We start from the raw sequence: 72,089 nt of genomic DNA on the forward strand, positions 1-72,089 counted from the left end.
TTTTTATAGCTTGAGTATAACATGTAGGAACTATGGGAAGAAAGGTAACGACTAGATAAACTTTCCACTTAGGATTACCAGTTTGGGACCTTGTTGTCATGGGGTGAGTACGAGTTAACTATGGAGGAGAAGATGTAAGATGAATAACTAAAGGGAGACAGTAGTGTCGACAGAAGAGGAATTGAGTGTTGGTCGAGGACTACAAGTTACAATGGGTGAGGATAGATTTGAGCGTGATGATGTGGCATCATGAGAGGATAGAGGTATAGGTAAGCTGCTTAGTGTAACAGTGAGATTAACTTGGTTAAAAGAGGGTAGAAGAAGAGAAAGTGGTTATGAATTGTATAGGGATGGCCTAGAATACGGTCATTTGGTGTAGAGGGATGTGAATGAACTGTAATGACCCAAACAAGAGGCCGTTACCAGCTCTAAGGATCGGGGTCGGCTTAAAACTTTCGAAACCCATAGCAAGCTAAAAAACCTGTTAAACATAAAACATTTTTCATAATAACCATAATCTAAGCAACCCATGTCATATACATTCTGCAACTTACATCATAACATATTACATAATCTTTGGAAAATGGTTCTGAATTTGAACCTTCCAAAAAGAAACAAAGTATGACTTTTACATTCATTCTTTGGAAACACAAGTATGCTTAAAATTATGGTAACATACATATATGATTTACTTAAACATCTTAATACAAAACTTTTATAACCAAGTACAGTATCCATCCATTAGCATTTTACATGTGCAATATAACAACATCAAATATACAAAAGCAATCCTAAAGCTCCTCCTGTTATTACTAAAATGGGTTTTATACCCCTGCTGTTGAGGAGACTTTCAGCTGTTGGAATCCATTCTATCCAAAAGGGTATTTGAACAGCCAAATTTCCTTCTGCCCAAAATAACACTTAAAACTTCTCTTGGTTAAATCATTTAAAACATTTTATTTCTTAAATACATTTTTTTAACACATCATAGATACATATATATATGCATATATATACACTTTCCACCACTATTCCCTTATTTGTGAAATCTTGAATTTCGCCAGAATATTCCATCAATGATAGAAATTATGATACTAGAAAATTATGAGTGTTACATTCTCTCCCCTTTAGGAACATACGTCCTCAAATGTTAAAACACTCACATAACAACTTGAACAGATATACCATAACATAGACAAACATAGCAAAACATACCTAGAATAGGTGAGCATTTTGTTGTAACATAGAATCATGAGTCTCGCACGTGCACTATTCCATGTTATGGTGATTCCACAGAACTTTGATCAATGGCATCTCCTTATTCCTCATGTAACACCCTAGGCAAATCCCACATCGGCAAAACACGGGAGAGATGCTGGGTTTATAAGTTGATGGTTCGTAACCCCTAGTGACACGTTTTAAAACCGTGAGGGCTTCGGCCTAGAGCGGACAATATCACTAGTGGGCTAAGCTGTTACATTTGTGGTATCAGAGCCGCTCCACGTGCAACCTTGGGCGATGGTGGGGCAAACCTCAGCGACGACGCTGAGTCCCATAAAGGGGGTGAATTGTAACACCCTAGGCAAATCCCACATCGGCAAAACACGGGAGAGATGCTGGGTTTATAAGTTGATGGTTCGTAATCCCTAGTGACGCGTTTTAAAACCGTGAGGGATTCGGTCTAGAGCGGACAATATCACTAGTGGGCCGAGCTGTTACATTTGCGATATCAGAGCCGCTCCGCGTGCAACCTTGGGCGATGGTGGGGCAAACCTTAGCGAGGACACTGAGTCCCATAAGGGGGGTGGATTGTAACACCCTAGGCAAATCCCACATCGGCAAAACACGGGAGAGATGCTGGGTTTATAAGTTGGTGGTTCGTAACCCCTAGTGACACGTTTTAAAACCGTGAGGACTTCGGCCCAGAGCGGACAATATCACTAGTGGGCCGGGCCATTACATTTGTTGTATCAGAGCCGCTCCGCGTGCAACCTTGGGCGATGGTGGGGCAAACCTCAGCGAGGACGCTGAGTCCCATAAGGGGGGTGGATTGTAACACCCTAGGCAAATCCCACATCGGCAAAACATGGGAGAGATGCTGGGTTTATAAGTTGATGGTTCGTAACCCCTAGTGACGCATTTTAAAACCGTGAGGGCTTCGGCCTAGAGCGGACAATATCACTAGCATTTGGCTCTGATACCACTAAATGTGACGCCCCTCACCCGTCTACAGTGTAGCCAAGCGATGAGTGCCACATTCGGTGCCGGAGCACCCTATCTTGTCTTGTCATGTCTATTGTAAATTTTAATGTCATTTAAGTCAGGTAATTTATGTGTAGAATTTTTTTTTTTTATATCTTATTTCTGTGGAGACCCGAACAGATCCTCCTCTGTTTTAATAGCATCTAGCGGGTTCCACTATCACCTCTTAACATATTCATAGTCATCTCACATATTTCCATATCATATTCTCTTTTATCATATCATTCACAACTATTTATGAGATCTAAAAATGAAGTATTATCTATTGCATTCATATAGAAATTCATAGATAATAAATTATAAGTTTTCATTTCAAGTCCAAAATGAAATACATCATAAACTAGTAATTACATCATGACTAAACATAATGAACCAAAATACTAGTCTATACATGGGCCCTACCAAAATACAAAAGACCGATGAGGTGACTCTGGACAATGGCAGATCTGGTCAGAGCTCTGTCAGTGTACTACTGGTGCTGCTGTTGTAGCTGTTGCGGCTGCTGGGACTGATCTCCAATACCTACGCGATGGAAAACCAACGCGCTAAGCATAATGCTTAGTAGTGCATAATTTATAATAACAATAATTTAATAATTTGAAACAATATATGCAACTCATAATTTTTGGGTCTTTTACATTTTTATTGCTCTTTGGAAATAATTAACATCATCAGGATCTTTTATGATTACTTATTGTATTTTAAGTATTAATTAATTTTTTATCAGTGCCTAAGAAACCTATAACAAATTATAAAAACTGGATGCACGGGTGTATACTGGTTAAACAGCCATATGTCTATCCAAAGATATCGTCTGCCAGCACGAGGCCATTACCGGGCACGAGACCATTGTCGAGCTTGTAAAGCCAAAAATAAAGTAGGCACAATGGCGAGGAAGTAGGCATATAGCTTGTAGAACAATCATACCAGACATATATTGTCAGTTCATGATTTTCTCGTGAGGCGATCTTGCTATCTGTAGTCCCTAATTGGTATACCAATTTATCCAAACTAAATAAATAAGTCTAGGTACACTATGGGCAATTAAACATTTTTAATTAATTTAGCACTGTTCACTATTACTATTTTCTAGTACTGTTCATTGGTACCATTAATTTCATATTAATAGGACATTAGTCCCAATTTACATATTCATATCATTTTTAATATTTAATTCTCCTTATGAGTATTTTAATTATCATATATAGCATTTTCTCATGAACCTTTCTTTAGGTTCATGTTGATGTGTTATCTTTATCTAGGAATTTGACTAGGTTGGGATGTCTATTTAGTCACAATTCCTTCATAACAATTGCTCCTCTATGTTTAAACTTGAATTTCAGTTTTTGAATCACTGAATTTGGGGTTATAGAACTCAAGTTATGGTAAAAAAACCAAAGGAATAGTATTTTGGGACATTTTCTGGGTTGGCAGTTTCAGTGGCCCAACTTGTGCTACCAATTTGAATTGGTTAAAGGCAAAACTGGGTTAAGTGGTCTTCATGAAAAGTGTATCCCTATGTCTAAACTTTCCATGGGTGAAATTTTAGATCATTTAGACCAGTATAGAGAGAGTTATGATCAAATGAACACGTACTGTTCATTTGGTCATTTTCTGGGTTGGCAGTTTCAGTGGCCCAACTTGTGCTACCAATTTGAATTGGTTAAAGGCAAAACTGGGTTAAGTGGTCTTCATGAAAAGTGTAGCCCTATGTCTAAACTTTCCATGGGAGAAATGTTAGGTCATTTGGACCAGTATAAAGAGAGTTATGACCAAATGAACATGTACTATTCATTTGGTCATTTTCTGGGTTGGCAGTTTCAGTGACCCAACTTGTGCTAACAATTTGAATTGGTTAAAGGCAAAACTGGGTTAAGTGGTCTTCATGAAAAGTGTAGCCCTATGTCTAAAATTTCCATGGGTGAAATTTTAGATCATTTGGACTAGTATAGAGAGAGTTATGACCAAATGAACACGTACTGTTCATTTGGTCATTTTCTGGGTTGGCAGTTTCAGTGACCCAAATTGTGCTACCAATTTGAATTGGTTAAAGGCAAAACTGGGTTAAGTGGTCTTCATGAAAAGTGTAGCCCTATGTCTAAAATTTCCATGGGTGAAATTTTAGATCATTTGGACTAGTATAGAGAGAGTTATGACCAAATGAACACGTACTGTTCATTTGGTCATTTTCTGGGTTGGCAGTTTCAGTGACCCAACTTGTGCTACCAATTTGAATTGGTTAAAGGCAAAACTGGGTTAAGTGGTCTTCATGAAAAGTGTAGCCCTATGTCTAAAATTTCCATGGGTGAAATTTTAGGTCATTTGGACCAGTATAGAGAGAGTTATGACCAAATGAACACGTACTGTTCATTTGGTCATTTTCTGGGTTGGGTGCAGGGTAAATCCGGATTTAGGCAGTATTTAGGTCAAGTTTTGGACAGAATTTGGGCATGGTTTCTTCATAGAATATGGGCTATTTTGGGTCTAGTTTCACCCCCAATTGGCCTCATACCAATTGGGGTCACACAATTTCATTTATGGCCTAAAATGTGTACTGCCCTCAACAAACACAACCTGCAGAAAATAGCACTTCCAAAATTTCATTTCTCCTCCAACTTTCTTGCTTCAATTTGACATTCAAGGCACTTCTAAATATCATCAACACATCTCAACAATCCCAATTGCATGGTATAATACAAAAATACCAAAGTTAGGCCAAACCCTAACTCACAATTTCAACCTCATAAAATCTCAATGTAAATCAACTTCTAATACTTATAATGCATCAACCAACATCATTAAATCACTTTATATACATCATAGTCATCAAAAACCATCACTCACCATGGGTACCAAAAATTCACTCCCCTCATAACTCACCTATTTCTTTTAGTTTCTTACAAATTTCACTTCATTTTAACCTTAACTCAAGGATTAATAAAGGAAGAAAGGAAGATTAGGCACTAACCTCTTGGGTAACTTGTTAAACTTCAACTTTTCTTCTTCTTTTCACTATCAATGGCTTCCTTATGGAGTGGGCTAACTTTTTAATGAAGGGGTCTATGGGTTTTGGTGAGTGAAAGCTTGGGAAATCAAGCTTTAAGCTTGATAACAATGGTGGGGAGGGAGAGACTAAGGGAGATGGCAAGGAGAGAGAGAGAAGAGGAAGAAGAAGATGGTTGGTGGGGTTTTGTCTCTTGTGGGTATTTATATATATACATTTATGTGTACTTTATTGTTTTTAAATTTCATAAATCTATTTCCTTTCTTTTCTTTTCTTTCCTTTTCTTTTCTTTTCTTTTCTTCTTCTTTCTCTTCTCATTTTTCAAATTCAAATTCATAAAATTAATTTATGTTAATTATTCTATTTCCAAATTTTAATTTGACATTTAAGTCAAAATTCACCTCTAGGGGTGAAATGACCAAAATGCCTTTCATGGTGCTCATCGGGTTATTTTTATTATTTTATACCAATTTATAAATTCTCTAAACTTTAATTTATTTTTCTCAAGATTTTTCTTATATTTTTTTAATATTTATTTCATTAATTTATGTCTTCTCACTATAGTTTAAGTATAGTTCCAGACATCCTGACTGTCCGAACAGACATTAGTCGTCGGAACAGTAAAATGTACGGACTACCTACGGTGAGGGCGTTATAATTCTTCCCCTCTAAATAAAATTTCGTCCTCGAAATTTACACAGTGTAATTAATTGAGGGACCGCTATCTCCTTGTCTTTTCACCTTTTTGTGTTATAATACTTTACTTTTTCTTTAGCCTGTCTTATTAATTCTAGTTCTACAATCTTATCCTTATCTCGATTTACTATTGGAAATACGTAGCTCTACACAATAGTCCCAAGTTGGCATCAGAATCACACTACAAAGACAAACATCAAGAGCATTGCATAATCACCACGGTATAATCCCAATAGACTAACTCTTTTTTTTTTTCTCAACCAGTTCTGTACTCATCTTCTTTCATCTCATATACAGCCTCCTTCTCATTTCCATCTATTATCTTTGATACGATCCTTTTCGGTTGATAATCTACCATAACCTTATGGTTCAAAGGGTTGGTGACAAGTATGTCATCTTCTGACCCATCTATCAGTATCCTCTTTCAACATGAGGTACAATGCATATATAGGGGTGAACATAGTTAGGGTTTATCAATACATACTTAAAGGTATTATAATTAGGAAATGTACCTCTGATAACGTCTACCGGATTTGGCTCTTCTCGAGCCATAGTGTACACGCCCCTAAATGTAACAGCTCGGCCCACTAGTGATATTGTCCGCTCTAGTCCGAAGCCCTCACGGTTTTAAAACGCGTCACTAGGGGTTACGAACCATCAACTTATAAACCCAGCATCTCTCCCATGTTTTGCCGATGTGGGATTTGCCTAGGGTGTTACAATCCAACCCCTTTATGGGACTCAGCGTCCTCGCTGAGGTTTGCCCCACCATCGCCCAAGGTTGCACGCGGAGCGGCTCTGATACCACAAATGTAATGGCCCGGCCCACTAGTGATATTGTCCGCTCTGGGCCGAAGTCCTCACGGTTTTCAAATGCGTCACTAGGGGTTACGAACCACCAACTTATAAACCCAGCATCTCTCCCGTGTTTTGCCGATGTGGGATTTGCCTAGGGTGTTACAATCCACCCCCCTTATAGGAATCAGCGTCCTCGCGGAGGTTTGCCCCACCATCGCCCAAGGTTGCACGCGGAGCGGCTCTGATACCACAAATGTAATAGCCCGGCCCACTAGTGATATTGTCCGCTCTAGGCCGAAGCCCTCACGGTTTTAAAACGCGTCACTAGGGGTTACAAACCATTAACTTATAAACCCAATATCTCTCCCGTGTTTTGCTAATGTGGGATTTGCCTAGGGTGTTACAATCCACCCCCCTTATGGGACTCAGCGTCCTCGCTGAGGTTTGCCCCACCATCGCCCAAGGTTGCACGCGGAGTGGCTCTGATACCACAAATGTAACAGCTCGGCCCACTAGTGATATTGTCCGCTCTAGGCCGAAGCCCTCACGGTTTCAAAACGCGTCACTAGGGGTTACGAACCATCAACTTATAAACCCAGCATCTCTCCCGTGTTTTGCCGATGTGGGATTTGCCTAGGGTGTTACAATCCACCCCCCTTATGGGACTCAGCTTCCTCGCTGAGGTTTGCCCCACCATTGCCCAAGGTTGCACGCGGAGCGGCTCTGATACCACAAATGTAATGGCTCGGCCCACTAGTGATATTGTCCGCTCTGGGCCGAAGTCCTCACGGTTTTAAAACGTGTCACTAGGGGTTACGAACCACCAACTTATAAACCCAGCATCTCTCCCGTGTTTTGCCGATGTGGGATTTGCCTAGGGTGTTACACCTCAGCCTCCTTATTTATGTGTCTACAATCCTAATAGGTTGTTTGACATGGGAAAGATCCTCTAAAATTTACATGTCTGGTTCATTTATAACCTTGTTCGGATCTGACACAAACTTTCATAATATAAAAACATGAAAAACCGAATGGATCCTCTCCATATATGGTGGCAAAGCTAGCTTATAAGATACATTTTTGACCCTTTGCAGTACTTTAAATGGTCTAATATATCTTGGAGCCAATTTGCTTCTCCTTCCAAATTGAATAACACCTTTCATTGGAGATACCTTTAGAAGCACCATATCTCCCTTTTGGAAAACTACTTCTCTTCTATGGAGATCTGCATAGCTCTTCTATCTACTGACTACTATTTTTAACCTTGCCTTGATTAGAGGCATAACTTGATTGGTGATTTCCACCAACTCATCCCCGTTAAGGCCCTTTCACCTACTTCTTCCCAACACACAAGAGATCTACACTTCCTTCCATACAGAGCTTTATATGATGCCATTCTAATGCTAGAGTGATAGTTGTTGTTGTATGCGAACTCAACTAGAGGAAGGTACTTTTTTCATGACCCTCCAAAGTCAAGTACACACATTCTTAGCATATCTTCTAAGGTCTGTATGGTCCTTTCTGACTGTTCATCTGTCTAAGGATGGAAAGTTGTGCTAAAGTTTAACCTGGTGCCTAACTTATTCTGAAGATAATGCCAAAACCTTAATGTGAACTGCAGTCCTCTATCAGAGACTATCATTACTAGAGCTCCATGCAACCTTACTATCTCTACCATGTACACCTGAGCTAACTTATCCATAGAATAGTTAGCTCTAACAGGAATGAAGTGAGTAGTCTTGGTCAACCTATCCACTATAACTCATATTGAGTCATGTCTATTGGAGGCTGGAGGCTACTGGTAATCCCATAATAAAGTTCGTTGCTACATTTTCCCATTTCAATTCTGGAATGGGTAGTGGGTTAACCATTCCTATCGGCCTCTGATGTTTTAGCTTCACTCTTTGACAGACTTCACAAGCAGACACAAACTATGCAATCTCTTGCCACTAATACACCTTCTTTAGATCTTGAAACATTTTGGTGGCACCAAAATGTATGCTATACCTAGCATTGTGAGCTTCTCTTATAATGTCTCCCTTCAGCCTGATGTCATTTGGTACACATAACCTACTATCATATCTTAACACTCCTTTTCCATCAAATTGAAACTTAGGGTTCTCACCCATCTGCACTGCTTTAGCTATCTACCAACTCAAGGTCTTCGTGCTGTCTCTCTGCCACTTGTCTTAAATGCACTAGTGCCACTTCATCTGAGCTGTTCAGGCACTCTTAGTTAATAACTCTAGCTGTAACCCCTCTCTAGTCAACTGGTACAACTCCTTCAAGATAGGCCAACTTTCTATAGATATATGAGCCAAATTGCCAAATATTTTCGGCTGAGAGCATCTACAACAACATTTGCCTTCCCTGAATGGTACTGGTTGGTACAATCATAATCATTGAATAATTCTACCCATCTTTTCTGTCTGAGATTTAGCTTTTTCTAATTGAAGGTGTACTGGAGACTCTTGTGGTCCATAAAGATTTCACATTTAGCCTTATATAAATAGTGTTTCCCCATCTTTAAGGCAAAGACTACAGCCGCTATCTCTAAGTTATAAGTGGCATAATTAGCTTCATACTTCTTTAATTGCCTCAAAGCATAAGCTATTAGTCTCGCAATCTACATGAGAGCACACCCTAAACCCACTCTAGAGGCATAGCAGTAAATGGTGAAATCTTCATTATCTGAAGGCAAAGCTAGCATTAGTGTTGTAATTAGACATTCTTTAAGCTTCTGGAAGCTCTCCTCACATTGATCATTTCATTTAAACTTCTTATTCTTCTAAGTTAGCCTAGTCATTGGATTAACTATCTTAGAGAAATAAGGGAAAAATCTCCTATAATAATCAGCCAAGCTTAGGAAACTCTTGATATTCATCATTATGGTTTGCCTTAACCAATCTGCTATAGCTTCCACCTTTTTGGGGTCCACTTCAATACCATTTTCGGATACCACATACCCCAAGAAAGATATACTCTTCAGCTAAAACTCATACTTCGAAAACTTGGCTTACAACTAATGCTCTCTTAAGGTCTAAAGGATTACTCTTAGATGCTGTGCATGTTCTTTGGGAACTCTGGAATACACTAATATGTTATCAATAAAGACAATCATAAGGCGACTCAGATAAGGCCTAAATACCCTATTCATGAGATCCATGAATGTTGCTAGAGCATTGGTTGACTCAAATGGCATCATCAAAAACTCATAATGCCCATATTTAATCTAGAAGGTAGTCTCTAGAATGTCTAACTCCTTAATCCTCAACTAGTGGTATCCAAACCTCAAGCCTATCTTAGAAAAATAACTAGCTCCGGCTAGTTGATCAAACAAGTCATTAATGCGAGGCAAAGGGTAATTATTCCTTATAGTTACTTTATTCAACTATCTATAGTCGATGAACAACCTCAAGGATCCATATTTCTTCTTCACAAATAACATAAGAGCACCCCAAAGAGAGGTATTCGATCTGATGAACCCCCTATCCACTAGATCCTATAGTTGTTCCTTTATCAACTTTGCAGGAACCATCCTATAAGGAGGGATAGATATGGGTCTAGTACTAGGCACTAGATCAATTTTAAAATCTATCTCCTTCTCAGGTGGCAACCTAGGTTGCACCTTTGGAAAAACATCTAGAAACTCTCTTATAACAGGAACTAATCTCAGTCCACTTTTGTTCTCAATAACTTCTTTAACATAGAAACCCTTTACATCCCTTTCGGAGCATTCTTCTGGCTTACATAGCAGAGATCATCCCCTTCACAACTGGTACTTGATCTCCTTAGAATGCTACCTTTGACTAATTCTGTCCCTTAAATTTTACCACCTTATTCCTGCAATCTAAGGTAGCATAATTGGCTGAAAGCCAATCCATCCCCAGAATGACATCAAAATCCATCAATTCTACGACCACTAGTGTAATATCTACCACTTTTCAATGTTGAAATATTTGTCCTTAATAGAATATTCTGATAAAAATTGATACTTCACTGACAAGAGAGTGGCAGTAAGATATAAAAATATGTCATATCTGTATGTTTAAAATGTTCAAAATATATTTAATAATGAAAAAAATGTTTTAAGGTTTTGTTTCTTAAAAGTTTTAAAATGGTTTTTTGGGCAGAAGAAGTTTCGGTAATCGAAAGACATACTTTCGGCAACTAAAGTCCCTTTTATGGTTCAAACGTCCATTTGGGCAGAACCAACTCTAGCAGCCAAAAGTCCCTTGACAGAGAGGGTATAAAAGGCAACTTAGTTCATTTCCTACTCAAAACACTCAGGGTTTTCTTCTTTCGTCTCTCTTTCTCTCAACTTTAGGGCATACAAAGGGCTCTTTGAAGTTGAGATTTTAAAGATCTAGAGGTAGATTCTTCCATTTAGAAGTATGAACGAGTAGATTCAAGTTTTAAAGCTTTGGTTCTCCTGCCTCTAAGCTCCAAGAAAAAAGGTAACCTTCTTTTCTTTTTGATCTAATAGATAGATCTAAGAGAGTTAATGAGGAATTAGATATCTAAAGCTTTAATTTCATGGAAAGTTGTTTTAAGTTAAGTTTTTGAAAGTTTATGCTATGTTGGGTTTAGGGAAAACCTAGGATTTTAGTTTTGATGAATGTATGTGTGTATTAAGCATGTTTTCTAGTTATTCTAGGCCATAGAAATGTGTATATATGATAAGATTATGTTTTGGAACCTTGAAATGAGTTTTGAGGCTTTTGGGGTGAATGAATTTGCAGGTTTTAGACTTAAAAATTTTAGAAATTCCCAGGCTTAGCTGCTAAAAGCTAGAGATTTAGTAGCCAAAGCTTGTATTTTCTTAGAGAATCTAAAAATTTTTCATGTTCAGCAGCTGAAATCCCAAAGTTTGCAATTAAACTAAATTAATAATGGGTAATTTAAATCAAAGTCTAATTATGTTAAAAGTGATTCCAGAGTTGGGGGTTTATGCATAAATTAATTGGGATTTGTCTTGGGCATTCCAATTTTTAGGGAAAAATAGAGTTTGAAGGTGATTGATTCTAAATTCCTTTGATATCTTTTTCAAGCAAACCAAAGCGTGTTCTAAAATAACCAAACCTACTTTCGTATGTTATTTGATTACTTTAAAACCCATTAAGTTTTGTAACCAATCATTAATTCCTCTTAAAATCCTAGTTTATTTCTAAATCTAGGTAATTTTAAGTTCCAATCCTTGATTATCTATCAATGACTTTCACCTTTCGGTCCTTCAATCAAAGATTAACACAATACCCAATGGGTACCAATATTAGGTAAGTAAATCAAGCACACAAGGAAGGAATCAAAACTCATATTTATGTAAAATAAGGAAATACCCAGTCCAAATCCACAAATTAATCTAAAACATATTTCCCAACTCTGAAATCCAAAGAGTTTACTCACTCATGTTGGTATTTACAAGAAAGATTGATGGAAAAGTAAAGAAAAACATGATAAGATGACTAAAAATAGAAAAACCCAGGTAGAAGAACCCAAAACTCTGATTTCTGGAGCTCCCAAAGATGGTTGCAGCAGCTCCTCCCTTAGAAAAATGGCGTCCTCCTCAACTTTCTGTTTATAATTTTTTTTCTTTTGTTTCTTTCCGTTTCCTCTTGTGGCAAAAACTAGGAAATGATGAGTTTATATGATCCCAAAAAGTTGCCCTAAAAGTGAATAAGAGTCAAGGAGTGGATAGGAAATGAGTTGTAAAATTATCTAAGTCAGCAGCATTATTCACGTTCTGGGCAGTCTGCTTAGGGTATTGCTTAACCCTAAGCAGCTTCTTCAGCAAATTTCAGCCTCTGGTTGCACTGTCTGCTTAAGGTTAAGCAGACCCTCAGCAAATCTCGACAGACTTGAAGTAAAATGGACTTTTCTGCTCATACTTGACTTCCAGCTTGACTTGTGCTGCACCTTAAGTACTGCCGCTTTACCCTAAGCAGGATCCCAAGCAATTCTCGACAGATTGTGGAGTAAAAGCTTGAATATGTAGGATTTAAGCCATGCTTGACTTTCAGCTTGAACAGGCTTAAGGTTAAGCTTAAATAACATACCCCAAGCAACATCATAAGCAAAGTTTCAAGCAAATTTCGGCTAACTTGCTCTTTCAAGGTTGATTTCTTTAGCCTTCCTCCATGCTTAAAGAACTCCAAATTTCTTCAAATCACTTCCTAATGCACTCATTGATCTTCGATTTGCCACAAAATCCTATCAAAAACAACAAAATTACAAAAATCAAATATAAAGTATCTAAAGTTAACAAATAAGCTAAAAACATAAAATATACTAAAATATAAGGGCAAAATGGATGTAAAACTACCCTAAAATGCCTATATGAAATGAGTGTAACAATTATATAGCTTGGATCAATTGGTATACCAATTAGGGACTACATATTGCAGTACTGCCTACAGGGATAATCATTGACAGACAACATATGTCTAAGATGATTGTTTTACTGGCTTTATGCCTGCCCGATGGCTATAGTGCCAATTTTCATTATTACTGGCTTATGCCTACCCGCTGGCCTTATGCCTGATATGACAGTTGTATACTCTGTATGTCTAACTAGTATACTCCTGAGTATTCAGTCTTTATAGTCTGTCATAGGTTACTTAGGCAAACAAGTACATGAGAGAACCATTAATATAAATTATATAAGACCGAATATAATATACATGAATAAAAAAATCCCAATTAACTTAATTGCTTCCAAAGTTTTATAAACATGTAAAAGACTGTAAATTCATATAATTGTATATTTCTTATAATGTTATACGCAGGATAATTATTTCAATTATTTCGATATTTTTATTTTAATTTATGCACCACTAAGCAATATGTTTAGCGCGTAGGTTCTTACCACGCATAGGTACTGGAGAGCAATAGCAGCAGTAGGGCCTAGACCGGACTTGGACCAGATCTGCTACAGTGTGGGTTGTCACCTCATCAGTTATTTTTGGTAGGGCTCATGTACATATTAGATTTTGCATTTTTATATTGTATGCAATTAAATGATGTAAATAATTTTGGATTGTATATAAATTGTAAATATTGTACTTGACTCTATATGAATGAAATGTAGTATTTTATTTTCTTGAAAATTGATATGAGCATGAGGAATAATATGATGAATGAATAGATGTAAATGATATGAATTGTTTTAACAGGTAACATGAAACCCACCATGTACTAATAGAACAGAGGGGACTCTGTCTGGGTCTCCATAAAAATGAAATGGAATAAAAAAAAATTTCTACAAGTGAGATAATAAAATTAAATGGACATTAAATTAATATTATAAACGATAAGACAGAATAGGGTGCTCCGGCACCGAATGTAGCACGCCTTACTCGGCTACACTGTAGACGGCAGAGGGGTGTTACAATTTGTGACATTTGTCATTTGTCTAAACAAAGAAAATTGTCCTTTCCACATAGTGAGACACATAGTACTGCTTTGTTTCAACTCATTCATGTAGACATTTGGGGTCCTTGCTCCATATCTTCAATAAATGGACACAAATTCTTTCTAACTGTAGTTGATGACTTTTCTAGACATACATGGATTTTCTTGATGAAAGCCAAATCTGAAGTTAGGTCTCTTCTACAATCCTTTGTTCAAATGATTGAAACACAATTCAATGTTAAAGTCAAGACCATAATAAGTGATAATGGTCCTGAATTTCTTATGAATGATTTTTATGCTTCCAAAGGTATTCTTCATCAAACTAGTTGTGTAGAAACACCCCAACAGAATGGAATTGTTGAAAGAAAACATCAACATATCCTTAACATAGCTAGAGATTTAATTTTTCAATCCAAGTCGCCTAAAACTTTTTGGAATTATGCTGTTCTTCATTCAGTATTCTTGATAAACAGACTTCCCACTCCACTTCTTCAAGAAAAGTCCCCCTTTCAAATTCTTTATAATGAAATCCCTGATTATACCAATTTTAAAGTTTTTGGCTCTCTTTGTTTTGCTTCTACTATCTCTGCTCACAAGTTCAAATTGGATCCAAGGGCTCGAAAGTCTGTGTTTTTGGGCTACAAATCAGGTACTAAGGGCTATGTTTTGGTGGATATTAATTCTAGGGAAATTTTTATATCTAGACATGTTCAATTTCATGAATCTGTTTTTCCATTTTCTCAACCTCATTCTGTTCAACCATTTTCTCAGGTTAATGATACATCATTTACAGATTATTCTTTTCCTTCTTTTCCTTCTTTTCATGGAAATACTTTTTCCTTTTCATCCTCTTCAATTCCTGTTTCCACTAGACAATCCACTAGACAGAGAAGACAACCTACTTATCTTCAAGATTACCATTGCAATCTTTCCCAATCAGCTACATCAACTCATTCATTTACAGGTATCAAGTATCCTTTATCCTCTGTTCTTTCATATGAACATTTATCTCCTTCTCATTCTCATTTTACTCTCAATATAACTTCTCATATTGAACCTAAGACCTATAACCAAACTGTTAAGAGTGAATACTGGAGAGAGGCAATGGCTAATGAAATTGCTGCTCTTAAGCAATATAATACATGGTCTCTTGTTGATCTACCTGCTGGGAAAAATCCAATTGGATGCAAATGGGTTTATAGGATAAAATACAAGTCAGATGGCTCTATTGAGAGGTATAAAGCCAGACTTGTGGCTAAAGGATATACTCAAATAGAAGGGCTGGATTATTTTAACACTTTCTCCCCAGTTGCTAAACTCACTACTATCAGATTGTTGCTTGCCTTAGCTTCTATTAACCATTGGCATCTTCAACAGCTAGATGTCAATAATGCATTTCTACATGGGGAGCTTGATGAGGAGGTTTATATGGTTGTCCCTCCTGGTCTCAATTCTTCAAAGTCAAATCAAGTCTGCAAGCTCCGAAAGTCTTTATATGGTCTTAAATAGGCTAGTAGACAATGGTATTCTAAGTTATCTCAAAAGCTAATCAACTGTGGTTATAGTCAATCCAAATCAAACTATTCTCTCTTTGTTAATAAACATGACTCTTTTCTTTGCCATTTTAGTTTATGTTGATGATGTTATCTTGGCAGGCAATGATATTGATGAAATTAATAGAATCAAGTAGTTTCTTGATGAATCTTTCAAAATCAAGGACTTAAGTGATTTAAAATTTTTCTTGGGATTAGATATTGCAAGATCTAGCGAGGAATTTCCATCACAAAGAAAATATGCATTGGAAATTCTCTTTGATACAGGGTACTTGGTGCCAAACTCTTTAACACCAATGGATTCTCATCATAAACTTAGCAACAATTTAGGAGATCCATTACGACTCTTCCTCTTATTGGAGATTGGTAGGCAAGTTGCTTTATCTCACTACAACCGGACCTAATATTACTTTTGCCATTCAAGAACTCAGTCAATTTCTTTCTAAACCTACTAAGATACACCTTCAAGCTCTACACAAGGTCTTGAGGTACATTAAAAGTTCTCTGGTAAAGGCTTGTTCTTTCCTTCTCGCTTCAACTATCCATCTCAAAGCCTTTAGTGACTCAGTTAGGCGGGTTGCGTGGATACGAGGAGGTCTATTACGAGTTCGATTTACCTTGGTGATTCTCTCATCGGTTGGAAATCTAAAAAGCAAACCACTGTCTCTAAATCATCTTGAAGTATAGTATAGAGCTCTTGCAATACTACTTGTGAAATTCATGGATTGTTTACTTATTAAAAGATCTTCATGTCTCTCATCCTATGCTGCTAGCATTTCTTGTGATAACCAATAAGCTCTTCATATTGCAGCTAACCCCACCTTTCATGAAAGAACTAAACACATAGAACTTGATTTGTCATATTGTTAGAGAGAAGGTTCTTTCCGGATTGATTTACTTGCTTCTGTGGCCTCTTTTGCTCAATTGGTGACATCTTCACCAAGGTTCTTGCAGTCTCACCCTTTCAAACATTTGTGCTCAAGTGGAATGTTAGATATACATTCTCCGACTTGCGAAGGGGGTGGTCTTACGGGAGAATTAAGAAATTAGTTTAATTTATTCAGTTAGCAAACTTTTGTTGACTTTGACTGTTGTAACTAATTCTTCTTTTCTTTCCCGCCTAGCTACTCTGATGTATATAAAAACCAGCTTACCTGATTCAGTAAATAAATCACAATTTCCACGTTATTCATTTTGTAATAATATTCATTTTTGTATATAATTATCATTACGTTATTTTAAAAATAATTGGTTACATTATGTAATTTTCATTTAATTGCATTAAAATCTTTTTGTATTATCAAATAATATAATTAACTATACTATATAATTATGATTGCTGATTACGTCATATCAAACATAGCTAAACATATATAGTTAAGAAACTACCATTGATAAAAATAGAATCCATAACGTTTAACATAAAATACTTTTTAAGAAAATATAATAAAATAAAATAAAATTTCACCTAGATAATTTTTTTTCCTTTCCTTAATAAAATACTGGACAGAAATTAAAAAAAAAAAATCCTAATTATTTTTTTTAAATTTTCCCCTTTCATTAGAGGAAAAGATTTAGATATCGGTGATAAATATCAGTCCAGAGGAATTATTTTATATAATTATTGTATATATAATAAATAAATTTTAATTGTTAATTATGATGGGACATAGATGTAACATAATCAATAATCAATAATTATAATAAAATAATTTTATATACAATAATTGTATTTTCAAACTTTTTCTCAATACCTAAGCCTAGCTGGAGTTCTCGTTAAATAAAATTTAAAAGGCCAAAAACAAATAATTGCAAGGCTTCAAAAAAATGACATATTATTAAGAGTCGGTGTAAACAATATAATTGGTTGATTAATTAATTTAACAAATATATGGCATGGTTAGAAAATGACTGATTTTAACATAAATTTTATTAATCATTTGCAATTAATTGTGTATGCATAGTATTAGGAAGCATTAATTCTCAAATTATTTGAGCAAAAAATTAAACTCAAAATCAACTTTAATTAAATTATGGAATGGTGGAATTTTTTTTTTTATTGCTTAGCAAATTAACTCTAATTAATTTGGGAATTTGCTAACCACCGAATCAGGTTGTAGCAAACCATCAGTCGTCTAGATATTCGGTCTCTGATGGCATTCACACAGACCGGTTGCGAAAAAATTCTCCAAAACTCTTTTTGGAGAATTTGAAATTACGAGTGCTAGCTAAAAGGAAGCTCTCTTAAATGAGAATAGAAGACAAGCTTCGTTTTATAGGTAGTAATTTTTTATAATTATAATTTAACCTTTTAAATTTATTAATTATAAATTGACCCCTATAAGAATTAAAATTTATATAATTAATTTTTACAATTCTTGAATTGTCAAATTAAGTCCATACTTAATTATTAGGACATTAAGCAGTCAAAATAAAATTTATACTTTAATCTATAAGTCTAGAATTATTTTATTTTATTTTTATCAAGTCCAACTTCATAACCTAATTTAATTCATCACTTACAATCTTTATACGTATCGCTCATTAGGTTCCTAATATGTTGGCAACAAACATAATTAGATAAAATTAACACTTTAATTTTATCATCAATTCATAATTGATTAATTATATTTGTATATCATTATTAATATCTAGTAATGTGTAATGACTACTCAAATATTAGAATTTGTCAAAGTGGTTTGACTAACCTTTCTGTGATCAGTTTGTCAATGTAATAATATCCCTTCATCATAATATTCTGATTTATACATTGATGCATGGAATGTGTCTGCTATGTATGAATCATTTATGTCCTCCCAGTGTGAATGATTAATTAAATAAGATCTCAATCTTATTTTACCTTGCACAAGGATTTAACAATCCATACTGGCTAAGGACAATTGAAATATTTTTCTTAATTACCTAAGGTGATGAATTCTATTTTGACAATTAAATATCTCCATATAGTTCATACTGTATCCAACAGCTACCACATTTGTTATCCTTATGTAGAATGACATGTAAGCAGTATCAAAATACAATAATTCCTATATAAGATAACTTAATATCTCAAGTCTAAAGATCACTTACACGACTATCATGCGAGTCTTTCTATAGACACAGGTAAACTTTCATATGGAATCCTCGTGCGGGTCAGTTCAGTAAACTTATCATCACAAACACCTACACGTTGGTTCTAGGTATCTCATATACCTCAGCTTAATGAGGATTACTGCTTCCTTTCATAAAAAAAAAAAAAAAGAATGCAACGTATACTGATTTCAATAGTTATATCAATATTCAGTCTCGATATAACATTGACCAGGAATATTTTTTGAACAATGCTATAATACAGTCAAAATCTTATAATGATAACAATATTATAATTTTCACTACTATGCATATATGTCTAATGGACTTTATCTTTATTAATTAATATTCATTAAAATTAAATTGAACATTAAAGATAAAGCCGCCTTTATTAATAACAAAATATATACACGTATTAAGTGATAATACTTGTAACTAACACATTAACTACAATGCACATATACTAACACATGGAAGATAGAACTTGCAGTTTGGGGAGGGGATGTATATGTCATACACAACTAGAAGTAGTCACTGATGTGAAATTAGTGCCTTTTATGGAAACACAGGAATGCTTTGTTCATTCCTGAAGAAATTGGAAGGATCTGTTTCAGTCTTTACTTTTACTAATCTCTTAAAGTTGTTCTTGAAATACTTCAAACCCCAAACACTGGCTTGTGTAAAGCTGGTGTTGCCATTTTTGTTCCTTCCAAGATCAAGATCCCTATAGTTTAAGTAGGCAGCTCTGGGTGACTTCGACACATATGGTGCCATGTACGAGTACAGACTTCTCATCCACCGCAGAAGCTGCTCCGTTTCCTCTTCCTTATCCCAAGTTACCATGTATTGGATTTTGTATATATTTCCTCTTCTGTGAGGGAATGGTGTTTCTGAGTCCTGAATCTCGCTCATCTTTCCTCCATAAGGTGTCAAGATCAGTTCTGATGTCTCTGCTTCAAGAAGCTTTTTGTATAGCCCTTCCAATCCGGTTTCTGAAATGGGTTCCTTAACATAATCTGATTTTGCTTTGAAGAAGCCCTTGAATTGAGCTGTCCTGTTAAGCAGAAGTTCTGACGATTCGCTTGTTGAGAAACCTGCAAAGTAGAGGACAGATTGAATCCAACTCATTTCAGTGCAGTTTTCGAGCTTTAAACCCAGTTCTGGGAAATTATCTTGCATCACGGGAACAAGTTTTCCTGCCTCTCCAAGATACAATGAATCGAATGAGACTCGAATAGTTTTATTGTTGTTGGAGCTAGCATTCACAACTTCTGTAGCTGCATGGAGGAAAAGGTCTTCAGGAAGCTTATCTCCTATTCTTTGCCACTTCGGAAGAAGCTTGCTTGCACTTTGTTCCAAGGTTTTTGCAACTTTAAAAACTGTTACGGATGGAGGAATTTGAACCAACCTCACTTTCCATGAAAAAATGACTCCAAAGCTCGCTCCTCCTCCTCCTCTAATGGCCCAGAAAAGATCTTCTCCCATGGATTTTTTGTCCAGAATTCTTCCATTAACATCAACTATCTTCGCATCAATAACAGTATCAGCTGCTAATCCGTACTTTCGGAATATGGTCCCGAATCCTCCTCTACTAATGTGTCCCCCAACACCTACAGTCGGACAGCTACCAGCTGCGAAGCCATAGACATTGCTTTTCTCTACAATTTTATAATAGAACTCTCCTAGAGTTGCACCAGATTCAACCCATGCACTCTCCTTTTCTATGTCAATACTGATGGATCTCAGATTGACAAGATCAATCAGCACAAATTTTTCTTCAGAAACATAAGACGAGCCCTCATAATCATGACCTCGACTTCGTATCCTTATCTGCATATCATATGCCTTGGCACAAACAATGGCAGCCTGGATATGAGATTCATTAAATGGGGTGATAATAAATTCAGTTTTCGGAGTTGAAGTGTTCAAGAATCTGAGGTTTCGAACAGAGGATTGAAATACATATGAGTAAGCAGAGGTATTTTTGGCAAGGACAAATTTTGAAATTGGCTTGGAATGATTCTGTGAATGAGAAGAAATGCACTGCAAAAAGCTATCATCAACTGATTCTGAAGTCACAGATGAAAAGGAGACTAAAAGGGTAAGAAGTAACGAAAGAATAACAGAGATTGACATTGCCATTTTTGCTCTGTCTCCTTTCTGAGAGATCAATGAGAGACATTTGATATTTTATAGCGATTAGACACCCACTTTCCTTTTGAAGAATGATCTCTATACATTGAAAGAATGGAAAATTCAAAGTTGAAAATCTAGAAAAGATTCTTAGATAACCACTGGCATATACACATTTTCTTGTTGAGATCATCAGCAAATATTTCAATTCCTCCATGGTTGGAACAGGAATCATTGACAATATGCTTCGGGTAATCGTCGGTATAAGGATAAATGTCTTTAGGCGGTGGTTCTTGTGCCATTCAAGAATCAACCAGTAGCTTCAGGTTTGATTTGATTGCAAAGCAACGCATATGTTTCTTTGTTAGTAATGCAGCTTTAATAATGGAGAGCAAATTTAGTATTTCATGAGTGAGGAGAGGAATATTTCAGAGGCTATTTGATGATGTTTTGTGACATTGAAAAGGCCTAGCTCGATGGTTTTTGAAAGTGACTTGAAAATTAAAAATTAAGCATGTGGAATATTATACCCAATTCACGTTATAAAAATTATAGAGATATTCAATCCCTTCTTTGTAAAAAGCTCCAGTATACGTCGGATTGTTCTGATGCAGATACGATGACAAACAACAGCCAACCTCATTGGCTAGTAGTCAAATGAGCATAGTAGTAGTAGGGAGAAATTTTAGAATACAACACATACAACACAAGATTGAAAGAAATGATAAAGTCCACGAAGAGAGTTTAGATCCAACACATACAGTTTAGCCAATAGAAGTTTAAAAATGTAGATGAATAGGATAATTCATTATTAGAATTATGACTCAAAATCCTAATGGGATTTGGAGAGAGATTTTTTTCTAATTTGAGTGGGAGAAATATTTTAGTGTTATTCCTAAATTGAGTGGGACTCCTAATCAGATAAGGATTGAGGGAATTAACACTATAAATAGTAGAATGATGGAAAAGGTTATTTGACTTTTGCCCATTGAAGAGAGGAGTGAGGCCGTCGCTCATTGTAGAGAAGGGTTTTGCCAATTACTGCGGATTTGGCTCTGCCCATTGATGAGGAGCTTTTGCCCATTGCAGTGAAAAGAGGCTTCAACCTAAGGTGGAGACAGGACATAGAATTCAAGAGGAAGGAATTCTTGTCCATTGGTAAGAGGGCTATTGCCCATATAATTGAAGACACCCTTTGTGGTGTAGTGTTGTAATAGTAAATATATTGAGTTATATCTAGAGGAGGATGAGATGACTAACTAATGTATTTGCTATGAGCAGTGATGTAGTATGGGTTATCTTGGATGTAATTGGGTTGATGGATAGTATAGCTATGAACTTGTAATTGATGATTTATTATTGATGATAGTGGAAGATGGCATGCCCGTCGATGTAGCTCTATGTTAAGAGGATGAACCATGTAAATATTGGTGTTTTGTGTGTTTGCTTTGTTTCTTTATAGTTTACATATTTTCACAGTGCACAATATTCATTATAGCGCTAATTAGCATGATTACTTAGTATATCAAGTTAATCTTGGTAGAAGAGAAGTTGCAGCTCAATATTGTATTCTAAGGGGCCGTTATTGTTTGGTAAATTTTCTTTATTATTTGGTGATATTTATTTTCTTATTGCATAAATTCAAGTAATCCTTTGAAAAATGAAGTATGATGAAGACTACTTCAACTTGTGACAAGGGAAAAAGAAAAAGTAAGCCATTTGATTAATATTTGATAGCATTCAAAATTAAATAACACGGTTCATAGGTATGAAATTATTTTATTTATGCAAAAGAGAAGTCTTACAACATGTGGTAAATAATAAAATGTATGATTATGAATATTAAAAAATTATAGATTTTGATTATGATAGTTAAGAGTGAAAAACAAACAACACAATGGCAAGTCAAATCTCCCTTAACATGAGGAATATGATTTGTGATTAAGAAATGTCATCTTTACGCGTGAAGACTTTTCTTGATTGTGATTATTAGGGAAGAAGAAAGACCGACTTTGTGCAAAGGACTACCAAAACCATCTAGCACGCCTTATACAGTTAATTTTTATAATTTTTTATTATGAATTTTTTTTATTTAAAAAAAATCAATTTGTGGTATCACAATTTAATACAATTGACCATCATTAATTTACTTTACAAATGAATTTAAACTCTCAAAATCATAAGGCAAAGAACTAACTTATATAAAATTATTTAAGAGAATTTTAGTGAATAATCTATTTTTTTAATTAAGAGGTAATCTATATGAAATTATTTAATTTACACACACAAAATATATATTGTGAATTGATAAACTTCAAGTCAAGGTCTCTCATAAAAGGGGAAAAAATATAATTAATTTCATAAATAATATGAAAATAAAGTAAAAGAGAAGTGTTGCTTTTTGTAGAAAATAATTTGATAATAAATATAGAGTAGAAGAAGAGAAAAATATTTGGCACAAATGATAGCTATAAAACCAAAAAATACGCTCAATAAACGTGCACTTTCATTGAAGATGGTAACTATTTTGAAATGTATTTATCATATTTAATTAATGTGTTTGTATGCCTATATGAATTAAAGATGTAAATTAAATTTGTAATTTTAACAGCTTGATAAAAATTTTTTATTACAATAATATTTAAAAAATATTTTTTATTATAATAATATGTTTATTAAAATAATATATTATTTATAGCAGTCATAAGAGTAACATCTCCGTAAGGGATTTTTTATTACATGCCATTACTTCACTCCTCTCTAGATTAATAAATTTGTGTATAATGGGTAAATGGTTAATGGGAGTTAATAGTTAACCTTGACGTATCGAATAAGGTTAATAAGGGGCAACTCATTACATGAGTAATTCAATTAAATTTTATGATAAAGATAAATTTACTATGAATTTCAATAACCTTAATTAAACTTTTTCAAATTTTAATGCCAATTCGATTTAAAAATGAATTATGAAAACATTGGATTTTATTTATTTATATTATTATTTGTCTATTACCGTGTTTAAGATATCCTCATTTAAATTTGTTAAAAAAATACACAAAAAATTTATATCATAATATTATAGAAAATGAATCAAATGATATAAAAAATTTTTAATTTTATATAATTGACGTAAAGCCAAGGTCTCCTCAAAAGTTGAAGTATCAACAAAAGGAATATATCAATTAATGCCAATCACAAATAGTTTAATTAGTTTTTCTCTACTTTAAAAGTGAAAAAAAAAAAAGAGAAATCTTGAATTTAATTATTCTCATTTATCTATTTTAATCCGCTAGTTATTATTTGATCCCTCATGCCTCCATTGAATATATATATATATATATATATATATACACTCTCCTCCATTATGTCAACTAATATTTTTTTAGGCTTATTGAAAAGATAATTATCTGATGCATACATTTTGCATAACCATTTAGGTTTAATTTCATAGCCATTTTATTTGATTATTAGTCACTTTTAGCTAATTTCATTAGTTATTTAGTTAGTTTTTCATAATTGTCAATTTTGGATTAATTTGTAATTTTTACTTTGTTTTGTAGGAAAAATGGTATTTTTGATGGACTAAAAAGAAATTTTGTCATTGAGGAGTGATCTCTACAGCCAAAGATGCCAAAAACAAGTTTCAAAGTTGAAATATGCATTGGCCAAATTGCGCATAACTTGCCGCATAAGCCATGCAAATCTGCATAAGGAGAAAAATCACTGTTCTAATACCTGCCGAATTGTGCATAAGGAGAGTGCATGGCTTATGCAGATTCACGCCCCCTTATGCAATCTCACGGAATTGTGCATAACCTATGCGCCTGGTCATCTGATTTCGCATAAGTGAGCCAAAACCAGCGCGCATAAGGGACTGCATGACTTATGCAGTCCACTTATGCAGTCCCACAAAGATTTCATTAATGAGTTGGCAGAAGATTCCCTCAGAAAATCCCTCCTAAAACACACCATTTTAGGGCTCCATGTCAGAAAATGCTATAAATAGCCTCATTTCCCATTTTAGAAAGGAGACAAGGAGGAATAATTAAAAAGGGAGAAGAGAGGAGGAGCAGCTGAGGAGTCACAAACCTCTCCCACACCATTTCCAATCAGATTTGGAGATTTCTTTCTTTTCTTACATTTTTCCTACATTTCTAGTGTTGAGCTTTTTGTTTCTTAGCTTAGATTAAAGCTTTATTTCCATATAAACTCAGTATATCTTGTAATTATTATGGATAGTGAGTAGTTTTACTTTAATTCTGAAGTAAGGGATGTAATATTTTAGTTATTTTTGTGGATTTGAACTGGGTTAGTCCCAATTTAATGAATTTATGAGGTTTAATCCATTTCTTATGTGCTTATTCACATGCTTAATGAAGGGCCCCATTAAGTTATGTTCTTAATCCTTGGTTGAAGCACCGAAAGGAGAAAACCAAGTGATAGTTAATCAAGAAATTGGACTTAATCAACTTAGATCTAGAAATAGACTAAGGGTTAAGAGGGTTTTAATAGATTGATTAAAGAACCTAATGGGTCTTGGTTAATTTTAACTCCACGAAAGTAAGATTAAGTTAATTAAGGCACTCTTTGTCTCACTCGAAAGAGTTTTCAAGGGATTTTAGAATTAATCTCCTTTAAACCCATAAATTTCATGGATTGGGCTAGCTAGGAAAAATCCCAAAATGACTTAAATATGAACCCTTAACTCCAGAATCGTCTTTCATCAATTATTGCTTGGAATTTTACTTTTGAGAGTTTAGTTTAATCTCATTTTATTAATTTTCATTATTATCAATTTCTTTATTTTGCGAATTATTAAATTAGTCATTGTTTGAATTTAGTTTTGCATTTTCATACCTTATGCTTCAAATTCCTAAATTTCTTTTATCAATTTGATTAAAATACAATTTTAACATATTTTATTTTACATCAAAAATTCAATCATTAACACAACTCCTCGTGGGAACGATATCTTTTTCTATACTACTTGAACGACCCGTGCACTTGCGGTTGGGACACATCAAGTTTTTGGCGCCGTTGCCGGGGAGTTGTTTGTTTAAGATTGAATTCTTGATTATTTTAGTGTTTATAGTTTTATCTTTGTTATCTTTTCATTTTGTGTTTGTTTGTTCTTTTTTAGGTACTCTTAATCTTTTATGAGAAGAGCTAGAAGCACAAGTGACACATCCTTATTATTTAATCCTGAAATTGAGAAGTTTTGTAGAGCCAACAAGAAAGAAACCAGAAGAAGAAAAGAAGCATTGAGAGCAGCTGAAATTGAACAAGAAATGGCTGAAGAAAGAGTTGGAATCGGTGGTGATAATGCTGAAAATGATCGAAACAATGAAAATGCAGCTCATGGTGAAGAAGTTGTAAATGCTAATGTGCCTAAGGGAAGTATGATGGATCACGCATTTCCTCATTTTGATGATTTAAGAGAGAGTATAGCAAGACCAAGAATTGATGCAAATAGTTATAAGATGGATTTTGGAGTACTACAAATGATTCAGAATTCTCAATTTGGAGGTCATCCTTCAGAAAATCCTCATACTCATCTTAAGAAGTTTGTTATGATCTGTGACATGCAAAAGCAACCAGGAGTGTCTGATGATGCAGCAAGGCTAAAATTGTTTCCATTCTCTTTGAAAGATAGAGCATTGGATTGGCTTGATTCTTTACTTTACAACTCAATTACAAATTGGGAGCAGCTCACTGATGCATTTCTTGCCCAATACTTTCCACCTGGAAAAACTCAAGAGTTGAGGAATCAAATGGTTGCTTTTAGACCAAGAGAAGATGAGACTCTTTATGAGTCATGGATGAGATGGAAGGAATTGGAGAGACAATGTCCACATCATGCTATTCCTAAATGGATGATAAACCAGAATTTTTACACAAATGTCACTCCTGCTATCAGAGGAATCATTGATGCTCAAACTGGAGGGGAATTCATCATTAAGCATGAAGATGAAGCTTATGAGTTGTTAGAGAAAATAGCAAAGAACAGTCATCTATGGAGTAGTCCAAGAGGGTCAACTCCAACTCAAAAAAGGCAAGTTGCTGGAATGTATGAGCTTGATCCATTCAACATGATCAATGCCAAATTTGATGCACTCACTAATGTCCTTGCTAAGAAAATGGAGGATTTAAGCATGCTAGTTAGTTCATCATCATGCTCTGGAAGTTCTCAACAAGTTACTTATGCAGAAGGAACAATGAGCTATGGAGTAGATTATCCTTCATATGCTTGGAGGAATCATCCTAATTTTTCATGGGGGAATCAGCAAAATCAAGCTTCAACTCAGAACTTTTCACCACAACAACAAGGGCATCAATACCAACAACCTTGGCAACCACCACCTAGTTTTCAGCAAAAGAATGCAAATCCTGCACCTCTACCAAAACAGCAAGAACAAAGTTCCACCACAAAGGCTTTATTACAACAAATTCTTGCTAATCAAACTAAGCATGATGAAGAGATAAGAGAGATGAAGGCAAGGCTGGAACAAATGCAAACACACAATAGGATGCTAGAAAATCAGATTGCACAACAAGCATGCTCATCAAGTACAAATTCTATGGGGAAACTTCCTAGTCAAACAGAAAATCCAAGGGAGCAATGTCATGCCATCACACTGAGGAGTGGTAAAATAATGCATACTGAGAAGAGTGAAAAAGTTGAGAAGAGAGAAAATGAGAAAGATGTCGAGGGAGATGAAAAACAAGAGAGTGCAGAAAAAGGTAAAGAGGAGGTTGAAGAGAAAGAAGAGAAATACATACTTCCAGAGCCTTACAAGCCACAGCTTCCCTTTCCACAGAGATTTCAAAAAGCCAAGCTTGATAAGCAATTTGGGAAGTTCTTAGAGGTTTTGAAGAAGCTATATATAAATGTGCCTTTTATCGATGCTCTTTCCCAAATGCCTTCTTTTGCTAAGTTTCTGAAAGAAATTCTCTCAAACAAAAGAAGACTTGAAGATTATGAGACTGTAGCCTTAACTGAGGAATGCAGTGCTATCCTCCAAAGGAAACTTCCTCCAAAGCTCAAAGATCCAGGGAGTTTTTCAATTCCATGCCACATTGGGGAATCATGTTCTACAAAAGCTTTATGTGATCTAGGGGCTAGTGTTAGCCTTATGCCCCTCTCCATTTATGAGAAGCTCAATATGGGAGATCTTAAGCCAACCCACATTTCTCTTCAGTTAGCTGACAGATCAATTAAGTATCCTGAAGGAATTTTAGAGAATGTGCCTTTGAAGGTTGGGAAATTCTATATACCTGTTGACTTTGTCATCTTGGACATGGAAGAGGATTCTAATATCCCAATCATTTTGGGGAGGCCTTTCCTAGCTACAGCTGGTGCTTTGATTGACGTGAAAGGTGAAAAGCTTACTCTTAGAGTCGGAGAGGATCAGTTAGTCTTCAATATTGGCAATGAGAAAAAGAAGCAACATGAAGATGTAGACTCTTGTTTGAAAATTGATATAGTTGATGAGTTAGCAAAAGAGCATTTTAGAAAGAGCTATCCAAAGGCTTATCTTGAAAGTTGTTTTGTCCATGAAGGGACTATCAATAATGAAAATCCAAAAGAGGCTGTATTTGCACAATATTTGAAGAGTAATCCACCTTGTCATATGGCACCAATCTTTCAACTTGAGCAAGTGGAGAAAAGTGAGGTCAAGCAACCATCTCTCAAAGAAAAAGATGCACCAAAGGTTGTCAAGAAAGAAATGGTTGGATTTTTAGACAAAGCAACAAGAATCTTCTCATATGATGGAAAGAAAATGAAGTATAGATTCATTGAAGCACCTATTGGAAACAGAGGCAATAAATTCCAATTTCAACCACCATGAAGCATGAAAAGGGTCAAGCTAAGGACCATAAATTAGCGCTCTTGGGAGGCACCCTAAGTTCTTTTATTTTCTTTTTTGTTGATTTACTTTTATTTACATTGCTTTTGTTTTTATCTTGAATCTCCCCAAATTCAATTTTTGACATTGTTGAATCTTGTCCCTTGTAGATGTATTTCAATGGAGGAAGGTTTGCCTCCTGGTTTATGCAGAGAAAAAAAAATGAAATTTTGCAGCAAAGGAGGGGTCTGCAGCAGATGGTTTATGTTTCTTGGTGAGGTTGGTTGTGTAACTTTTAAGTATTTGTGCTTATAATGTTAATATGGTGGTAAGTGAGTCATTTTTGCAGTTTTGAGCTTATTTGGGTTGTGGGATTTAAGGTGGAAATGCTGCATTTTTCTTGGCAAAACTTGGGGAGTCCATTCTCATTTGTGGATAGATGCAACTTTATGCAGATTTTATTGAGTTTTAATGTGTCAAATGCTAATTTGCAGAATTTCATTGAAATGGCATGATTCACAAATGCCTTTTATGCAGGATCCACTTCTACAAGCTTGTGTGATGCAATTTTGATGGACTTTGTATATATTGATGTGTTTTTGGTGAAAATTTCTCATGGTTTATGCTTCATGGAATTATATTTTTTCATTCTAGGGTATTTTCCACACTTGCAAATCATTTTCAATTGTAATCTCAATCTTGTTGAATTGTGCATAAGCAATTGCATAGCTTGTGCAGCTTTTAGATCACAAATCTTGCCATTTTCTCATTTTGCTAAAAACTGCATAAATAACTGCATAGCTAATGCAATACTGCATAACCACAATTCTTGCCATTTTTCACTTCTGTTGCAAACTGCATAAGGATGAGCATAGCTTATGCAACTCTGCATAGCCACATTTTGTCAAATTTCATATCTGCCAAGACTTGCATAAGAGGAGCGCATGACTTATGCACTTCTGCATGACTTCAAATCCTGCATTTTCTCTTTCCACTGAGACCTGCATAAGGAGAGTGCATAGCTTATGCACTTCCGCATGACCACACTCTCCAAAAACCAAAACCTGCCGAGACTTGCATAAGGAGTGTGCATGACTTATGCACTTCCGCATAACCACCAACTCTGAATTCCAAAACCTGCCGAGAGGTGCATAAGCGGAGTGCATAAGTTATGCACTTTCGCATAACCACAAATTCTGGAAATCAAAATCTGCCGAAACTTGCATAAGGCAATGCATAGGTCATGCACTTCTGCATAACTGACTTTTTCCACTACAAATTTCAGCTGAAACCTGCATGACCAAGCGCATAAGTTATGCACTCTTGCACAACCAGTTTTTCAGACTCCCATTTTCTATCGAAACCTGCACAACTTAGTGCATAACTTATGCAGTTTCGCACCACTCAACTTACTGTTATTTCATTTTTGCCGAAACTTGCATGAGGACCTGCATAACTTGTGCACTATCACCTCCATCCCAGCCACCACCTCAACAGCAGCACCCCCATCTAGTTCAGCAGCAGACCATTTAGACAAGGGTAAAGCCATAAAAAATAGATTGATTCTTGATCTATTCTTGTTTAGCTTCTAGTAGTTTCCCTTTATATACAGTGTTTACATTTTTAAGGTTGCTGGAACAAATTTAACTTGCTTTTCCTGACCCACAATTCTTTTCATTTTTTTTTCTATTATATAATTTTGCTGCAGTTTTTAGTCCACTGCACAACTTGTGTAGTTATTTATGCAACTCATTTCAAGGTTTTGTGCAGTTTGTATGCAACTTGTGCCTGCTTATGCACTGTATATATTTACATACCTCTGCTGGTGTTTGCACATTTTTCCTTGATATATCATTATGTTGCAGCTTTTCAATATACTGCACAGGCTGTGAAACTCCTTCTGCAAATGTTCTGCATAGCCTGTGCAGTCCCTTATACAACTCATGCCATACTGCACAGCTTATGCACTCTCCTTATGCACCTGTTCTATACAGCATTTATTCTGCATAACTTGTGCAACTTTTTTATGCATCACCATCATCTCTAGAATTCATATTTTAGCTGCTAAATCACTGTCCTATGCCAGGTAACCTTTCACATTTGCTTTTCATTTCACTAATACCTGGTTATTCATTTTTAACTTGAATTTCACTATGCACTACCTTAGACATTGAGGACAATGTCCAATTTTGAGTTTGGGGGTATGCATTAATGTTTTAATTTTGATTTTTGCAAAAAGTTTTCACATTTTAATATAGGAAATAGTAAAAAAAAAAAAATTCATTCCATTTCATTAGCATACACATACATTGTAATTAGATTGCATACATTATATTGTACATATATACATACATTACACATTATCTAGGAATCATACCATATAGATATTACAAATAGATTTGTTTTATTTAGTTAATGCATTGCTCATTTTTAGGAATCATGCATCATGCATTAAAATCTTTTGCCAAATCCCTTGAGTATTGAAAAGTTGCCTATGAGAGTGATTTGACTTACCTTTAGTTGGGTTTGTGGATTGAAAGTTTCCTAAGAGGTGCAAAGCTTTGAAGTGTCTATCCCTTGCCTATATCTTCTTAGCCAAAAAGCCACCCAACTAGTCCTTTAGAGATTGGAGTGTTTAGAGGGAGTTATTGGATATAAGGTAGTCAAATGATGTCTCACCAATCCTAGAACAAATTTTCTAAACCTTTCAAGGTGAAATACCAGCTTGTACTTGAAAAGAGAGATGATTAGGCATTCTTTGATTTAAACCTTCTCATTTTAAACCTTTGGCCCTTTTCCTAATTAAAATTGACCCTTGCAAACCCCTTTTGAGCCTTTTTATCCCTAATTTTTCTTGAATCCCTTATTGCTACCTAGCCAATGAACCAAACACTCCAACACTTTTCATGAGAATAATTATTTACAATATTAGGTACGTAAAAAAAAAAAGAGAAAAAGAAAAGAAAAGAGAAGAAAAAATATATACAATAAAAGGGAGAAGAAATGCTTGTCATCTTGTAAAAGTGCTAGAATATGTGTTTTTCATTATTGTCATTCAAATTGAAAGAAATCCACCCAAAGTATTAAAAGAAATGAGTTTGGGGGTGGCAATTTTAGGGACAAGCATCAAAAGAAAATGCAAAATACAAGTTTAAAGTATCAAAATGTCCCTCCATTTTTATGTTTTTTGTAAAATATGCTAGCACTTGACAATTCTCATTGCGCATTTCTCCCCTCTCTATATATAAAAAAAAAAAGAGAAAAAGAAAAAAATATAATAAAATAAGAAGTGTACCTTATGTTTCAAAATTGAAAATATTCTCATGCTTTGAATCCTCTTTACCCATATTTCTTCTTAGCCTCATTTTGAACCCCATGGCCCCATTACATCCCTAAAAAGACCTTTGATCTCTTGATAGTACTTGCTACAGTAGTGGAGATAGGAGTAGGGAATTTGCCTATGGGATTGGAAAATTATCTATTCATTCATTTAATTCCATCATTCTATATAGAGACACTTTGCCTATTGATTGTCCTAGAATTCCTTTTGAGCATGACTTTCTCTTTTGATTGGTTGGTTTGGGGATTTTGAATGATAATTGACTTGATGGCTAAGCGGTGAAAGCTTGGATAAGCATTAGATTCTTTGCATTTTGAAGGATGGGTATATGGATTGTTGGTGTGGCTAAAGGTGTGTTAAATTACTTTAATAGGTAATTTTCATAGCTCTTTGGATAAGGCACCCCTAAAAAAAAATTTTGCATCACATTTTAAAGTTTGCTTGAGGACAAGCAAAAGCTTGAGTTTGTGGGTATTTGATGCATACATTTTGTATAACCATTTAGGTTTAATTTCATAGCCATTTTATTTGATTATTAGTCACTTTTATCTAATTTCATTAGTTATTTAGTTAGTTTTTCATAATTGTCAATTTTGGATTAATTTGTAAGTTTTACTTTGTTTTGTAGGAAAAATGGTATTTTTGATGGACTAAAAAGAAATTTTGTCATTGAGGAGTGATCTCTACAGCCAAAGATGCCAAAAACAAGTTTCAAAGTTGAAATATGCATTGGCCAAATTGCGCATAACTTGCCGCATAAGCCATGCAAATCTGCATAAGGAGAAAAATCACTGTTCCAATACCTGCCGAATTGTGCATAAGGAGAGTGCATGGCTTATGCAGATTCACGCCCCCTTATGCAATCTCACGGAATTGTGCATAACCTATGCGCCTGGTCATGCAGTTTCGCATAAGTGAGCTAGAAACGATCAGCGCATAAGGGTGCATGACTTATGCAGTCCACTTATGCGATCCACAAAGATTTCATTAATGAGCTGGCAGAAGATTCCCTCAGAAAATCCCTCCTAAAACACACCATTTTAGGGCTCCATGTCAGAAAATGCTATAAATAGCCTCATTTCCCATTTTAGAAAGGAGACAAGGAGGAATAATTAAAAAGGGAGAAGAGAGGAGGAGCAGCTGAGGAGTCACAAACCTCTCCCACACCATTTCCAATCAGATTTGGAGATTTCTTTCTTTTCTTACATTTTTCCTACATTTCTAGTGTTGAGCTTTTTGTTTCTTAGCTTAGATTAAAGCTTTATTTCTATATAAACTCAGTATATCTTGTAATTATTATGGATAGTGAGTAGTTTTACTTTGATTCTGGAGTAAGGGATGTAATATTTTAGTTATTTTTGTGGATTTGAACTGGGTTAGTCCCAATTTAATGAATTTATGAGGTTTAATCCATTTCTTGTGTGCTTATTCACATGCTTAATGAAGGGCCCCATTAAGTTATGTTCTTAATCCTTGGTTGAAGCACCGAAAGGAGAAAACCAAGTGATAGTTAATCAAGAAATTGGACTTAATCAACTTAGATCTAGAAATAGACTAAGGGTTAAGAGGGTTTTAATAGATTGATTAAAGAACCTAATGGGTCTTGGTTAATTTTAACTCCACGAAAGTAGGATTAAGTTAATTAAGGCACTCTTTGTCTCACTCGAAAGAGTTTTCAAGGGATTTTAGAATTAATCTCCTTTAAACCCATAAATTTCATGGATTGGGCTAGCTAGGAAAAATCCCAAAATGACTTAAATATGAACCCTTAACTCCAGAATCGTCTTTCATCAATTATTGCTTGGAATTTTACTTTTGAGAGTTTAGTTTAATCTCATTTTATTAATTTTCATTATTATCAATTTCTTTATTTTGCGAATTATTAAATTAGTCATTGTTTGAATTTAGTTTTGCATTTTCATACCTTATGCTTCAAATTCCTAAATTTCTTTTATCAATTTGATTAAAATACAATTTTAACATATTTTATTTTACATCAAAAATTCAATCATTAACACAACTCCTCGTGAGAACGATATCTTTTTCTATACTACTTGAACGACCCGTGCACTTGCGGTTGGGACACATCATTATCAAAATAAAAATTATGGAAGAAGGATAAATACAATAATATTGGATTTTCAATGATAATTATAAAAAAGTTAAAAAATAAAATTTCAAATTCAAATAATGAAAATTAGATAAAATTTTAATTACTTTAAAAACTTTAGTCAATTCTAATAAAATTAAAAGGATTAAATAAAATGGACAAAATGCAATAAAATTTAATTTTTATTTATTTATTTATTTGGTAGTAGATTTTTTTTTAAGAAACATATTAAACTAATAGTCAAGTAAACTAAGCCAAATAGCATGACAGTCATTTAATGCAATGCACGAAAATCCAAGATCTAGTAAAATATCAGTAATGCTAATAGAAAATTATATATATATATATATATATATATATATATATATATATATATATATATATATATATATATATATATATAAGAGTAAAGGGGACATATTTTTGTATTTCTATTGATTTAGTATTTCTATTTATTTTTTTTTAAATTTAAATTTTTTTCCCTATATTTTTATGTTTTGATTGAACCAATTAACATATTTTTGAAATTTTAATTTAATATTTTTATATAATTATTAATTATTACATTAGAAATATTTTATTATTATTAAAATGATTGATGATGGGATTGACTTTTAATTCAAGGTCTCCCATAACAGTTTTCTTAAATAATAAGATATAATAAAATAAAAGAGAAGTGTTGCTTGTGGTGGAAAATAATGGCATTTGATAATGAATATAGACTGAAAAAAAGGAAGACTTGTGATAGAAACCAAACAACACGCACCACAGAAATTGCTAAAAATATATATATAACTGCGTTTAAGAGATCTTCATTTTAAATTGCTCAAAAATAGAAAAAAAAAATTATATTTAGTATTTCAGTTAAAGGGGACATGAACCACTCTTTATTTAGTATTTCTATTTATTATTATTATTTTTTAAAAAAATTTAAATTTTTTTCCCTATATTTTTATGTTTTGATTGAACCAATTAACATATTTTTGAAATTTTAATTTAATATTTTTATATAATTATTAATTATTACATTAGAAATATAACTATATTCATTGTATATGTTTCCATTTTTAATATTTTATTATTATTAAAATGATTGATGATGGGATTGACTTTTAATTCAAGGTCTCCCATAACAGTTTTCTTAAATAATAAGATATAATAAAATAAAAGAGAAATCTTGCTTGTGGTGGAAAATAATGGCATTTGATAATATGAATATAGACTGAAAAAAAGGAAGACTTGTGATAGAAACCAAACAACACGCTCAACATGCACCACAGCACGGCAAGTCATCTCGGTTCGTCAAGTCAAGTCAAGTCTCGGTGAATACACAATGGCAAGTCAAGTCTCCCTTCAAATGATGAATATAATTTATAAAAATGCGCTGATGATATCGAAGGTGACAATAGCAATCATAAACTATAAAATTTTGTTAAAAAGTAATTTTATATAAAATAATATAACAAAAATTTATATAAAGCTGAGGAATAATGAATCCACATCAACATTAATACTAAAGTAAATTGAACCAAACAGCACGACAACTTTTAATTTGATACAATGCAGAGATAAAAGTTCAATAAAATATTAATTATATCAACTGAAAAAATAAAATGAAACTTAATTAATAAACTGAAATATAAAATATTAATATATCCATTCATTTTAAATTTCAAACTAGTTTTATATAATAAATTTCTCACATTTTTCAATTTCACTTTATTTAACATGTTAATTTATGATTTTGAATAATCAACCTAATAAAATGATGTTTTATAAATTTATAATTTAATTTCTTTCACAATTTTTAAATATTAAAAACCATAACTCACAATTACCTAATGTGCATTTATTTAAAATATTTTTTTAAGAAAAAAAAAAGCAATCATAAACTATAACATTTTGTTAAAACGTAATTTCTTAAATTTTACAAATTCATTTAATTTATTATGTTAGTTTATGATTTTGAATAATCAATCTAATAAAATAACGTTTTATAAATATATAATTTAATTTCTTTCTCAATTTTTAATCATAAAAAATATAATTCACAATAATTTCATGTGTTTTTTAATTTTTTTCTTTAGAAAGCAATTATAAATTATAATTTTTTTTAAATTAATTAATTATAGTTGCAAAATAAATTAATATTATTATGAAATTTTTTAATTTGAAAAATAAATGAATTATTATATATATAATTTGTTATCGTTAATCTGTTTTATCAGATTTATTGAAATGTTATAGCACAAATTGTTGTTAAGAATTAATTTATAAAAAATTATTTAAGAGAAATTTAGTGAATAATAATAATAATAATAATAATAATATAAATTAAATAAATTTATTATTATTATTATTATTATTATTATTATTATTATTATTATTATTATTATTATTATTATTATTATTATTATTATTATTATTATTATTATCATTAAGAGAGATTTATTGCTGAGAAGATAACAAACAAATATAACAATGCTTATGTGTGTGTGGTGTACTGTTTGAGAGTGTGTTATCTGTGAATAATAATTAAAAAAAAAAAACTAAGTGTGCTTTTATGTGGTGTGGTGCTATATTATATTTTTTGGGTGCCCTCATGCATAAGGGGTTGGTCATTTAGGATTTCACATTGCTTGTAGAAAGTGTGTAGGATATATAATTTAGTGTGTCTTGACAAAATTATTATAATTTTGTTAAGGTGTATGTGTTGTATCTAAATATAACAAATATAACAAATATATTAGAAGGGCTGGATTATTTTGACACTTTCTCCCCAGTTGCTAAACTCACTACTATCAGATTGTTGCTTGCCTTAGCTTCTATTAACCATTGGCATCTTCAACAGCTAGATGTCAATAATGCATTTCTACATGGGGAGCTTGATGAGGAGGTTTATATGGTTGTCCCTCCTGGTCTCAATTCTTCAAAGTCAAATCAAGTCTGCAAGCTCCGAAAGTCTTTATATGGTCTTAAATAGGCTAGTAGACAATGGTATTCTAAGTTATCTCAAAAGCTAATCAACTGTGGTTATAGTCAATCCAAATCAAACTATTCTCTCTTTGTTAATAAACATGACAGCTCTTTTACTGCCATTTTAGTTTATGTTGATGATGTTATCTTGGCAGGCAATGATATTGATGAAATTAATAGAATCAAGCAGTTTCTTGATGAATCTTTCAAAATCAAGGACTTAAGTGATTTAAAATTTTTCTTGGGATTAGATATTGCAAGATCTAAAGCAGGAATTTCCATCTGTCAAAGAAAATATGCATTGGAAATTCTCTTTGATACAGGGTACTTGGCTGCCAAACCTGCTACAACACCAATGGATTCTCATCTTAAACTTAGCAACAATTTAGGAGATCCATTACCTGACTCTTCCTCTTATAGGAGATTGGTAGGCAAGTTGCTTTATCTCACTACAACCAGACCTAATATTACTTTTGCCATTCAGCAACTCAGTCAATTTCTTTCTAAACCTACTGAGATACACCTTCAAGCTCTACACAGGGTCTTGAGGTACATTAAAAGTTCTCCTGGTAAAGGCTTGTTCTTTCCTTCTGCTTCAACTATCCATCTCAAAGCCTTTAGTGACTCAGATTAGGCAGGTTGCGTGGATACGAGGAGGTCTGTTACAGGATTCAGTATTTACCTTGGTGATTCTCTCATCAGTTGGAAATCTAAAAAGCAAACCACTGTCTCTAAATCATCTTCAGAAGTAGAGTATAGAGCTCTTGCAGCTACTACTTGTGAAATTCAGTGGATTGTTTACTTATTAAAAGATCTTCATGTCTCTCATCCTATGCCTGCTAGCATTTACTGTGACAACCAATCAGCTCTTCATATTGCAGCTAACCCCACCTTTCATGAAAGAACTAAACACATAGAACTTGACTGTCATATTGTTAGAGAGAAGGTTCTTTCCGGATTGATTCACTTGCTTCCTGTGGCCTCTTCTGCTCAATTGGCTGACATCTTCACCAAGGCTCTTGCAGTCTCACCCTTTCAAACATTGGTGCTCAAGCTGGGAATGTTAGATATACATTCTCCAGCTTGCGGGGGGGTCTTACCAGAGAATTAAGAAATTAGTTTTATTTATTCAGTTAGCAAACTTTTGTTGACTTTGACTGTTGTAACTAATTCTTCTTTTCTTTCCCGCCTAGCTACTCTGATGTATATAAAAACCAGCTTACCTGATTCAGTAAATAAATCACAATTTCCACGTTATTCATTTTGTAATAATATTCATTTTTGTATATAATTATCATTACGTTATTTTAAAAATAATTGGTTACATTATTTAATTTTCATTTCATTGCATTAAAATCTTTTTGTATTACCAAATAATATAATTAACTATACTATATAATTATGATTGATGATTACGTCATATCAATCATAGCTAAACGTATATAGTTAAGAAACTACCATTGATAAAAATAGAATCCATAACGTTTAACATAAAATACTTTTTAAGAAAATATAATAAAATAAAATAAAATTTCACCTAGATAATTTTTTTCCTTTCCTTAATAAAATACTGGACAGAAATTAAAAAAAAAATCCTAATTATTTTTTAAAAATTTTCCCCTTTCATTAGAGGAAAAGATTTGGATATTGGTGATAAATATCAGTCCAAAGGAATTATTTTATATAATTATTGTATATATAATAAATAAAATTTAATTCTTAATTATGATGGGACTTAGATGTAACATAATCAATAATCAATAATTATAATAAAATAATTTTATATACAATAATTGTATTTTAAAACTTTTTCTCAATACTTAAGCCTAGCTGGAGTTCTCGTTAAATAAAATTTAAAAGGCCAAAAACAAATAATTGGAAGGCTTAAAAAAAAGACGTATTATTAAGAGTCAGTGTAAACAATATAATTGGTTGATTAATTAATTTAACAAATATATGGCATGGTTAGAAAATGACTGATTTTAACATAAATTTTATTAATCATTTGCAATTAATTGTGTATGCATAGTGTTAGGAAGCATTAATTCTCAAATTATTTGAGCAAAAAATTAAACTCAAAATCAACTTTAATTAAATTATGGAATGGTGGAATTTTTTTTTTATTGCTTAGCAAATTAACTCTAATTAATTTGGGAATTTGCTAACCACCGAATCAGGTTGTAGCAAACCATCAATCGTCTAGATATCCGGTCTCTGATGGCATTCACACAGACCGGTTGCGAGAAAATTCTCCAAAACTCTTTTTAGAGAATTTGAAATTATGAGTGCTAGCTAAAAGGAAGCTCTCTTAAATGAGAATAGAAGACAAGCTTCGTTTTATAGGTAGTAATTTTTTATAATTATAATTTAACCTTTTAAATTTATTAATTATAAATTGACCCCTATAAGAATTAAAATTTATATAATTAATTTTTACAATTCTTGAATTGATAAACTTCAAGTCAAGGTCTCTCATAAAAGGGGAAAAAAATATAATTAATTTCATAAATAATATGAAAATAAAGTAAAAGAGAAGTGTTGCTTTTTGTAGAAAATAATTTGATAATAAATATAGAGTAGAAGAAGAGAAAAATATTTGGCACAAATGATAGCTATAAAACCAAAAAATACGCTCAATAAACGTGCACTTTCATTGAAGATGGTAACTATTTTGAAATGTATTTATCATATTTAATTAATGTGTTTGTATGCCTATATGAATTAAAGATGTAAATTAAATTTGTAATTTTAACAGCTTGATAAAAATTTTTTATTACAATAATATTTAAAAAATATTTTTTATTATAATAATATGTTTATTAAAATAATATATTATTTATAGCAGTCATAAGAGTAACATCTCCGTAAGGGATTTTTTATTACATGCCATTACTTCACTCCTCTCTAGGTTAATAAATTTGTGTATAATGGGTAAATGGTTAATGGGAGTTAACAGTTAACCTTAACGTTTCGAATAAGGCTAATAAGGGGCAACTCATTACATGAGTAATTCAATTAAATTTTGTGATAAAGATAAATTTACTATGAATTTCAATAACCTTAATTAAACTTTTCCAAATTTTAATGCCAATTCGATTTAAAAATGAATTATGCAAACATTGGATTTTATTTATTTATATTATTATTTGTCTATTACCGTGTTTAAGATATCCTCATTTAAATTTGTTAAAAAAATACACAAAAAATTTATATCATAATATTATAGAAAATGAATCAAATGATATAAAAAATTTTAATTTTATATAATTGACGTAAAGCCAAGGTCTCCTCAAAAGTTGAAGTATCAACAAAAGGAATATATCAATTAATGCCAATCACAAATAATTTAATTAGTTTTTCTCTACTTTAAAAGTGAAAAAAAAAAAAGAGAAATCTTGAATTTAATTATTCTCATTTATCTATTTTAATCCGCTAGTTATTATTTGATCCCTCATGCCTCCATTGAATATATATATATATATATATATATATATATATATATACTCTCCTCCATTATGTCAACTAATATTTTTTTAGGCTTATTGAAAAGATAATTATCAAAATAAAAATTATGGAAGAAGGATAAATACAATAATATTGGATTTTCAATGATAATTATAAAAAAGTTAAAAAATAAAATTTCAAATTCAAATAATGAAAATTAGATAAAATTTTAATTACTTTAAAAACTTTAGTCAATTCTAATAAAATTAAAAGGATTAAATAAAATGGACAAAATGCAATAAAATTTAATTTTTATTTATTTATTTATTTGGTAGTAGATTTTTTTTTAAGAAACATATTAAACTAATAGTCAAGTAAACTAAGCCAAATAGCATGACAGTCATTTAATGCAATGCACGAAAATCCAAGATCTAGTAAAATATCGGTAATGCTAATAGAAAATTATATATATATATATATATATATATATATATATATATATATATATATATATATATATATATATATATATATATAAGAGTAAAGGGGACATATTTTTGTATTTCTATTGATTTAGTATTTCTATTTTTTTTTTTAATTTAAATTTTTTTCCCTATATCTTTATTTTTGATTGAACCGATTAACATATTTTTGAAATTTTAATTTAATATTTTTATATAATTATTAATTATTACATTAGGAATATTTTATTATTATTAAAATGATTGATGATGGGATTGACTTTTAATTCAAGGTCTCCCATAACAGTTTTCTTAAATAATAAGATATAATAAAATAAAAGAGAAGTCTTGCTTGTGGTGGAAAATAATGGCATTTGATAATGAATATAGACTGAAAAAAAGGAAGACTTGTGATAGAAACCAAACAACACGCACCACAGAAATTGCTAAAAAAATATATATAACTGCGTTTAAGAGATCTTCATTTTAAATTGCTAAAAAATAGAAAAAAAAATTATATCATAATTATTATGGAAAATGATATAAAAAATTTAAAAATTTATATAGTTGACTTAAAGTCAAAGTCTCCTTTTAGGTTTGTATTTTGTATCAATAGAGGGAATGATCAATCCATATCGATAATATGATGATATGTAAACTGAACCAAACAGCACGGCAGCCACTTGATGCAATGCATGGAAAAAGCCAACATCCAATAGAACATTAAAAATAATATAAATTAAAAATTAAAAAATACTTAATTAATAAATTAAAATATAAAATATTAGTAACTCAAATCTCTCTGTTCATTTTAAATTTCAAATAGAGTTTTATATAATAAATTTCTCAAATTTTATAAATTCACTTTATTTTATCTGTTAATTTATGATTTTAAATAATCCATCTAATAAAATGACGTTTCATAAATATATAATTTAATTTCTTTCACAATTTTTAACCATAAAAATGTGTTTATTTAAAATATTAAAAAAACAATTATAAACTATAAAATTTTGTTCAAAATTTAGTAATTACAGTTGCAAATTCAAAATTTTAAGTCATATATAATTATATTTACGCATGCAAAAAGCACAAAAAAAATGCTAAAATTATAATAATAAAAAAAAAATCTTACAACCTATAGATGCATGGTTGATGTTTTTGTAACTTTGAAAGGTGAATCTTTTTTTTTTCCTCTATTTCGTAAAGTTTTTATTTTATTTTTTTTATTTTTATCTCTGTTAATGAAATTTTATATAAGAGTTTTTTATTTTGAGAAATAAATTAATTATTGTATATACAATTATTATCGTTAATCTATTTTATCAACTAAATTTAGATTATCGAAATGGTTCTCTCATAACAGTTTTCATAAATAATAAGATATAATAAAATAAAAGAGAAGTTTTGTTTGTGGTGGAAAATAATGGCATTTGATAATGAATATAGACTGGAAGAAGAGGAAGACTTGTGATAGAAATGATAGCTTTAATTTATTATAAAAGTTAAAACCAAATAACACTCTCACTAACATCAACGATAGACTTTCATTGAATAAGTTAAAAATTGTGAAAATGCACTCATAATTGAAAAAAACATTAATATCTTGAGATAGAACTGAATAATTATTTAGTTGAATTTACATTACATTGTTATTATTAATAAAAAAAATTTGAATTTAGGCTCAAAACAAAATTAAGAGTTAATTTTTCTGAATAAAGTTAACATTTTCACTCAAAGTGGTCTATACTTTATATATTCATCCAAATATGACATGAAATTCTTAAGCAAAATGCAATTCAAAATGACATGACTCACACCCACCTGAAAAATAATAAAATGGTACATTTTTTATATTAATCAACTTATTTGAAAATTTAAAATTAAATAATACATATTTTATACTATATATCAAATATAAAGTTATATAAGCTGTTATTAAAAATATAAGATAATATATTGTTATATTCTTATAAAAATTTAAAAATCTAGTTAATAAATATATAAAAATAAAAATTTTAATTTCAATTTATTGGCATATAATTATTCAAAGTTTTAATGTTATCATCAGGTTCTTTCTTAATGCTTCATTGTACAATAAAGAATAACATATAATTTATATATGTAGCAGTAGCCTTCTTTTCGAATTCCCAGAAAGAAATGATAAAAGTATGGGAAGAGAGTTTATATCTTACACTTACAGTTTGGACAACAGAAGCTTAAAAATGTAAATGAATCGGATAATTGATTATAGCTCTAATCAGCATAATTACATAGTATATCAAGTTAATCTTGGTAGAAGAGAAGTTGCAGCTCAATATTGTATTCTAAGGAGATGTTATTGTTTGGTAAATTTTATTTATTATTTGATGATAATTATTTTTTTATTGTTGACAGAATTGCATAAATTCAATTAATCTTTTGAAAAATGAAGTGTGAATGTTGTAAAGACTACTCCAACTTTTGACAAGGGAACAGGAAAGAAAAAGTTTGCAGTTTGATTAATATTTGATAGCTTTCAAAACCAATAACGGGGTTCATAGATATGAAATTATTTCATTTACGTAGAAGGGAAGTCTTACAACTTGTGGAAAATAATGAAATATATGATTATAAATATTAGAAATTATAGATTTTGATTATGATAGTTATGAGTGAGGAAAAAAAAACACCATGGCAAGTCAAGTCTCCCTTAAAATGATGAATATGATTTGTGATTCATAAATGTCATCTTAGTGCGTGAAGACTTTTCTTGCGTATTATTATTGGGCAACAAGAAAGAATAACTTTGTGGGATGGACTACCAACCATCTAGCATGCTTTACACAGTTAATTTTTAATGAGACTTTATATAATTTTTTTTTATGAAAATTTTTTTATTTTAAAAAATAAATCAATTTGTGGTGTCACAATTTGATACAATTGACCATTATCAAATTCCTTGATTTTTGAGCTAAATTGAACTTAAATTAAAATTTTTAAATTAAATTAGATAAAAAATTAAAAATAAATAAAATTAAACTTTTCAAATAAATAAAGAAATATAATAGAGCTTTAAACCAGACAAAAATTGATGTAACGTTATTTGAGCAATTTTTATGATTTCAAAGTGAAGCTAAATTACAGTTTTAGTATAGTATGAGAGAAAAAATTGAATTTGATTGTAGATTTTATATGACAATCTACGAATGAAAATTATTTTATACTTAAAAAATGCCTAAATATTAGCAATGATAAATAAATTGATGTAACGTTATTTGAACAATTTTTACGATTTCAAAGTGAAGCTGAATTACAGTTTTAGTAGTGTGAGAGGAAAAAAAATTTGAAAGGTAAACCAATTTCTTTAGTTTCTCTCTATTTGGTAGAATTTTTTATTTGTTTTTTTTTAATTTTTATTACGAAAACTTTTTACTTTAAAAAATAAATCAATTGTGATATCACAATTTGATATAATTTATCATCATTAAATTATTTTATTAAATAAATTTAAACTCTCAAAATGTTATACCACATACTGTGAATTAACTTATATGTATATTATTATTATTAATAGATATTTTTGTAAGAGAAATTTAGTGAATAACCTAATTTTTTAATTTTTTTAATTAAGAAGTAATCTATATGAAATTATTTAATTTACACAGAAAATATATATTGTAATCAATGGATTAACTTCAAGTCACTGTCTATTATAAAAATAAACAAATAAATAATAAGAAAGTAAAGTAAAAAAAGAAGTGTGTTGTAGTCTCCCATTAGTTAGTTACAAAAAAATTGAAATAGAATATAAAAAGGAGAAATTAAGTCCAATTGACTTAAGTCATTTTTGATAAAGACAGCCTAAAGTTTAACAAAATAACATAGAGTGGAAGAAGAGGAAGACTTTTAGCACAAAATAATATTCTTTAAAACCAAGCATACACCGCTACTTTTATTGAAGATGTTAACAATGATAAGATTTACTCATCATTTAGTTAAGAAGACATTAATAGGTTAGTATCAATAAATGGAATGATCAATTAATATCATGACAAACTGAGCCAAACAGCACGGCAGCCACTTGATGCAAATGCTTAAAAAGCCAAGATCCAATAGAATATTAATAGTATTAATTTCAAGAAAAATATATTAATAATATTAGTTGAAAAATTAAAATAAAACTTAATTAATAAATAAAAATATAAAATATTAGTAAAATGTGGATCACAAATCTCAAATCTCTATTCATTACTTTAAATTTCAAATAGAGTTTTATGTAATAAATTTCTCAAACTTTACCAATTCACTTTGTTTAATCTGTTAAATTATAATTTTGAATTATCAATGTAATAAAATGACGTTTTGTAAATATATAATTTAATTTCTTTCAAATTTTTAACCATAAAAAAATGTAATTCACAATTATTTCTTGTGTGTTTTTTAAAAATATTTTAAAAAACAATTATAAACTATAAAATTTTGTTAAAAATTAAGTAATTATAGTTGCAAATTTAAAATTTTAAGTCATATATAATTATAGTTGTGCATACAAAAAGCACAAACAAAATGTTAAAATAATAATAATAAAAAAAATCTTAGAACCTGTAGATGCTTCGATAACTTTGAAAGGTGAACTGATTTTTTTTTTTTTGTCTAGTTTGTAATTTTTTTTTATCTCTCTTAATGAAACTTTATATAAAAGTTTTTTTTTTATTGTGAAAATTTTTTATTCTGAGCAAAAATTAATTATTGAGCAGGATTTTTAAAATGCCGATAGCACTTCGCTTGAGCCAACCTAGATTCTCCAAGAAGGCTTGAAAGATCCACCAGATATATGAGACCTCCCATGTAAGATGGGGCATAAATCAAATTTTTCAAAATTGTTTTCTGGGTTTAAAATAGCTGGAGACCTGTTATTCTGAGTTGAATGCGTTTAAAAATCTAGTTAATAATTATTTAAAATTAAAATTTTAATTTTAATTTTATGGACATATAATTATTCAAAATTTTAATGCTATCATCAGGTTCTGTCTTAATGCTTTGTTGTACAGTTTGGTCAATAGAAGCTTAAAAATATAAATGAATAGGATAATTCATTATAGCTCTAATTAGCATGATTACTTAATGTATCATGTTAATCTGAGTAGAAGAGAAGTTGCAGCTCAATATTGTATTCTAAGGGGATGTTATTGTTAGGTAAATTTTATTTATTATTTGGTGATAGTTATTTTCTTATTGCATAAATTTAAGTAATCCGTTGGAAAATGAAATGTGAATGTTATAAAGACTTCTCCAACTTGTGACAAGGGAACAAGAAAGAGAAAGTATGTCATTTGATTAATATTTGATAGCATTCAAACCAAATAACACGGTTCATAGATATGAAATTATTTCATTCACATGGAAGAGAAGTCTTGCAACTTGTGGTAAATAATGAAATATATGATTATGAATATTAGAAGAAAGAATAACTTTGTGGAATGGACTATCAAAACCATTTAGCACGCCTTATACAATTAATTTTTAACGAGACTTTATATAATTTTTTATTATGAAAATTTTTTTATTTAAAAAAAAAAATCAATTTGTGGTATCACAATTTAATACAATTGACCATCATTAATTTGCTTTACAAATGAATTTATACTCTCAAAATCTTAAGGCAAAGAACTAACTTATATAAAATTATTTAAGAGAATTTTAGTGAATAGTCTATTTCTTTTTTAATTCTTTTTTTAATTAAGAAGTAATTTATATATTTAATTTACACACAGAAAATATATATTATGAATTGATAAACTTCAAGTCAAGGTCTCTCATAAAAGGGAAAAAAATTATAATTAATTTCATAAATAATATTAATATAAAGTAAAAGAGAAGTGTTGCTTTTTGTAGAAAATAATAACATTTGATAATAAATATAGAGTAGAAGAAGAGAAAGATATTTGGCACAAAATGATAGCTATAAAACCAAAAAAATACGCTCAATAAACATACACTTTCATTGAAGATGGTAACAATTTTGAAATGTATTTATCATATTTAATTAATGTGTTTGTATGCCTATATGAATTAAAGATGTAAATTAAATTTGTAATGTTGACAGCTTGGTGAAATTTTTTTTATTACAATAATTATTTACAATAACATTTAAATAATATTTTTTATTATAATAATTGCTTATAATAATATGTTTATTAAAATAATATATTATTTATAGCAGTTACAAGAGTAACATCTCCTTAAGGGATTTTTTTATTACAGGCCATTGCCTCACTCCTCCCTAGGTTAACAAATTTGTGTATAAGTGAGGTGAATAGTTAATGAGAGTTAACGGTTAATCTTGACATATCAAATAAAGTTAAAGAAGGGTAACTCATTACAAGAATAACTTTTAACCCGATACATTCAAAATAAATACAACACACCCTTAAATGTGATGAATTTGAGAATTGAGTACTTATTTAACTTAAATATTATTATCGTTATTATTTGATATTGTTTGTGCTAAAAATAGATTAACTATGAATTTCAATATCCTTAATTAAACTTTTATCAGTCTTAATGCCACTTCATTCGAAACTAAATTATGAAAATGTTGAATTCTATTTATGTATATTATTATTTGTCTATTGCTGTGTTTAAGATATTCTCATTTAAAATTGTTAAAAAAAATACACAAAAAAAATCTATATCATAATTATTATGAAAAATGAATCAAATGATATAAAAAAAAATTAAAAATTTATGTAATTGACTTAAAGCGAAAGTCTTCTTAAAAGTTGAAGTATCAACAAAAGGAATGATTCATTCGTATCAATTAATACCAATCACAAATAGTCTGATTAATTTTTCTCTTGTTTAAAAGTGAAGAAAGTGGAGAAATTTCAAATTTAATTCTTCTCATTTGCGCATTTTAATCCAACAGCTGTTTTTTTTTCTTTTTGGTCTTCCCAACAGCTGTTATTTGATCCACATATATATATATATATATATACACACACACATTGATTGCCTCCAGTTATATGTCAACTAATACTTTTTTTAGGCTTATTGATGAAAAAAAAATATATATCAAAATAAAATTATGGAATAGTTGATAAATACAATAATGTTTAATAGTAATTATAAACAAGTTAAGAAATGGAATTCAAAATTTAATTAATAAAAATTAAATAAAATTTTAATAACTTTAAAAATTTTGATCAATTCTTATAAAATTAAAAAAATTAAATAAAATTATCAGAATATGATAAGATTTAGCTTTTATTTATTTTGCGAATAAGCTTTTTATTTAAAGAACATATCAAACAAATAGTCAGTAAGCTAAATCAAATGGCATAACAGTCGTTTGATGCAATGCACGGAAATCAAGATCTAATAAAATATTAATAATATTAATTACATTGAGAGAGAGAGAGAGAAGAGTGGGTCAATATATAAAGTGAAGAGGGCGTGACCCACTCTTCATTTAGTATTTCTATTTATGTTTTTAGAAATTTTCAATTTTTTTCTCTATATTCTTATATTTTAATTGAACCAATTAATATATTTTTTAAATTTAAATTTAATATTTTTATATAATTATTAATTATGATATAAAAAATATAACTAAATTAATTATATTGAATATCTCTCCATTTTCAATATTTTATTATTATTAATTTTTTAAAATTTTTCTCTGCTTTTCTACATTTTAATTAGACCAATTAATATACTTTTTAATTTTAAATATTAATATCAATTTGTTTATCATTAATTATGATTATATTTTTGGGAACTTAAGCATATGAAAGTTCATTATATATTACTATTTTTCTATTTTATAAATTTTAATATCTAAAATTTTAATTGTTATAAACATCATTTTAAGAAAATATTTAATAAAAATTATTTTTTCATTCATGATTAACATAGTAAATGGAAAAAAATACTTATAAATATCAATTTAAAATTATAATAAATCTTCATTTAACTTTATTCCATATAAAAATTAACTTTATTGTACCTTTTCATAATTTAATTAAACATAAAAATGACACATTGAAAATAAAATTAAATATATTGTAATAACTAAGCTGCAGTGTTTTTCTCTAAACATTTTACAGCAAATACATTGATATCAATTATATTGGTAAAACAATAGGGATAAATAACGATGCTTCATTTTTATTATTATAGTAACAGGTTGATGAATAAGGTTGCTTAAATAATTGTTAAATTTGTATTATTGCTTTAGCAGTGGCAACTCATCAACAGTTAAATATTTAGAAAAATTATTATTAAATTATATAATTTTAGGAAAAATTATGTTGTGATCAATTTTATTAGAAATTATAGATGGATCATAAAAGAAAGGGAAATATATATAAGATTGAAAGTACCTACTTATGCCTTTATTTTTATCGGAAAAATAATTCCATGGAATTTCTTAGGCAAAAGCTAAGTTGGATTAAGAAACTGGATTTATATATATATATATATATATATATATATATATATATATATATACATATTATATACAAAATATAAGATTGGCATACCTCTTTATAAAGTGGAAATTTTTAATTCAATATTGATAATTTATTTTATAAAATTTAAAGCAATTGGTAATTTAGAGTGATTGATAATAGGATTGACTTCAATTCAAGGTCTCTTACAATAGTTTTCATAAATAATAAGATATAATAAAGTAAAAGAGAAGTTTTGCTTGTAGTGGAAAATAATGGCATTTGATAATGAATATAGACCGGAAGAAGAGGAAGACTTGTAATAGAAAATGATGGTTTTAATTTATTATAAAAGTTAAAACTAAATAACATGCTCAACATATATAACGGATTTTTTTTATTCTATCAATGACAGACTTTCATTGAAGAAGTCAATAATTATAAAAATGTACTGATGATATCGAAGAAGACATTAATATCTCGAGATAGATTTAAGAACTGAATAATTATGTCACTGGGTTTGCATTTCATTATTATTATTATTATTATTATTATTAAAAAATTCAGTTAAATTTTGTGTTATATTGAATTCAAAGTTAATGCATTACTATTGTTAAAAAAATAGATTAAAAAAAAAATCTATAGCATAATTATTTCGGAAAATACCCTATGCATGAGCAAATTGAGCCAAGATACCTAAAAATTTATATAGTTGAGTCAAGGTCTCCTTAAAAGGATCAATAATGGATTAATTTTCAATCCATATCTCAACATTAATAGTTTAGTATACTGAACCAAACAGCACGGCATATGTTTGATGCGATGCACGCAACGTCAAGGTTCAAAAAAAATTAAAAATATTACTGGAAAATTTAAAATAATAAAAATAAAAAAAATTATAATTATAACTATGCATACGACAAAGGCGGGTAAAAAAAAACGAGATGTTTTATATCTCTATTAACTTAAACTTTTCTAAGTCTTAATGCCAAATCGATTTCAAAATGAATTATGAAAATTTAAAGCTAAAGTCTGCTTACAGGTTTGTATCAATAAATGGAATGATGAAATGTAAACTGAACCAAACAGCACGACAGCCGCTTGAATATTAATAATATTAATTTCAACAAAATTAGAATATTAATTAAAAAATTAAAATAAAATTTAATTAATAAATTAAAATATAAAATATTAGTAAATTGTCGATCAAAAATCTCAAATCTCTATTCATTATTTTAAATTTCAAATAGGGTTTTATATATTAAATTTTACAAATTCACTTTATTTAATCTGTTAATTTATGATTTTGAATAATCAATCTAATAAATGACGTTTTATAAAAATATAATTTAATTTCTTTCACTGTTTTTAACCATAAAAAATGTAATTCACAATTATTTCATATGCGCTTATTTAAAAAAAATTTTAAAAAAGTAATTATAAACTATAAAATTTTGTTAAAAATTAAATAATTATATAATTTTGCTTAAAAAACACAAAAAATATTAAAATAATAATAATAAAAATCTTAGAACCTGCAGATGCATGGTCGATTTTTCTTGCCGATCAATGATAGACTTTCATTGAAGAAGTTAACAATTGTAAAAAATGCGGATAAATTTAGATAATGGTCCATGAACTTATTTAGTTGTAACATTATAGTCCCTTTACTTAAAAATGTAACATAAAATTCCATCAACTTTTAAATTTTGTACAGTAAAATCCCTCTAACCTCCAATTACTGATTTTTCAGTTAGACGCTGACCTTAACAGTTCTAGCATGGAGCTTAGTCAGTATTTCTCTTTTCTCTCTCAAGTCATATGTAAATTGAATCATTCTTCTCCCTGTAGACAGAATAATTTTTCACATATAGAGAAAATAATTTTACACTTTGCATAATAGAGGAGAGAGAAATGTTGACTAAGCGCTATACGAGAGCTGTTCACGTCAGTTTCCAACTGAAAAATCAGTAATTAAAAGTCAAAGAGATTTTACTGTGCAAAATTTAAAAGTTGAAGGGGTTTTATGTTACATTTTAAAGTTGAAGGATTGTAGTATTAGAACTATATAAATTCAAGGACAATTGTTAAAATTTATCCGTAAAAATGCACTGATGATATCGAAGAAGACAATAATATCTCTAGATAAATTTGAAAACTGAATAATTATTTAGCTGATTTTGCATATTATTATTATTATTATTATTATTATTATTATTATTATTATTATAAAAATTCAGTTAAATTTTGTGTTATATTGAATTCAAAGTTAATTCATCATTATTGTTAAAAAATAGATTAAAAAATATACATATCATAATTATTTTGGAAAATACATAAGCAAATGAATGAAATGATATAAGAAATCTAAAAATTTATATAGTTAAGTCAAAGTCTCCTTAAAAGTTAAAAGGATCAATAATGGAATGAATCCATATCTCAACATTAGTAGTTTAGTCTACTGAACCAAACAGCACTGCAAATGTTTCATGCAACGCCAAGATCCAAACAAATATTAAAACTTTTACTTGAAATTTTAAAATAATAAAAATAAAATAATAGAACCAATAGTTTATCATCATTAATTTATTTTATTAAATAAATTTAATAAAATAAATTTTTATAGAGTGGAAAACAAGGAAGACTTTTGGCGCAAAATGATATTCTTTAAAACCAAATGACACACTCACAAACATACACTACAACAATGATATAGACTTTTATCGAAGATGTTAACAATGATGAAATGTCCTCACCATTTAATTAAGAAGACATTAATATCTGGAGTGATTGATTTGAGAATTGAGTAATTATTTAATTTAATTTATATTATATTATTATTATTTTATTATTTAACATTGTAAAAAAATTTTAATTAAATTTTACATTAAAAATAAATTTACTAAATCTTAATTATATCATGAAACTATTCAATTTAAAAGTTTAAACTTATAGGTAAATGTTTCAATAATATATATATATATATATATATATATATATATATATAACTGCTCCTCATTTTAAATTGCTAAAAAATAGAAAAAAAAAATTATATCATAATTATTATGGAAAATGATATAAAAAATTTAAAAATTTATATAGTTGACTTAAAGTCAAAGTCTCCTTTTAGGTTTGTATTTTGTATCAATAGATGAAATGATCAATCCATATCGATAATATGATGATATGTAAACTGAACCAAACAGCACGGCAGCCACTTGATGCAACGCATGAAAAAAGCCAACATCCAATAGAACATTAAAAATAATATAAATTAAAAATTAAAAAATAATTAATTAATAAATTAAAATATAAAATATTAGCCACTCAAATCTCTCTGTTCATTTTAAATTTCAAATAGAGTTTTATATAATAAATTTCTCAAATTTTATAAATTCACTTTATTTTATCTGTTAATTTATGATTTTAAATAATCCATCTAATAAAATGACGTTTCATAAATATATAATTTAATTTCTTTCACAATTTTTAACCATAAAAATGTGTTTATTTAAAATATTAAAAAAACAATTATAAACTATAAAATTTTGTTCAAAATTTAGTAATTACAGTTGCAAATTCAAAATTTTAAGTCATATATAATTATATTTATGCATACAAAAAGCACAAAAAAAATGCTAAAATTATAATAATAAAAAAAAAATCTTACAACCTCATGGTTGATGTTTTTGTAACTTTGAAAGGTGAATCTATTTTTTTTTCCTCTATTTCGTAAAGTTTTTATTTTTTATTTTTAATTTTTATCTCTGTTAATGAAACTTTATATAAGAGTTTTTTTATTGTAAAAATTTTTTATTTTGAGAAATAAATTAATTATTGTATATACAATTATTATCGTTAATCTATTTTATCAACTAAATTTAGATTATCGAAATGGTTCTCTCATAACAGTTTTCATAAATAATAAGATATAATAAAATAAAAGAGAAGTTTTGTTTGTGGTGGAAAATAATGGCATTTGATAATGAATATAGACTGGAAGAAGAGGAAGACTTGTGATAGAAAATGATAGCTTTAATTTATTATAAAAGTTAAAACCAAATAACACTCTCACTAACATCAACGATAGACTTTCATTGAATAAGTTAACAATTGTGAAAATGCACTCATAATTGAAAAAGACATTAATATCTTGAGATAGAACTGAATAATTATTTAGTTGAATTTACATTACATTGTTATTATTAATAAAAAAAAATTCAGTTAAATTTTGTGTTATAAATAAGCTTATTATTCTCTTTGAAAAAACAATTAATTAAAAAAATTAATTAATTAGATGAATCTAAACTCTTGAAATAATACTACTTATTATTAGATCTCCACTAAAAAAAAATTGATGTAACGTTATTTGAACAATTTCTATGGTCCTATGATTTCAAAGTGAAGCTAAATTACAGTGTTGGTAGTACGAGAGAAAAAAAAAATGAATTTGATTGTAGATTTTATATGATTATCTAGGAATGAAAATTATTTTTTACTTAAAAAAATACTTAAATATTGGCAATGATATATAAATTATACTTGTGTAATATGAGTGGTAATTCATTTATTATCAATAAATTAATGGGCATATATCCAGAGAGAAAGCAATTCTTATGTTGATTTCTTCTTAGTATATTGCCTCTTGCAAACTTAAACACTTAAATTCCCCATTAATATCTTATTCCCTACTTATAACTCTATTTATTTTTTATACCTTAATGATAAATGTATGCAATATTATTTTTTTATTTGATTTGTATGCAATACTGTTACGTATTTTTTTTTTCTTGTATTTTTTTTTATTTTATAAAAAATTAAAATAGGAATCAAGATAATTTTATTAAGAGATATTTAGCGATAATGTATATAGAAATGATGCTTCTAGTGGAAAATAATTACATTTGATAATGAATATAGAACGGTACAAGAGGAAAACTTTGTGGTTCAAAATGATAAGTTTTAAAACCAAATAATACGCTCATTAAATATACATCACATCAATGATATTAACAATTATGAAAATGTAATCATCATTTAATTAAGAAGACTTTAATTAGACATTATTTTTTCATGAGATAGTTTAATTTAATTACAAATGCATAAAGCCATGACCCTATATCTATAAAAGGCTAAAGCTTATGCATTATAAGATCACAGCAAGAGATACATAGCAAAAAGCAATATTAAAATGGAGGTTATTAAAGAGTTCCGTTGGGCATTGCTAGTGATGATGGTTTTATTATTACATGGAAGTTGGCACTCTTATGGTTGTTGGGAGACTGAAAGAATTGCTCTCTTGCAACTCCAAGCTCATTTCAATTATTCTATTCAGTTTGACTATTATAATTATTGGTGGGACTACGATTATTCTGACGATGTCAAGTGCTGTAACTGGGAAAGAGTCAGGTGCAGTGCCGCTACAGGGCATGTTACCCAAGTCTCACTTTGGGGAATAAGAGGTTGGAATTCCTTCGAACATTGGTATCTAAATGCCTCTTTGTTTCTTCCCTTCCAACAGCTGAAGAAGCTTGACTTATCCGATAACAACATAGCTGGTTGCCTGAAGAATGAAGGTCTGTCTGTCTATTTCATTACAAAAATTAATAATAATCCAAATTAAATGAGTATTTGGATATCCATCAAAATGCAATTTATATTATCTTTTCTTTTTTTTTTTATCTACTTTTTTATTTATTAAATATGTTTACTTCTCTTTATGCAGGTTTTGAAAAGTTATCAACGCTTGAGAATTTTGAGTTTCTTGATTTAGGTGTTAATAACTTCAACACTAACATTTTATCATCTCTAAGTCATCTCTCATCTTTGAAATATTTATATCTATATGGAAATGAAATGAAAGGAAGAATTGATATTCAAGGTGAGTATTACTATCATTTTCTATCTTTATGTGTCTCACACAATACACAAACCGCACCATTATCCCTATTTCGCATTAACGCTTATTATTACTAATGAGTGTAGAATTGAATAATCTAACAAATCTGAAAAAGTTGAGTATACCGGACAACAAAATTGAAGGCTTTAAATCTTTACATGGTATGAATAGTTTTTTTTACACAATATTTTAATTTGTTTTCTTAAATAAGTAATAAAAAATTAATATATAAGTGTTTTTATATGCAGGTGGTGAAAAATTACTAAACATGAGCAATCTGGAGTATCTTTATTTGAGTTACAATAACTTTAGTAATGATATTTTATCATCCATTAAGGGGCTCTCATCTCTCAAAACTCTATGGATAGGATATAATCTATTGAAAGGACCATTCAATTTGACAGGTTAGATATTTTTCCTCCCTTTTTATGAAGTTACTAATTGATTCAATTGCTCATTATTCATAATCATTTAATTATTTTGAGCTTTTTTTACTAATCAGAATTGGATGCGATGAGCAATCTAGAGGAGCTGAGCTTGAGCAGAAATAACATTACAAAATTTATCAGCTCAAGAGGTATTGATTACATACTAATTTAACTTTTTTTATTTTTTATTATTTTAAAAACAGAAATTTAAAATTGATATTTAGTTCTTTCCTTTTTGAAACCATTGGTATTTAGTTAAACGTACAATAATATTTTAAAATATTATTAAAAACTATTTCCACAATTATACATTCGGAGATTTTTCTTAACTTACTGTCTAAAAACTTTCCATATATAAGAAAGTGAACGTGACTAAATACACATATGGTAAATATTTGAGTTAATTTACTTTGTACTTTTTAACATTAAAATTAAATCTGAATAATTTATTTTTATTTTTTAAATATAAATTTGTTAGTTTGCGAGAACTCATATTTACATTTATATGATATTTTTTTTTCTAATAAAATTTTCTGAATGTGTCCCCAACCATAACACCTTTATTGTATATATTTTTTTAATTATTTTTAATAATAATACATTTTAATTTGATTTTTCAATTCGATTTAAAATTAAAAATAATCTCAACACAATGTAATCAATAACTTGTTTCAATCTATACAAAATTTAAAATAATCTGAATTTAAATGATTCTAAAAAATTAATGAATAGTCCAATATTCATATTAATGGATCTAAAAAATAAACACATACAGTAAATATTTGGATTAATTTACTTTATACCTTTTTAACATTAAAATTAAATTTAAATGTCTAATTTCAATTTATTTTAATTAAATATTATGTTATAAATAAAACACTTAAAATAAAATTACAATTATATATGTGTGAGAACTCATATTTATTTTTATACAATGCATAGTATTTTTCTAATAAAATTTTCTTAATGTGTATTGACCATAATATCTCTGTTGTATATATATGTTTTTTAAATTTTTTCAAAGATAGTAAATTTTGATTTGATTCGCCAATTCTATCCCTTGCTTAACTCAATGCAATCAATGATTCTTTCGGTCTGTATAAAATTTAATTTAAAATATCTAAATCTGTATAAATAATCTAAAGCCAACTAACTCAATTAATTTATATTTTAATCCTAAAATTAAATTAATAACAATATTTTTAAACAAAAATTAATATTTTAATTTAAACAAAAATTATTATATAAATTATTTAAATTTAACTTTAAATTCTTTTTATATAGCTATTCGAATAAAAAAAAAAAAACCTAAATTATATTGATCTGTTTTTGTACCCTTATTTATTTCAGTAACCCTATACATATATAATTGTATGATTATAAGTAGAAAAATTTTGTCCTATTACAAAGGAAGTATTATATAATTAGATTTTTTTTTTTAAAAAAAAATGTTATATTAGAAAAGAGTATTAGTTGAAATTAATATAATTTTTTACAAGGAACCTAATAGTAAAAAATTCAAATATATTTGTACAATCGTAATTTTTTGAATTTTTTTTAATTTCAAAACTTTTTCCTCATAATTTAAGATTTAATTGCAATTATACTTATTTGAATAAAAAAAATATTTTTGTACATTTGTAATAATGAAGCCTAATCGTAAAAAAAAAAAAGAAATTTAAATATTTTTGTAATTTGAAATTTTTTTTAATTTCGGAACTTTTTTCTTATAATTTGAGATTTAATTGCAATTATAGTAATTTGAATAAAATTTAGAAAAAAATCTATAATAAAATTAAATAAAAATAAGTTTTAATTAGTTCTCATCTTTGTCCATGCCATTTACATTAACAAAATTCATATACTCTTAACAAAATAAATTGATTGCTTTTCCAAGTTAAAACTGAACAAATTCATAATTAAAATATATACTCTTAATTATGCATTGTGAATGATGAAATTTATACAGTTAAAGATAACAGATAGGAATTAGCGAACACAATTTGAGGATGATTATTATTATATATCTTTATGAGATAGCAATTCAAACATCTAAACTAGAAAATCATAGATATGCAAATATTTAAACAAACGTTGAATTAAGATTCTAATTTTAAACTTAAAATCTAATGATGCCAAATGTCAAATTTTTCATAAACCAAATGGCAAAATACTGTTATATGTAAATAATTATTCATTTAAAATATATCAGTAATTGTCCGAATTAAACATCTAATTTCACTCTCAAATAATATATATATATATATAGATTGTGCACTTTTTGTGCTGAATTTTTAGTGAAGAAAATAAAATCGCCGCTAAAAATGTGTTAAAAGTTTTATTCAAAGGCGACTTCAAATATCGCCTCTGATTGTTCACGATTTATGGGGACTTCAAAGATGGGTGCTTTTGCCACAAATGAGTTAAAAAAAAAAAAAAAAAAGCGTTGTCCACTGCGCTCCTAAAATTTTTTACTGAAAAAAAGATTTATTTTAAAGAAAATTAAGAAAAATAAAAGCTTTTTTTTTTTTTTAATATGCAATCTCTCTCTCTCTCTCTGAATGTTTTCCCCTAGGCTCTCATCCCTCCTTCAAACTTCATCAACTGATGATGGGCTGTGAAATTTTTTTTTTTACTAGTGTGTATTTGTCTTATTAATTTTTTTTACTATATAAATTATAATTCCACTATAATATTGTAAATGGTTATTTATTATAGTTAAATATCATTTATAATATTAATATATTTTAATATTTTTTATACAATTAACTCTGACTGAAACTCAAACTCGAGATTGCACAGCTTTGAAGATACTCCAATACTACTGAAAATACATTTTAGTTTAATAGTATTATCTCCAAAATTATGTTATTTCTAATTTGAATCCAAAGTTAAATGGAAAAAGAATTGAAAAAGAATATAAAAAATGTATTATGCTAATAATTCATTATTTTTATGTTCTATATCATACTTTTCATGCAATTGTTTATATAACAAATCCATAATATTCATAAAAATATATATTATTATTTGCGTGTTTAATATGTGGCTAGTGTGTGGATCTACCCCATTTTTGAAATTTGTTTTAATTTTTGTCCAAATTGCACCACTAGATTGAATTTTTTTTTTAATCGATGATTTTTTTTTCATAAAATAAATATTGAATGTGTTATGAAATTTGTTTTATTTTAACTTTATTCTCACTTGTAGAAATCAGAAGTCCAAAAAATTTGAGCATCCTTTATTTAGATGACATCACCGTAGAAGGAAGAAGCATGCTATTAGAATCATTGGGAGCATTGACCCATCTCAAGACCCTCTATCTAAGAGACAGTAATTTCAAAGGGACAATATTTGATCAAGGTTAGTACGTAATTAAATATGCATATAACAATTGCACTGCTTTCATAGTACGTAATAAAATATGCATATAACAATTGCACTGCTTTCACAAAAAATTAAAATTTGCTGGTTCTTTTAAACAGGTTCTAAAGTGATAAATGTGAAAGAGCTGTATTTAGACGGGTCTTCCCTAGATGAAAACCTTCTCCAAAGTCTTGAAGTATTATCTTCTCTTAGGCTTTTGTCTTTACGTGAATTGAATTGCATCCTACCAATCCAAGGTAAATTTGATTTCTGATATCGCTCTTTTACAAAGAAAAATGATTCCATCTTAATTTGGTAGATAATACAAGGTTAAACTTCACATTAAAGACTAATATAACATTATCCTTTCCTAATATATATTTGAATTTATTATTATTATTATTATTATTATTATTATTATTATTATTGTAGGCTTGCCACATCTGAAGGATTTGGAGCATTTGCATTTGGATTACTCTATTGTCAACACTAATTTTCTACAATCAATTGGAGAGTTGTCCTCCCTTCAAACATTATCATTGTGCAATTGTGGACTTAATAGTACAACGTTTCTAAACCAAGGTAAACTGGATATGGCATTTCTCAATTTGAGATCTCTTTCATCTTAATTAAAGATTTTAGCTAAAGGTTTTAATAAATGAATTATTTTCAGGTTTGTGCAAATTAATACATCTCCAGATGCTAGATATTAGCGACAATGATTTCAGTGGTAGCTTACCTTTGTGTCTAGTGAATTTGACATCCCTTCAATGGCTAGATCTCTCTTTCAATCACTTCATTGGAAATGTCTCTTCATCTCCACTTAGGGGTTTAAAAAATCTCGAAGATCTATCACTCTCAAACAATCTTTTCCAAATCCCAATCTCATTAAGTCCATTTTTCAACCATTCAAAACTCAAAAACTTGGATGCTTGGGGTAACACAATATATGTAGAAACAAATCATCAGTATTGGACCCCAAGGTTTCAATTAGAGCAGCTTATTTTATCCGATGGTGGATATAGCGGAGCATTCCCCAAATTCCTCTATCATCAATATAACCTACAGCTTGTTGATCTGTCACATATTCAAATGAGAGAAGGGTTTCCATCTTGGTTGTTACATAACAACACAAAATTAAAAGCACTTTACTTGATCAACAGTTCTCTTTCAGGGCCTCTCCAATTAACACTTCATTCTTATATGAATTTTTCATACTTGGATATCTCAGACAATTGCTTCATTGGCTCTATTCCAATAGAGATAGGAACATATCTACCGAGATTGATAGAATTAAACATGTCAAAAAATGGTTTCAATGGTAGTATTCCCTCTTCATTTGGAAATATGAGCTTGTTAGAAAGATTAGACTTATCCAACAATAGATTGTCAGGTAGTATACCAGAGCACTTAGCCATGGGTTGTTTCTCATTAAATCAACTCAGACTTTCAAACAACAGTTTGCAAGGCCAGGTATTTTCTAAAAGCTCTAATTTACAACTTCTACAAGAGTTATATTTGGATGGCAATCAGTTTAATGGAAGCATCCCAAATGGCTTGTCTAACATGTCTCACTTACGAGTGTTGGATCTTAGTCATAACATGATGTTCGGTAGACTCCCAAAGTGGATGGTGAACATGTCCAATCTTGAGATCTTGGACTTATCATACAATTATATTTTGGGACTACCCTCTAACTTTAGCTCTTCACGGATAATAGAAGTTCATTTGTCCAAAAATCAGCTACAAGGATCCTTGGAAGATGCATTTTTTGATTGCCCTAAATTGGCTATGCTAGATCTTAGCCATAATAATGTGACTGGAAGCATTCCGCCATGGATTGGAAAATTTTCTCAATTGAGCTATCTAATCTTGGGTCATAACAATATTAAAGGGGAAATCCCAGTTCAATTATGCAATTTGGCTCAATTAAGTTTGATTGATCTTTCTCACAATCATCTTTCTGGTCCTATTCTCCCTTGCCTAAGATCTACAAGCAACTCATACAGGCAACAAGAAGGTTCATATAATGCTTCTGCTTCTATTTCTATGGATGAATCTTTAAAGTTTACAACAAAGAGTATATCCTATTCTTACCAAGGAACCTAATAGTAAAAAATTCAAATATATTTGTACAATCGTAATTTTTTGAATTTTTTTTAATTTCAAAACTTTTTCCTCATAATTTAAGATTTAATTGCAATTATACTTATTTGAATAAAAAAAAATATTTTTGTACATTTGTAATAATGAAGCCTAATCGTAAAAAAAAAAAAAAGAAATTCAAATACTTTTGTACATTTGTAATTTTTTGAAAATTTTTTTAATTTCGGAAATTTTTTCTTATAATTTGAGATTTAATTGCAATTATAGTAATTTGAATAAAATTTAGAAAAAAATTTATAATAAAATAAAATAAAAATAAGTTTTAATTAGTTCTCATCTTTGTCCATGCCATTTACATTAACAAAATTCATATACTCTTAACAAAATAAATTGATTGCTTTTCCAAGTTACAGCTGAACAAATACATACTCTTAACAAAATAAGCTTTTTTTTTTTTTTTTTTTTTTTTAATATGCAGTCTCTCTCTCTCTGAATGTTTTCCCCTCGGCTCTCATTCCTCCTTCAAACTTCATCAACTGATGATAGGCTGTGAAATTTTTTTTTTTTACTAGTGTGTATTTGTCTTATTAATTTTTTTTACTATATAAATTATAATTCCACAATAATATTGTAAATATCATTTATAATATTAATATATTTTAATATTTTTTATACAATTAACTCTGACTAGAACTCAAACTCGAGATTGCACAGCTTTGAAAATATTTCAATACTACTGAAAATACATTTTAGTTTAATAGTATTATCTCCAAAATTATGTTATTTCTAATTTAAATCCAAAGTTAAATGTAAAAAGAATTGAAAAAGAATATAAAAAATGTATTATGCTAATAATTCATACTTTCATGCAATTGTTTATATAACAAATCCATAATATTCATAAAAATATATATTATTATTTGAGTGTTTAATATGTGGCTAGTGTGTTGATCTACCCCATTTTTTGAAATTTGTTTTAATTTTTGTCCAAATTGCACCACTAAATTGAATTTTTTTTAATCCATGATTTTTTTTTCATAAAATAAATATTGAATATGTTATGAAATTTGTTTTATTTTAACTTTATTCTCACTTGTAGAAATCAGAAGTCCAAAAAATTTGAGCATCCTTTATTTAGATGACATCACCGTAGAAGGAAGAAGCATGCTATTACAATCATTGGGAGCATTGGCCCAACTCAAGACCCTATATATGAGATGGAGTAATTTCAAAGGGACAATATTTGATCAAGGTTTGTATGTAATCAAATATGCATATTAAATTTTCACTACTTTCATGAAAAATTAAAATTTGCTCCCTCTTTTAAACAGGTTCTAAAGTGATAAATGTGAAAGAGCTGTATTTAGACGGGTCTTCCCTGGGTGAAAACTTTCTCCAAAGTCTTGAAGTATTATCTTCTCTTAGGCTTTTGTCTTTACGTCGATTGAATTGCACCCAACCAATCCAAGGTAAATTTGTTTTCTAATATGATTCCATTTTAACTTGGTAGATAACACAAGGTTAAACTTCACATTAAAGACTAATATAACATTATCCCTTTCCTAATATATATTTGAATTTATTATTATTTAATTGATTATTATTATTATTATTATTATTATTATTATTATTATTATTATTATTATTATTATTATTGTAGGCCAGCTAAAGGTTTTAATAAATGAATTATTTTCAGGTTTGTGCGAATTAATACATCTCCAAATGCTAGATATTAGCTACAATGATTTCAGTGGTAGCTTGCCTTTGTGTCTAGTGAATTTGACATCCCTTCAATGGCTAGATCTCTCTTCCAATCACTTTATTGGGAACATCTCTTCATCTCCACTTAGGGGTTTAAAAAATCTCGAACATCTATCACTCTCAAACAATCTTTTCCAAATCCCAATCTCATTAAGTCCATTTTTCAACCATTCAAAGCTCAAGTTCTTGAATGGTGGGGGTAACAAAATATATGCAGAAATAAATCATCAGAATTTGAGCCCAATGTTTCAGTTAGAGAGGCTTATTTTATCTGGTCGTGGGTATAGTGGAGCATTCCCCAAATTCCTCTATCATCAATATAACCTACAACTTGTTGATCTGTCACATATTCAAATCAAAGAAGGGTTTCCATCTTGGTTGTTACATAACAACACAAAATTAGAAGAACTTTACTTGATCAACAATTCTCTCTTAGGGCCTCTCCAATTACCACTTCATTTTCATACGAATTTGTCATACTTAGATATCTCAGACAATTGCTTCCAAGGTTATATTGCACCAATGATAGGAACATATCTGCCAAGAGTAAGATATGTAAACATGTCGGGAAATGGTTTTAGAGGTAGTATTCCCTCTTCATTTGGAAATATGAGCTTACTGCAAACCTTAGACTTATCCAACAATAAATTGTCAGGTAGTATACCAGAGTATTTAACCATTGGTTGTATCTCATTAGTTGAGCTCATACTTTCAAACAACAGTTTACAAGGCCAAATATTTTCTAGAACCTTTAACTTAAGATTTTTGAGAGAGTTACAATTGGATGGCAATCAATTCACTGGCAGCATTCCACATAGCTTGTCTAACTGCACTTTTTTACGAGTGTTGGATCTTAGTCATAACGACATATCTGGTAAAATTCCATGGTGGTTGGGGAACATGTCTTATCTTGAGATTTTGGATCTTTCAATGAATAATATCTCTAGAAATATAGCATCTAACTTTTGCCCTTCAAACATACGAGAACTTTATTTATCTAGAAATGGGCTTCAAGGATCTCTGAAGGATGCATTTTATGATTGCTTTGAGCTGATTGTGTTAGATCTTAGCCATAATAATATGACTGGAAGCATTCCATCATGGATTGGAAAATTTTCTTACTTGAGCTATCTAATCTTGGCTCATAACAATATTGAAGAGGAAATTCCAATTCAATTGTGCAATTTGACTCAATTAAGTTTGGTTGATCTTTCTCATAATCATCTTTCTGGTCCTATTCTCCCTTGTCTAAGGTCTACAAGCAACTCATACAGACAACAAGAAGGTTCATATAATGCTTCTGCTTCTGTTTCTATGGATGAACCTTTAGAGTTCACAACAAAGAGTATATCCTACTCTTACAAAGGAAGCATACTATCTTATATTTCTGGAATTGATCTCTCATGTAACCATTTGACAGGACAAATTCCTATTGAAATTGGAAACTTCAAAGAGATCCATGTACTGAATTTGTCTCACAATAGTTTGACAGGAAAAATCCCTACATCATTTTACAACTTACGTCAAATTGAGAGCTTGGATCTTTCGCACAACAACTTGAAAGGGAACATCCCTTCTCAGCTTACTGAGTTATATTTTTTAGTAGTTTTCAATGTGTCATACAATAATTTATCTGGCAAGATACCCGATGTTAAACAATTTGCAACATTTGATGAAAGCAGCTATCGAGGAAACCTTTTTCTCTATGGATGTCCATTGATGAAAAATTGTACTGAAATATCATTACCTCCATCAAAATCAAGAACTTCAATTGAGAATAAAGAAAGCAGTTGCTTCATCGATAAGGATGCTTTCCATGCGAGTTTTGGGGTGACTTACATTATGGTGTTGTTGGTAATAGCTGCAGTTTTGTACATAAATCCATATTGGCGACAAGTATGGTTTTACTACATTGAGGTGAGTACAAACAATTGCTACTATTTTATTATAGACAATCTTGCTTTTTTGTCCAAGTTTAGATTTTGTAACTTTTGTAAATGAAATTTATTATGCAAATATTATGTAGGTTTTTTTTTTTTTTTTAATTTACTTCAATTAACCAAGAGATTGAATCTCAACCAGTGATGTAAAACCTGTGTTTAGAATACTATATTTGCTCCTAGCATTGAATTTTTTTTAAGCCTATGCTTCAGAAAGCTGCTACATGGTCTATTATTTTATTTCTTTAACAATATGATTGAACTTATTAATATCTAAATTAGATTAATTTTATGCAAATACTATCATAGAAAGGACTGAGCATAGCAATTCTTTCTGGTTTGTTCGATAGATGGCTAATTATTATGCCTAATCCAAATTTGTACAATCCGAGAAGAGCTAATTTTCTCCCAAAAAATAATCTCAAAGAAAAAAGAAGAACAACTTAAACTGTTTTAAGAAATTTACACAATTGCTTAATATTAATCATTAAGTGCTAAATGCTAAATGTAACACAAGTAAGGGTCCAATAAAATAATAATATTGGTTAAAAAAATTGAATAAAATTTAATACCTTAATATCTGAAAAATATAAAAGAATCAATTTAAAATTGTATTTGAGAAGAATGAAAATTTAAATTTGTACATATATTTGACAACTTTTTATCCAACATGTTAATTGGAATCTATCTAACTTGAGATAATTAGTAACCTTTTAAATTTACACTTAATTTAAAATGACTTAAATTCAAAAGATTGAAAGGTTAATCCAACAATCTAAAACTACTCTAAATTTGATTTGATCTAATTCGAATTAATTTTCTAAATAAAACTAACATTTTCACTCCAAGTAGTCTATAATTTATAAATTCATCTGAATACAACATGAAATTCTTTTTATATAATAGTCATAATCAAAATGCAATTTAAAATTATATAATTTAGCACGGGCGTTAAAGCTAAGTCCGTACATATACAAAAGATAAACCTTAGAAAATAGCTTAAAAAATAAGTTATTTGGTTTGTTTAAAAACTACTGGGTACATACTAAAATATTTAACTTAATATAATTTAAAAAATAATAAAATTATATATTAATCAATTTATCAACTTATTTCAAATTTTAAAATTAAATAATACGCATATTTATGTCATTTATTAAATACAAAATTATATCAATTGCTATTAAAAATATAAAATATTATATTGTTATATTCTTATAAAAATTTTAAAAATAAAACTAATAATTATTTAAGAAATTAATGGACATAATTATTTGAAATTTCAATACAAATTTAAATTATATTTAATATAATTAAATAAAAATACTAACCTTAACAAATTTTAGTATTTTTTTTAAATTATAAAATATATAAAATAAATATTAAGTTATGTTATCAAAATAAAATAATAAAAAATCACTTTACATGGCAAAACGGCTAGTTTAATGCATCATATGTCAGCTTCAAATCAAAATGATAACTTTTCATAATAATTCATTCATATTTAAGTTTTGGCTTACAATTTGGACTTATCAAATTAATTCAAATGAGTTAATTTGAAATATATATATATACCTAGTCGTGGACTGGTTCAAACCGTAAATTAGATTGAAATTAATCCGGGTCAAATCTGAAATCAACCTAGAACTAAGTATAAGGAGGTCCATTCCAATCTCTCCTTTCTTGAATCTAAATTGAAACTAACCCGAAATAATTTAATTTAAGAAGTTTTTTTTAAATAAAAAATTATAATGATATCGTTCAGAAATAGACCATGACCAGGTCTAACGAAATATAATGCTAAAATTGCTTGTTTTTTTTTTTTTTTATGGTTCAAATTAATGGAGAATTTCAAAAGCTTTTTGTCCCCTTTATTTGCTTACCCTTTGTTTGGATTGAGGGGTTATAGTGGTAAGGGAAAGTAAGGGATGATTTTAAGAAATTTTTTACCTATTTGGGATGAAGGGTTGAGGGATAGGGAGGATTTTGAGGGGTTATTTTGGGGGTTGAAAACTCCCCCAAAACCTTCCAATTTCTAACCCACTAATTTGGTGGGTTGGAAATGGTTGAAAAAGTTTTTATTTTTTAATTTCCTATATTACCCATATCAATTTTAAAAAATCTCCAAAATATTCCTTCTTACTATAAAATAATAAGTTTCATAAAAAGGATAGTTTTATAATTTTTATATTTCACTTTACCTTCTAATATCATCCAACCAAACAAAACAAGATTACAAAACTATCATTTACGTTACCTTCCTCTCAAATATAAATAAAACTATTATTTTATCTTATCATACCATATCTTCCTTTACTTAACCACTTTCCTTCACTCCATCCAAATAAAAACTTAAATTTGCATCATACGTCTTTTAGAGTAGACCCAATCGGACTAATTCAACCTCTGAATTGTAATGGTTTCCACCTAGGCGTCACGTGAACTAAATTAGACTAAAACGCTCAAAAGCCAAAACCATGATTAAACCGAATTCATATCAGCTTCGGACCATTTGCTAACTTCAGGGTTCTAAAACTTCCTATCCTGCCGTGTCAGGCAAGTGATTCGTAGGAAGCACCGAAACTGAAGTTGTGACCTTCAGTGAAATGAATTTAATCTGAGAGATCCTCCTCTAAAACTCCCTGACATTTACCAACACCCGTAGTTGGGTACCTTTCCTAAGTGAAAATCTAAACAAGGCAGAATCCAGAATCACAGATAATTGTTCCTACAACATCAAATTTATAATTCCAGCAACAAGCCAACAACTGCCTTTTATTTACAGAAAAGAAAGCAAAGCAAACTACCTATACTACTACTGCTAAGACCAGCATAGTTACTAGCATTATTTACTTTCTAATGCTTACCCAACTCAAGTGCTTAGCAAGCGCATACCTGGTCCTCTCCCCTCTCCCATCTGCCTCTCCTTCGAAAATAGGCAGTTCCTCCTCCCGTAGAATGCGTCCTACGCTCTCCTCTGGCAATGGCTCACTATACTTTATTAGAAAATTATGCAGCAAACAACCCATCACAATCACAAATGGGAAATTTTCAACGCAGTCCTCTTTCCACCTCCTCGCCAACAGCTGCCAGCGAGCTTTAACTCTCCCAAACGCATTGCCAACCAATCCCATTGCTCTGCCATGTGCATCATTGAACTCCCTTTCTGCTGAACCGAAACTATCCTCCTCATTGGGCCTAATAAAAGGAGTTAATAGCCACGGCAACTAAGGGAAACATGAAACTGAAGGAGCGGAAGTATAAAAAACACAAGTTTATATCATTGAATTCAAAATTTTCACCTAGGGTCACATGCATCATGCAAGATTTATTTTTATCTATTTGATTTCAATGATAAACAACATATTAAAACTCTTTTAATATGTTTTTGGATCTGTATTTATCATTTAAGATTTTAGAATTAATCAGATTAATTTAGAACTCTAAGTTAGAACAAAAATAAATACACTAACCTCTTGATGCACTGCAGCGTATTTGCACCTTTGGGATGCTTCTAAAGCTTTTTCTATTAATTAGAAAATCAAGTTTTTCCTTTTAAGAGATTAAAGATGTAAACAGAACACTAGAAACAATTTCTAGTATTTTTAATTCAAGAGATTGTTTGCTAATCTCTTGGAATAGATGAGAGATGAAGATGAAGAGAAGGGAGAGAAGCCTTTGGGTGGCGGCACCTTTTGGGAGCAGCAGCTTGTTTTATTTTTTCTTCTCATAACAATACTTAAATAGCTAGGTCACTACTTAAACCTTTGCCACATGTCACCCTCTGATTGGTTCTAGGTTTAATTGACCCAATCACATTGTGCCAAGTGTCAAACCTATATTTAATCTTAATTTTAATCATCTTACATGATTAAAAGACATTTGGCAAGCTTATGTGTAGTGCCATGTATCACCATCTCATGGTGCCACATGTCACACTGTGAAATGACCAAAATACCCCTGTGTCTTAATTTTATGTTCTTAACCCAAAATAATTATTTCTTTTCTTCTAATCAATTTATATCAAATATAAATTAATTAATTAATCTCTATTAATTAATTTATCATTAATTAAATTCATATTTAAACACTTTAAATATAAATTTAACTTATACTATACATCCTATAACTTAGATTTGGTTTCAAGTCATACTAGGGACTTTACAATTTAATTGCAAACCAAACCTATTTAATTAATCAATTAAACTCTTTAATTAATTAATTAAATCATATTTAATTTAGTGATTACTTGTGTATGTGTGTGACTTACTAGGCTCATCACTAATTGGCAATGAGACATGATATCAACCCTTAATATCATCAGAACTCTTTCTTGCCATAAATGATTTCTCTAAATCATTTTGTACACCTCATAGACCATGGTTAACACCTAGCATAGTATGTCATGGCCACCCAATCAGTAATAAGGTTTACCTTAAATGAACCTATAATCATATGTTACCATGCACTAGAATCTCTCTGTTACAAAATCCCAATTCGAGCTGGAGTCATGGTTTATGTCAAACCCCATTTGCTATGAATATTATGTTCTCTTTTAATTCTAGTTCTTGATTAAAAGATTTTTCTTATCAGAAACTCTTTTCTGAATAAATCTATCTGTCCTGACCAGGAACTTGAAACATCAAGAACAATTAAATGAATATAGGATTTTATCCCTATTTACTTAGAGGAACAGATTCCATCTTGGTCAACACTACCTCCATATATAATTAGTAGGAGCCAACACATGCCCATATACTCATACACAGTACAAGTATGAAAGCAGTATCAAACTCAAACCACCTATATACAAGATAACTGTGCTATCTCAGGTCTAAAGATTATATGCACTGATATGATTTATGACAACGCATTGACAAGAGTAAACTCCATGTGCTTGTCATAAACGTCACTGGTTCGGCCTACTTATCATGTATAAGTGCCTGTCATGTTTGTTATATGGCATGAGACTCACCATTCCATCTTATTTATATCTCATATAAATAACTTGGGAACAAACATGAATACAATCTTTCTAGATAAGTCACGTCCTTATTGTGAAGTATCCTCGATTGTGAACCTATTTATGATACTTTGTGTTAGAGATACTGTCACTCATATTCTTAACAACTTAAGAATAGAATTTCTAACAAAATATCAATGGACCTTTTCTATTACACATAAATATATTATGTAAACAGAAAAGTAAAAATGCCTTTTATTAATAAAAGATGTACAAGATACATACTAAATGATATGCTCTAGGGCATACTACTAATAATCTCCCACTAGAACTAGAGCCATTCATTACAATATCTTAGACCCATCTTCTCAAGATGTCGGTCTAGCTGAGTCTGTGACATAGACTTAGTGAATGGATCAGCTGGATTTTCAGCTGATGCTATTTTCTGCATGGCTACATCGCCTCGCCCAACTATTTCTCTGATAATGTGGTAACGCCTTTCCATGTGTTTGGATTTCTGATGAGACCGGGGTTCCTTAGCCTGTATGACTGCTCCATTATTGTCACAGTGAAGTGGAACTGCTGACTCAATGGAAGGAACTACTGCAAGTTCTGTCACGAACTTCTTTATCCAAATACTTCCTTTGCTGCGATCTCGATGCGAATATACTCAAATTTCTAGTGGAATCTACAGTCGTACTCTGTTTGGAACTCTTCCAACTGACTGCACCTCCATTACAAATGAACACATACCCAGAGATAGACTTTCTATCATCGATATCTGATTGAAAATCAGAATCAGTATAACCATCCAATTACAAGTCTCCACATCCATATATCAAGAATAAATCCTTAGTTCTTCTCAAGTACTTAAGGATATTCTTGACAGCTATCCAGTGTTCCAAACCTAGATTGGATTGATACCTGCTAGTCAAACTAACAGCATATGCGATATCCGGCCTAGTACACAATATTGCATACATTAAACTTCCAATAGTCGAAGCATATGGAATCCTAGCCATTTTATCTCTTTCTTCAGGTATCTTTGGAGACATTTCTTTAGAAAGGTGGATACCATGTCTCACTGGTAACAATCCTCTCTTAGAATCAAGCATGTTAAACCTCTTTAACTCTTTTTCCAAGTATAGACTTTGGGATAAACCAATTATTCTTTTCGCTCTATCTCTATAGATGTGAATCCTAAGAATATAGGTTGCCTCCTCTAAGTCTTTCATGGAGAATGTATTTGACAAACATATCTTTACAGTTGTCAACATACCTGTGTCATTACCCATCAACAGTATGTCATCCACATATAAGACAACGAAGGTGATAGCACTGTCACTAACCTTCTTATATACACATGGCTCATCCTCATTTTTGATAAAACCAAATGACTTAATGGCTTCATCAAAATGGATGTTCCAATTCCTCGAAGCTTGTTTCAACCCATAAATGGATCGCTTTAGCTTGCATACCTTGGAAAGATCTTGGGATTCAAAGCCCCTAGGTTGTTCCATGAAAATGTTTTCTTCAATGTATCCATTGAGAAAAGCTGTTTTGACATCCATCTGCCAAATCTCATAATCATAGTATGCAGCTATTGCTAATAGAATCCTAATTGATTTAAGCATGGCAACAGGCGAGAAAGTCTCCTCATAGTTGATTCCTTGCCTTTGGCAAAACCCTTTAGCTACTAGCCTTGCCTTATAGGTCTCTACCTTTCCATCAAAACCAATTTTCTTCTTGAAAACCCATTTGTTCCCTATAGGTACAATACCTTTAGGTGGGTCAACAAGATCCCAAACTTGATTCTTATACATGGAATCAATTTCGAATTTCATAGCATCAATCCATTTTGAAGAGTCTATATCTGATAGAGCTTCTTCATAGGTAAGTGGATCATCTCCATGAACTACTTCTTCATGAGTAGACAACTCTTGTTCTTCTTCATGAAGGAAACCATATCTCACTGGTGGGTGAGATACCCTGGTTGTTCTACTAGGAACAGCTATAGATGTTTCATCAATGGGTGTAGGTTGACTAGATGGATCTATATCCATCTGATCT

At 30.1% G+C, this 72,089-nt stretch overlaps 2 protein-coding genes, 1 non-coding gene and 1 pseudogene across 3 annotated transcripts; 2 read left to right on the forward strand and 2 right to left on the reverse strand.

The window, feature by feature from the left end:
• Positions 1–19,176: 19,176 nt before the first annotated feature.
• LOC131176663 (tetrahydroberberine oxidase-like) lies at positions 19,177–20,974 on the reverse strand. The gene has a single exon (XM_058141734.1). It carries the CDS (start codon positions 20,953–20,955, stop codon positions 19,369–19,371), a length of 1,587 nt encoding a protein of 528 aa, XP_057997717.1. The 5' UTR covers positions 20,956–20,974; the 3' UTR covers positions 19,177–19,368.
• A 245-nt stretch (positions 20,975–21,219) lies between these two features.
• Positions 21,220–38,330, forward strand: LOC131176664 (uncharacterized mitochondrial protein AtMg00810-like; annotated as a pseudogene).
• LOC131176667 (small nucleolar RNA R71) lies at positions 26,702–26,809 on the reverse strand. Its single transcript, XR_009146623.1, has one exon. It is a non-coding gene; the product is annotated as a small nucleolar RNA R71 (small nucleolar RNA).
• Positions 38,331–54,691: 16,361 nt separating the features above from the next.
• On the forward strand, positions 54,692–65,305 carry LOC131176665 (cuscuta receptor 1-like). The gene is made up of 10 exons (XM_058141736.1): positions 54,692–55,132; positions 55,282–55,437; positions 55,542–55,616; positions 55,704–55,859; positions 55,958–56,032; positions 59,094–59,246; positions 59,369–59,506; positions 59,682–59,831; positions 63,052–65,033; positions 65,270–65,305. Exons 1-10 carry the CDS (start codon positions 54,748–54,750, stop codon positions 65,303–65,305), a joined length of 3,306 nt encoding a protein of 1,101 aa, XP_057997719.1. The 5' UTR covers positions 54,692–54,747.
• Positions 65,306–72,089: the final 6,784 nt, after the last annotated feature.

Source organism: Hevea brasiliensis, unplaced genomic scaffold, assembly GCF_030052815.1.
Source record: "Hevea brasiliensis isolate MT/VB/25A 57/8 unplaced genomic scaffold, ASM3005281v1 Scaf213, whole genome shotgun sequence".
In the NCBI taxonomy this organism is placed as follows: domain Eukaryota; kingdom Viridiplantae; phylum Streptophyta; class Magnoliopsida; order Malpighiales; family Euphorbiaceae; genus Hevea; species Hevea brasiliensis.

Coding starts and splice junctions, on each gene's coding strand:
- LOC131176665 (XM_058141736.1), top strand. CDS start 54,748: ATGGAGGTTATTAAAGAGTTCCGTTGGGCATTGCTAGTGATGATGGTT. Junction 56,033..59,093: donor AAAATTTATCAGCTCAAGAG/GTATTGATTACA, acceptor TCTCACTTGTAG/AAATCAGAAGTCCAAAAAAT. Junction 65,034..65,269: donor TATGGTTTTACTACATTGAG/GTGAGTACAAAC, acceptor CCTATGCTTCAG/AAAGCTGCTACATGGTCTAT.
- LOC131176663 (XM_058141734.1), bottom strand. CDS start 20,955: ATGGCAATGTCAATCTCTGTTATTCTTTCGTTACTTCTTACCCTTTTA.